The following is a 72,089-nucleotide window of genomic DNA, read 5'->3' as shown; positions in this document are numbered from 1 at the left end:
TGAAACATTTAGAGCATAGAAGGAGTATATCGAGTCAGTGCCAGCTATTTGCTGGAGCAATTCAAAACGAATACTTTCTACCGTGCTCTCTCCCCATAACCTTGTATCTTCCTCTGCTTCAAATCTTTATCTACTCTTTCCTTAAAATGCTCTCTACCTCAACCATTCCCTCTGTAAAGACATTTCTCCTAACCCCTTTCATCACTCTTAGTGATAATTTTAATTGATGACCTTTATTACTGACTCCCGAACAGAAAAAATAGTCGTTTCCTATTCATCATTTCTAAATTATTCATAACTTTAAATGCCTCTTGTAAATCTTCTCTTAGCCTTCTCTGCTCCAATGGGACTAGTCTCATTATGGTTGATTTTAACTTCCTCGGCCCGGCAGTAGTGAGGTTAAAATTTCAATGGCGTACTTACCATCGAGTTCCTGTTTGCTTCCTGTCCACCGTCATCTTGATTCCAAAGTTTTCTTAGAGAGTCGAGGCACCCACCTGAGACAGTCTAGAGATTAATTATTTTATTCAAGTCGGGGTCCTATGATGTCATTAGGATCCCAAATCAATTTTAACATACAAAAAACAGACGTTCCATGCAGCGATGTACCCGTTGAGTAAAGCTTAGTAGGATTGGCTTCAAAACGGTAATAGCAAGCATTATTTAAAGAGCACTCAACTGCAAGCACTCAGATCACTGGTATCCGTTTTGGATTTCCACAGCAGAGTTTGCTTTGGGAATTGCTTTTCACCATTTATTCTGCTTCTAGATCCGCAATAAGCACAGGGCTTATGATGGGTGTCATTCTTGGCACTTTAGTTTGGTTGCAAGCAGAGAAGGAACAGAAGCAGCAGCAGCAGCAGGATGGCCAACCACAAGGCACAGTAGTTTGGTTTCTCAGGAGACCACATGTGAGGGGGGCTGCCCGAAGAAGGTCTTACCCAGACCATAAGGTGTGTAGGCCTAGAGTCACTTTCCTGGAATTGTTTGAGAAGCAGTGCACGAGGAGGCTGTGCTTCTCCAGACAGGCTGTCACAAATCGGGCAGGCTTTTGCAGCAAGGCCTACAGCCCACCGGGCCAGGTCACTATGCCTTGCCTGTGGCAGTGAAAGTCACCCGTAACAACTTTGCTTTGGGCTCCATTTGACATTTCTTGCATCAGTCAGTCTGCAGATCATAAATACATAAAACAGTTCTCCGATGCCCTCTTTGACAGAGCCAAAGACTACATCAGTTTCCCAATGGACGGCAGCAGTCAGAATGAAAGGGACGTGGGATTTGCTGCAGTTGCTGGCTTCCCACCAGTGCAGAGTGTCATAGATTGCACACATGTAGCTATCAGGGCACTCGCCAATCAGCCAGCAACATTCGTCAATAGGAAACGCTATCATTCAATGATGTGCAACTGGTCAATGACCACCAACACAGATTATTGCACGTCTGTGCCCAGTTTACAGGCAGCCTTCATTCTGCACCAATCAACCATCCCCCCATTATTCCATCCGTCAAGGGTGTGTCAAAGGATGGCTGTTCAGGTACAAGGGTTACCCCCTCCATATATGTCTCATTACACCTCTCTGTAGCCCAAGCATGCCCACATTGGTGAGATACAACTAGAGCTAGGATGATCATCGGGCACACAGTTGAGCTCCTCAATCAATGCTTTTGGATGCTTTGATAGGTCTGGGTGCTTGTTGCAGTACAGCCCACAGAGTCTCCCGCGTGTGGTTGTGTGCTGCATGTTGTACAACCTCATTGTGCAAAGGGGACCGCACATGGAGGAAGAACGGCAATAGGACCTCTGAGAAGAAGACTCAGACAAAGGTGAGGAAGGAACAGAATCGGGGGAAGACACCAGCTTGCAGCTAGAGATGCTTGGACTCAGTTGATTGCCCAGCGCCTCGCTTGATCGAATCATCCCCCTTAAACCTTCCTATTAACTGCCCATGCCTCCCCATGCCTGCTGCAGATTTTGCTTGGGCACCTTCCTACCATCAGATGGGAAGATTACCTACCTCTGTGCCCTCACCTCCTGAACCAACACCTGAGTCGGAGAACCTACTTTTTCTTCCCTGACTCATTTTTCACTCCTACCATCTCTCAGTTCAGCCAAAAAATTGAATGCAACCTCCCTTTAAGATGTGCATTCATGCCTTATATACTGAGTGCGCGGTCCACAGGAAATCCCACCCTCCAAGGGGCGGGTTGTATGCTCCCTGCAGCTTTAATGTCCTTTCAATAATGGGGCACCAAACCATTGCCTTTTTATCATTCCCTCTATGGTCTTGTACTATATGTTGCTATTGATAAAATCCAAAATGTTACTGGCCTTTTTTATTATTTTATCGACCTGAACTTGCACTTTTAATTAATTTTTTATATGTACTCCTAAGTCTCTCTGTTTGTGCACACCCTTCAGCATCTTTCCATTCAGTGTTCAGTCCCAATCCTTGCTTTTCCACTCAAAATGCAACACCTCACACTTCTCCACATTCAATTGCAACTGTCACTTGTCTGCACATTTCACAAACTGGTCTTTCTTCCCTGACGTCTTTTACAGTCTTCCTCACTATTTGCCAAGCTCCTACATTTTCAGTATCACATTTCCCCAACACACTTTATTTTCAAACAAGAAAAGATTGAAATAATCCTTTATTTAAATATATTTAAATTATACGTGATTCAATTTCAAAATTAATTATTTGATAAGATGTTATATAAAAGAAAATATTATTCTATTGTCAGGAAAGTCATTCGGTACTCCAAAGTTAACAGGTACAAGTATCACCTTGGGAGACTGACCTGAATCAAAGGCTAAGTACAATAAATGCTTGCATCTGTCAGTGGTGGTCATTAGGTGACTGTCCATTAAACACTGGCCCATTGGCGATGATAATGGTAATTAATTACTTGTGTCCCTCACCAAGTGGCTCACTTTATTCCTTTACCCTACAGCTACACAGGTTAGATTAAACCATAAAGGTTGGTGGCAGGTTAAGTCAGGTTCATCTCATCTGGCAAAGAATGTATCATGGTGACAATTTTGACTGGATAAAAAAAAGCATAGGAAGTAGTATATTCTTCCATGCAGGTATTCTTAAACCCATTTGTGTGTGTACTGGATGTGAATGAAACCCGTTTTTACATAAATTCACGATAACTCCTGTTTGCAATCTATTTCAATAACATTCTAATGTCTACTAGGTATATGCAAATTCTGACTATATTAAGAAGATAAGATTCGTGATAATGTTCCTTCATATTCAAGTTTAATGATTTCAATCAATTGTAAAACGCATGCTGGAAATGTCGCCTTAAAAGGATAAAAACTGAAACATTGGTTTTGCGCTGGGAATCGGCGGGAAGTGGGCAATGCGTCTGAAACACGTGCCTGAAGGTGCAGCCCTGAGCCTTGTTCCAAATTGGGCCTCAGGCCTCATTTCCTTAAAACCCAACAAGCTGCAGACAACAATTGGGTGGCCTGATGCAACTAGCTGGTTAAGGCCTTCACAAAATCGTCTGGCTCGTGTACAAAGCCGACCTGCAAGTAAGTCCTGGGACGGGGGTGGAGGCGAATGGGAGGGGGGCCGCGCGCAGGCCAGCAACAACCCACAGTATTGCTGTGGAGCCAGGAGGAAAACTAAGAAACTTACCTGTTCTTCGGCGGCCTCCAGTGGTCCCTTTAAGGATTGCTGGTTAGACGCAGCAGATCCAAAAAACTGAGCGGAGCATTTGCGACGCATACTCTGTTCAGTTTCTGCCGAATTTAGCAACGGGGTCCAAAAACAGGTCTCTGATTAGCATATTCAAGGGGCCTGACGCCTGTTATAGGCGGGTGCCAGGGTCACTCAGAGGTTGCTGGCTGTAAAATTGGCAGCCGGTGCGTACAGTTCTGGTGCCCTTATTTAAGGAAGGACATACTTGCATTGGAAGCAGTTCAGAGAAGGTTCACTAGGTTGATTCCGAGTATGGAAGGGATGTCTTATGAGGAAAGATTGAACAGGTTGGGTCTGTACTCATTGGAGTTTAGAAGAATGAGAGGAGATCTTATTGAAACATATAAGATTCTGAGGGGCCTCGATAGGGTAGATGCTGAGAGGATGTTACCCCTCATGGAGGAATCTAAAACTAGGGGGCATAGTCTCAGAATAAGGGGTTGCCTGTTTAAGACGGAAATGAGGAGGAATTTCTTTTCCCAGAGGGTCGTGAATCTTTGGAATTCTTTACCCCAAAAAGCTGTGGAGGCTGAGTCATTGAATACATTCAAGGCTGAGTTAGGCAATTTTTTGATCAGCAAGGGAGTCAAAGGATATGGAGAGAGGGCAGGAAAGTGGAGTTGAGGTAAAAATCAGATCAGCCATGATCTCATTAAATGGCGGAGCAGGCTCGAGGGGCCGAATGGCCTACTCCTGCACCTATCTCTTATGGGCTTATGGTCTTATAACTCCGGGGGGGTGGAGGATTGTCGTACATGGGAGATCGTGCCTGGAAACTAGTTCCCTGAACTCAAAAAAACGGTTGTGACAGGGACCAATGTCTCTCCCAAAATCTTCATGAAAAGGTGTTTGGCAAACTTTATTCATTTGTTTAAAGACATAAGACAATGATATAAATTGTGCTGTACTCCATCAGTGCATCATTTGCACATGATATCATGATACCTTTACTTCAGGTCACTCTCTCAAAGCAATAATTGTTCCTTATAACTCTTGTGAGCACCAAGTTGTTTTATGGCAGCAAAATGATGTTTTTTTTATACTTTCATCTTTACAAATTGAGTAACAATTTCCATAATCTGAAGATTCCTATCTGTTTAAAAATAATGTATGATAATTATGATGTATTTTTCTTTTGACCGTTCTTCCTTCCCAAACGTGCTAATCACTTTTTCATGAGGAAAGAACCTGCTAAAAGCAAAAGCAAATTGTGATCTTTGCAACCTGGTTTCAAAAATTGCACGCATAAAAGCATAAATCATTTAGTGCTGTACATAAGGAACATTTAAGCATGGATAATGTTTCCTCTCACATCTTATTTCGAGATTACACTAGATGCTGTCTTTCTTCCTATTATGAAACTGGTTCTATTCTGTGCTGAGAGGGAGAGCAAAGAAAAGTGGCTACTTCTACACTCAAAGTAAGCTGAAAATAGTACAAAGAATGAAAGCAGTATAAATTGAAGAATTTCAGTAAAAATAAAATGTAATTTTTTTAGTGTAAAGTTCTGTTTTTCCTTCAGTTTCAAGGAAGGGTGGTCCAGAGAAAGATACAGCAGACAGGGGTTCATTAGAACTGTTCAATCATTATCAGAATTATCAGAGTCTGATAATCATTGAACAGTCATATGGCAAATGTTCCCTATGGTGCAATGGAGCGTACAGTAGTGCTAATTCAATCTGACCCTTGTTGCAAATGCAAAGAGAGAATTTGACACAGTAACAATGCTTGAGAAATCCTACAGACACATACATACTAACCCAGAAAATTACCAAAGCTAAACAACTGTTTCAAAAAAGCAGACCCTGCCCCAAAACAACTGATAGTTCAAAACAGAACTAAGTATCGGTATGATGACATGTGAAAACAAGGAGTTAGAGTGAAAGAGCAATAGCAGATGGACTGCAGGTATATCGAACAAGTGATCACTTTTATTTCAGGAGAAAAATCTAAAATACACAATGATGATTTTAGAAATGACTGAAGGGGGTGTAAGGAGTGAAAGCATAAGATTTATTTTCTAGTGGGGTTTAGGGGGATGACCTTCCACCACCTGAACACTTTTATTTGTCACACTTTATTTGGTATATTTTTGACCCTCTTGTAATTCTGTGTTTCAAGCGAAAAAAAATCTCCTGAAAAGGTTACAGATATTTTAAATATAAAAATATAAGTTCTTGTCTTCAATACAACCTTATAGAGTCTTTTCACTGGAAATGTAATCCAGATAAATCATACTAATTTATGAATTAAAAAGTGTCAGCTTGGCTCAGTTGGTAACAATCCCCTCCGAGTCAGAAGATTGTAAGTTCAAGCCCCATTCCAGGATTTGATCACATGACTAAGGCTGACACTTTAAAGCCGTACAGAGGGAGCACTGTCTTTTGGATAAGACATTAAACTGAGGCCCTGTCTGCCTGTTCAGGTGGATGTATTGACATTAATACACTAATGAAGAAGAGCAAATGTCCTCATTAACATTCTCCCCTTACCTAACACCACCCAAAGATAGATTTGCTGTTTGTGGGACCTTGTTACTTGCAAATTGGCTGTCAAGTTAAACTACATTACATCAGTGACTGCACTTTCAAAGTAACTCATTGATTGTGAAGCATTTTGCGATGTCTTGAAGATGCTCTAAGGCACTATAAAAATCAAAAAAACATTTCTTTCTTTTAACAACATGCACTTACAATAGTCCCAACATGATTTGGAGGTAAAAGCACGGGGAGCTGAATTTTATGGACTCAGGTGAATCTGATTGACTGCCTCCAGTCTGGTGTTTCTAATCGATTATACTCTTATTGATTATTAATGTCACTCCTCACATTGCTCATGCTCTAATATGGATGGTGTTGGCTATCCTGGGTTTCTGCACAATTACAAAAGGGACTTCCAACACAAGTGCATGAGCAAACTGGAAACAGCTTTCAATGATACAGAATGTAATTTGGTATCTGAACCCACCCACAAGCATGCCAGTGGTCTGCATTACATGTCGCATACTGTAGTAAAATCCTAACTGTGGGAATATGGAATTTTTAAAATTAAGCAAAACTCATCATTACCTCACTCCACTCCTTATTTTATTTCTAAACCCTGGCAATCCTGGGAGTGTAATGACAGGAATGCTCAAATAAAGCTAGTTACTGTATTCACACTAAGTACATCCACCTTATCTTTAAAAAGCATCTTAAAATAAACTTTACATAAGAAAACCGCTAGGCGTGTCCAGAAAATTCCTTTGAGTAAAATGAAAATGTTTTAATGCTTTTCAGCAGCTCATCTGTTATATATAACTTCTTTGGGGCAAACACTAAATAAAACACATCTGTAATTCTGACTTTCAGGGACTATCAGCTCATCTTAAAACTTTTCTGCCTCAAGTCCATGCGCAAACCACAGTGGGAGAAAGTAATATCTGATTGATGGATTCTGGCAGACTTCAGTCCTACATTCCAATGGATCTGATTGACTGATACTGACAACCTCCAATCCCACTGAAAAAGGCTGATTTTCTGGGTTGAAAATGCATGTGTGCCAATAGAGGCTCCTTTACAGATAAACAAGGAGCAGGCTAGTAAAGAATTACATTTGCATCCTCACACCTTATTTTTCACCTGTCATTATGCAGTACAAATGACAAAAATAACGCTAAGTACCAACTAGACCTACAATAACAATTGCGCTTTTATAGTGCAATAAACATGTAATAAACCATCTCAGAACACTTAACAGGGAGAGGAAAGGACCCAAGCATGAGAACAGAAGAGATTTATTTAGGGAGGGTGTGGGGAAGCCTATGGACACAGTCAGAGAGCTAAATTATTGGGAGGCTTTAGAAGGAAGGTAGAGAAATGGTTTTGTGAGACTTCCGGAGGACAGGTTTATAGGAACACAGGAATGGGATTAGACTTTTTGCTCCAAAGAGCCTGTATAGTTGCTCAAAGGTTGGCCCCTGTTGGTGGAATAGAGCGAAGGGAAAGCAAGGAGTAAGCCTGCATCGGAGGCATGTAGGATGTGGACTGGGATGTACAACTGGAGAAGATTGCTGAGATAATGTGGAGTGAGACCGTTAAATTATTCAAAGTTCCAGCTGGAGGGTGGGTTGGGGGAGAAAGAAGCTATCATTTTTCTGCCCAAAGCTTTGCTGTGATACAACTGAGGTTAAATAGCTGGTGACTCTCACTGTAAGGGTTCAGACATGAACAATTAGAAGGCAATGGGTACCTAACTGTATTCCAGCAAGGAGGCAATACCTTCAGGAGAGGAAGAGAGAAAATTGGAGAGAAAAGAGAAACATTTGTAAAATTAGATTTGTTAACTTTCAGAAAATCTGTATTAACTACTCACTTCATATATACCACATTTATGGAGAATAGGACATAGTCCAGTTCCATTTCTTTAGAATGTAGTTTTCTTTTTTTTGACTTCTTAAGAAAGTACATTCACATGTATATTTTATGAAGCCATTGTACATTTTAATTGCATGATGCTTGTGGAAGGATCATACCAATACATCCAGGTGTCTTGGTGTGACTGTGCTTGTGTAGATTAAGGGATTGAGGTAGCTTGTTTATTCTTGGTTTCTGGAAATTAGTCAGTTTTGGGGATGAGAGGGGACGAAGACCCTGCTGACTTGTGGCCATGTTGGCTGGGTCTTTGCTCTTCATGGTCAATGGATGGGTCACTGTATTAAGTGGACAAATTGTTCTGAGTAAATCTCTAAAAATGGGCCCCAGATTGCTTGCTATTTCTCCAGTTCCCGGCAGATGTTGAATATCTCATGCTCTGTTTAAGAAATGTCCCACATGTGCTTTAGCTAAATAGTTCTTACGGGGAAGGCTACACTTTGCCACAGAGGGAGATGCATCTTATAGTTAGTAGCAAGAGTCATGCTAGCATGCTCATTGCGAGGAGCCCTGCTGTTCAGTGGGTAGCCCAGCAAGCACTGAACTGGGTCCTCTGGAATTGCAATACTAATCATGGCCCTCGTGGTCTCTTGGACTGCTATTCAGAATGACTGAATCCAGAAGCATGACCATAACATGTGGAGGAGGGTGCCACAGCCCCTCCATCAGTCAGTCAGACAATATAAACTAAATGGTATAATTTTAAAGGGGGTGCAGGAACAGAGAGACCTGGGGGTGTATGTATATAAGTCTTTGAAGGTGGCAGGGCAAGTTGAGAAGACTGTTAAAAAGGCATGGGATCCTTGGCTTTATAAATAGAGGCATAGAGTACAAAAGCAAGGAAGTTATGCTAAACCTTTATAAAACACCGGGTAGGTCCCAGCTGGTGTATTGTGGCCACTTTTGGGCACCACACTTTAGGGAAGATATCAAGGCCTTAGAGAGGGTGTAGAGGAGATTTACTAGAATGGTACAAGGGATGAAAGACTTCAGTTAAGTGCAGCGACTAGAGAAACTGGGGTTGTTCTTCTTAAAGCAGAGAAGGTTAAGGGGAGATTTGATAGAGGTGTTCAAAATCATGACGGGTTTTGATAGAGTAAATAAGGAGAAACTGTTTCCTTTGGCAGAAGGTTCGGTAACCAAAGGACACAGATTTAAGATGATTGGCAAAAGAACCAGAGGCGACAGGAGGAAAAATGTTTTTACGCAGTGAGTTGTTATGATCTGAAATCCACTGCCTGAAAGGACGGTTAATGCAGAGTCAATAGTAACTTTCAAAAGGGAATTGGATAAATACTTGAAGGGGAAAAATTTGCAGGCTGTGGGGAACGAGCAGGGGAGTGGGACTAATTGGATAGCTCCTTCAAAGAGCCAGGCCAGGCACGATGGGCTGAATGGCCTCCTTCTGTGCTGTATGATTCTATGGTTCTATGATTCTATTTGGTATGGTTGAAAGTGGTGGAGTGCAGAACATTTGATATATGATTTTGAGGCCTATGGAAAAGGTATTCTCAGTTAGAAGCATTCTTATTGCTATACTGAAGCAATCATTTAACTCTGCTTGAATTGATAAATCTCTGGGTTGTACCGGAATAATCACTATTCTGGCTTTAATGTTCCTTTTGCTTGTTCCTCTTGGTTATTCTTCAAATCCTTTTACATGACTTATTTTTGACCAAACCATTAATAATTCAAATTATGCGGTTTTGGTGCATCAGAGTGTTGTGATGAAGAGCAACTATACAATGAAAAGAATGTTTTAGCTTTGCCAAATGAGCCACACAAACCAGAAGGTTCAAGGTTCGATTCCTGGCCTTTTCTGAGTTAGCTTAGGGCGGCATTTGGGTGCTGTAGTTAGTCTCATTGCTCCTGGGTTAGGGAGGAGAAAACAAATTCGCCAGGGTTTCTGCTCCTGATTGCTTTGCAATGACACCTGCTGGAATGTTGGGTGAGGACAGGATTGGATTTGGTTGTAAAGTATTTCCACACTCATTGTTCAGGTTCAAAAATGAAGAATGGTCACTTGAGTGAGTGCTCCTGGCACCCAGTGCTGTAAACCAGAAAGAGTCACTGTTTTCAAAAGAGGAGGGGAGAAAATTGGGAGAAAAAAATGGAAAAAATTCAGTATTTTGCTTTCCAGCTATAGCACTGAAAAACTGCATATAAATACAAATTTCTTTCAGACTTTGTGGTTTTGTTAAAATTTAAACCAACAGAGTTGCATTTCTTTTATGTTTAAATCTTTTGTTGCTGTGGAAACATAAATGGGCTGCCACTGGAATCACAACACGTAAAATGGACTACACTTTTCAAGGATTCCAACTGGAAAATTGTAGACTTTGTGATAGCAAATGAGAAAAACCCCACAACTCTGTAAATCATTATCATGCATTTAATTAGTGAATTTCAATTAGAGATGCCTTTAAATAGAGTACATTTCTTAATTGAAAAAAAATAGAATTTATATTTTCGGCTTGATTTGATCACTTGACAAAAGCTGGTAGGTAATGGTCTATATCGGCTACGGACTCAAGTTTTGACTGTTCCCTCTTTGAAACATGAAAAAGGAAAACTGTATTCACTTTTTTAAACTATTCAACCAGAAAAAATTCAAGCTATTGTTTCTAAGTAGAACTCCATTGGAACTTGTGGAAACCTCTTTAAATATGAATAAATTCAGAGAGAAGCCCAAGACATAGGGATACAGTACAAGAAGTATAAAAGTTTAGCAAACATATTACATTTAATGCACGAGATTAGAATGTGAGCACGTGTGGTGTTAAACTTGTGAACATGTTAGCAAAGACACTGCTAAATCAGGAGAAATAGTGTTGTGGAGGGATTGAGAGCTATCAGTACTGTATTATGAAAGAGGTGGAAGAGATAACAAAAGGAAACAGGAAAAGGGATGGGACAACTGTTATGGAAGAACATGAACATAACAATAATGAGCAGCAATACTGGCAGAGATAAGTTATTAGAAAATAAGGTAATATGAAACAGAACTGGTATAGACAATGTCAGGTGTGTATGTAGGCTACAAAAGAACTGTATTAAATTAGAAATATGATCAAATTGAACATCTTTATTTAAGTTAGCATAGGGTTACTGGAAGGACCTGAGCAGATATGAAGTAACATCCATCAGTGGGTAAAGCCTGTAATTATGATAAATAAAGTTTAGTGGAAATGATAATGTTCCTGATTAGATCCTGAAGAATGGGAAAACCTCAAGTATGACGACAGAAGACAGAGGGTGGTTGTAGAGGGTTGTTTTTCAAACTGGATGCCTGTGTCCAGCGGTGTGCCTCAGGGATCGGTGCTGGGTCCGCTGTTATTTGTTATTTATATTAATGATTTGGATGAGAATTTAGGAGGCATGGTTAGTAAGTTTGCAGATGACACCAAGATTGGTGGCATTGTGGACAGTGAAGAAGGTTATCTGGGATTGCAACGGGATCGTGATCAATTGGGCCAGTGGGCCGATGAATGGCAGATGGAGTTTAATTTAGATAAATGTGAGGTGATGCATTTTGGTAGATCGAATCGGGCCAGGACCTACTCCGTTAATGGTAGGGCGTTGGAGAGAGTTATAGAACAAAGAGATCTAAGAGTACAGATTCATAGCTCCTTGAAAGTGGAGTCACAGGTGGATAGGGTGGTGAAGAAGGCATTCGGCATGCTTGGTTTCATTGGTCAGAACATTGAATGCAGGAGTTGGGATGTCTTGTTGAAGTTGTACAGGGCATTGGTGAGGCCACACTTGGAATACTGTGTACAGTTCTGGTCACCCTATTATAGAAAGGATATTATTAAACTAGAAAGAGTGCAGAAAAGATTTACTAGGATGCTACCGGGACTTGATGGTTTGACTTACAGGGAGAGGTTAGACAGACTGGGACTTTTTTCCCTGGAGAGTAGGAGGTTAAGGGGTGATCTTATAGAAGTCTATAAAATAATGAGGGGCATAGATAAGGTCGATAGTCAAAATCTTTTCCCAAAGGTAGGGGAGTCTATAACGAGGGGGCATAGATTTAAGGTGAGAGGGGAGAGATACAAAAGGGTCCAGAGGGGCAATTTTTTCACTCAAAGGGTGGTGAGTGTCTGGAACGAGCTGCCAGAGGCAGTAGTAGAGGCGGGTACAATTTTGTCTTTTAAAAAGCATTTGGACAGTTACATGGGTAAGATGGGTATAGAGGGATATGGGCCAAGTGCAGGCAATTGGGACTAGCTTAGTGGTATAAACTGGGTGACATGGACATGTTGGGCCGAAGGGCCTGTTTCCATGTTGTAACTTCTATGATTCTATGATTCTATGACAATGGAGAATGAAAATATAACTGGAGAAGTAAAGAAGAATATTTAAATCTTAAACCTGGAACTCTCTCTCCCAAAAAGTTGTTGAGGCGAGGTCAATTGAAAATTTCAAAACTGAGATTTATAGATTTTTGTTAGGTATTAAAGGATATGGAACCAAGGTGGATAAATGCAGTTAAGATACAGATCAGCCATGATCTAATTAAATGACGGAACAGGCTTGTGGGACTGAATGGCCTACTCCTGTTCCTATGTTCCTAAACATTTATTAACAAAAATATAAACATCTAGGAACTGATATATACATTTAGAGGCACTAAATACACCAATAGATAGAGTATGTTAAATATGCTGTGCCTTTCAAGAAACGGTCTTAGTAACATGTTTGTATGAGTGAGTAACAAAAGGGGGCTTCTGCACCTTTATCTTGATGTTGCAGAACGACCTCCTATTATAGAAACCACTCGATTTCATTCCCATTCTTTTGAGGCTGCCTAAACTCATGTAGTAGCCCTTACACACAAAAAGGGCTTTCATCCCATCAAATTGAATGCAAATCCCACTCCCAAAGATGAAGGGAGAGTGTGTTAACCCACAAAGTCACCAGTCCCAAACTTATATCTAGAGTGTTAGAGTGAATTAAATACTTGTTTATGTTAAAATATCATATAGTTCATTTACCTTTTTTGTTGAATAGTTATTTTTTGCCATTTTTGTACTTAAGCCCTTTTCCTGCAAAACTGGTCATCATTTCAAGATAATTTTTAAAAATTAGTGTGTGTGTGCGGTGACGTAGCCCTGTGTCCTGCAGTTTCAGTTTCTGGATATTTTGGCACCTGTAGTAATCTGTTAACCCTTATTCCTTTACTACATGTACATGAAAGGTTGCTTGCTTTGTGCCAGGCCATTCACAAAAAAAATAACAATTGGGGTGCAGTTTTGATTTATGCCCCATTTGATGCTATCTCTACAATGAACTCTATAATGTAATAATTGTAGGTAGTTTTTCCAAATGATATATTGTTTTCAAATCCTGAAAGGCTTCTGTGGGTTGCATCATAGTCCATGTTTATGAATCTTTACAGTTCTGTAAATCATAACACTCTCACATGTTGCGGAAAAATGTGGGAGATTTGTGACTAAGCTTTGTTCTAACAGTATAGGAATTGTTAAATGGTATTTCAAATGTGGCTTATAGAACAGAATGGAAAAATCATCAGGAGCAATGGCTCTAGCTTTCCACTTGTCTCACCACTTCTGGGATTTTCCCCTAGAAGTGACATTGGGTGTACACTATATCCACCCAAATATGGGCGGGCATATTGTAATGGAGTGCAAATTATGAGACTATCCAACATATTGCTAGCATTTTCATGCCATTACAGTATGTTAGGTGCTAGAATGTGCATTCTTTTCTGGTGTGTATTCATTCGAAAGAATTAATTATAAATTAATATTTAGCAACACGTTCAACAATTTTGAGGCTATTTTTTTCCACTCATCACTCCCTCAGTTATAATTCTTTATTTGAAGTATATTTAGTCATTGAAAAATCTTTTTAAAATGTTGATTTTCCAGCATTTTTCCCCTTTCCATTTTTCTTTAAGTAGTCTTCCTACTTTTTCCTCGTTCCCTCTGGTGTTTTGGACGTGACCACACATGTAGCAGGAAACTTGCTTAACTATGTTGAGCAAAATCACACATGCCTAATCCTCTTACTATCCAACATAAGGAGAATCCACAATTCATTTCATTCACAACAAACTATCTCCTTAAACCTCATCCTCTGCCTTTCCACCTTCATGTCTAACACCAAATGTGAGGAATTCATGAATCAAGACTATTCAATCAAAGACAATGGCCTCTCCTACCTCCTCAAATGCTTCAGCTGATGTCTCCCCTCTTCTATTCCCCTGTCCCTGATCACCCCTCAGGCCCTCAGTTACCCTAGCCACAAACTTCTCATCGCTCTGCAGTTTCTTCCTCATTTATCTTCCCACCCTCATTAGGTTGATGTCTTCCATGGCACCTATTTCCTGCTCCCTTGATTCCCTTCCCACCCAATTGCTGGTCACTCAGCTACATTTCCTGGGCCCTGCGTTTGGAGAATTAATAGAAGGCTTCATTTGTTTCAGGGACTGTCCCTTTCCCTTTCAAAACTGCCATCATCACATCCCTCCTCAAAAAGTTCATCCTTGACCTATCCATCCTCTTCAACCACCGCCTCACCTCTAATCATCCTTTCCTCTATAAGGTTCCTAAATGCATCATTGTCTCCCAGCTCCATGCCCACAACTCCCTGATTCAATACTTTCAGCCTGGCTTCCACCTGCTCACAGCACCAAGACCACCCTGGTCAAATCCACCAACAGTACCCTCTTGTCTCTTTGCTCAGTCATTGGTTACCTCTCTTCAGTCTCCAAAAAAGGCTTAACATCTGTTCTTTTCTTCCTCTATGAAGTGATTTTTCCATGTTAAAGGTGCTTTATGGGTACAATGGTCAAATGGTTATAGTGCTGGACTAGCAAAGGGTGTGAGTTTAAATCCCACCGTGGCAAATTTCCAGATTGTTGTTAAAACCCAACTGATTCAATATTCTCTCTTTCAGGGAAGGGCGCCTACACGTGATTCAGTCCCACAATATGCGGTTGACTCTTAATTCCATCTGAAGTGACCCAGCAAGCCATTTGTACAACAACCACTACAAAATAGAACAATAGATAAATATTGGATGGGTCTATCAGCAACAACCCAGATATCAGATCAAGACAAGATTCAGGCAATCTATGCCTAGTCAACCCTGCAAAGTTCTCCTCACCAACATCTGGGAACTGGTGCCCAAGTTGGGAGAACTGTCCTACAGCCTACAATCACAGAATCATATGTATCAGTCAACATCACAGATCTCTCCATCAGCGGTGGGGGAACAGTGGTATACAGTTGGATGGACATGACCCTGGGAGTCCTCAGCAATGCATCAGGACCCCATGAAGTCTCATGGCTTCAAATTGAACAAGGAAATCTCCTGCTGATTACCACTCACCATCCCCCTCTCAAATGATAAATGAGTACTCTTCCATGTTGAACACAGCACTGAGGGTAGCAAGGGCATAGAATGTACCCTGGGGGAAACTTCAATGTCCATCAAGAGTGGCTTGACAGTACCACCACTGACCAAGTTGGTTGAGTCCTGAAGGGAAGCTGCCAGACTGGGCATGTGTTGGTGGTGAGGGAATCAACGAGAGAATAACGTGACCTTACCTTCACCAACCTATCTGCTGCAGACATGTCTGTTCATGATAGCATTGGTAAGACCATTACACAGTCTCATCTTCACAGTGAGGATACCCTTCATTATGTAGTGCAGCTGTGCTAAATGGGACAGATTAAGGACAGATCAGGCATCCATGAAATGCTGTTTGCTATCAGCAGTAGCAGAATTGTACACCATTGCAATCTGTAACATCATGGGCTAGCACACTCCTCCACCACCATCAAGCCAGGAGACCAATTCTAGTTTAATAGGGAGTGTAGAAGGGCAGCAAAGGAGCATCACCAGGCATACCTTAGAATGAGGCACCAACCTAGTGAAGCTACAACACAGGGCTACCTATGTACTAAACACCAAAAACAGCAGGCTACAGATAGAGCTAAATTGTCCTGCAGCCAACAGATCAGAGCAAAGCTCTGTAGCCCTAACACATCCAAGAATGTAATGGACAATCAGGCAATTAACAGGAGGATAGAGTTTCATGAACATCAGCATTCTCAGCTATGGCGTAGCCCAGTGCGTGAGTGCAAGAGACAAAGCTGGAAGTATCTTCAACAACAACAACTTGCATTTATATAGCACCTTTAATGTAGTAAAACGTCCCAAGGTGCTTCACAGGAGCATTATGAAACAAAATTTGTCATCGAGCCACATAAGGAGATTTTAGGACAAATGACCAAATGCTTGGTCAAAGAGGTAGGCTTTAAGGAGCATCTTAAAGGAGGAGAGAGAGGTAGAGAGGAGGAGAGGTTTAGGGAAGGAATTCAAGAGCTTAGGGCCTAGGTAGTTGAAGGCATGGCGGCCAATAGTGGAGCGATTAAAATTGGAGAAGCACAAGAGGCCAGAATTGGAGGACCGCAGAGATCTCAGAGGGTTGTAGGGCTGCAGGTGGTTACTGAGATAAGGAAGGGCGAGGCCATGGAAGAATTTGAAAAAAAAGATGAGAATTTTAAAATTGAGGCATTGCCGGACTGGCAGCCAATGTAGGTCAGCGAGCACAGGGTTGATGGGTGAATGGGACTTGATGCGAGTTAGGAATAGGGCACCAGAGTTTTGGATGAGCTCAAGTTTATGGAAGGTGGAAGATGGGAGGCCGGCCAGGAGAGCATTGGAATAGTCAAGACTAGAGGTGACAAAGGCATGGATGAGGGTTTCAGCAGCAGATGAGCTGAGGCAGGGTGGAGTCAGGTGATGTTATGGAGGTGGAAGTAGGCGGTCTTGGTGATGGAGCGGATATGTGGTGAAGAGTGCCTAGTGGATGACCCCACTAGGTCTCCTTCCAAGGTCACCACCATGTACACCAGGAATTATCGCTTCCCAGCTCATTTGGGATCTGATGTGGCACAGTGCCAATGTGCCCAGTGAGACCAGGCATAATGGCCTCCTTATGAGTGTACTGGGCCCCAGTGTGGGTCAAAGGGGACATGGCTAGAGTCGGGGGTGGGGGGGGCGTAAGCAACCCCCCTGTCCCTCAATGGCAGGCAGGCACCAAATTTTTTGGCTGCATGGGGTAGGCAAGCACTGGAGATGCACCTATAGTGGTCCGGGCACCCACTGCCCTTGCAAATTAGGTGTCCCCCCTCTGACACCCCCGCCCCAACTCAGGTGGGGTCAGTGCTGGAAGGGTGCGATCCTGGCATAACCTCTAGGATTGAAGCCTGTGGATTTTTGTGCCCAAATTCTACAAGCCACATTTGAAATAGTTTAATAATTCCTACACTTAGAATAATGCTTAGTCACAAAACCTCCATATATATTCTGCAACATGTGAAAATGTTAATATTTAGAGGACTGTAAAGATTCATAAACATAGATTTTGGTACAACCACAGAGCTAGTACAGACACAGCCTTTCAACAATCTTGATCTGAATTACATTAGTAAAATTTCCACAAACTGAAAATATACGAACAATGAAAGATGCATTAAAACAGGGCAGAATTAAACATACACGTTTCACTAAATTCTCTTTCACCAGCTATGTATTGATTTTCTATCCATGTTGATGCAGCTTGAGTCCATCATGTTCCCAGCACATTAAACTGCTTCAAAACTTTTCTTTCCAACTGGGAAACAGCAACAACGTTACAAAAAAAGCATTACCTTCCATTTACTTTTACCTCCTGTGTAGTTGACAACCACTTCTGTTCAACATCCACTGATCATCCTCCAGGATTGCTGTCGCCTTCACCTAGTGTATACTTCAAGTTCCAGCCTGCTGCGTCTTCCAAGGCTGTGATTCTGATCCGTTGCCCAGGAATCAGCTTTCATGGTTTATCATATCATCCAAACCCTTTGATGTGTTATCCTCTAGTAACACACTCCTAAGTATTAGTTACCTCTCGATTGTGAGGATCATTATTCAGTAAAGTACAAAAGTGGCCATTTTGACTGTTTGGAACTTGGAGATAAAGCAACTCAAAACATGAAATGAACATTTGACCTGGACTAAAGTAGCACTATGTAATGTCATGTCTGTCAAATATTGGTTGAACAGAAGCCTAGTCTCAGCTTTTGTCATTGAGTTTCCTGCTATTGCTCAAAACCTTGTCTAGCTCATAAAGACACATTCATAGTTTTGATAGATGTTAGATGCTGTGGCTAGATCATGCCTTTTGGGAAAATTATAGGGATTTTGATTTTTAAACAAAAAAGTGATTCCATAATAAAACTGGTATGACACATTGTGATCTGTCATTACATTTACCTTTGACTCATTGCTAATTTTCTCCATTCATTTCCAAACCCTGTGGTGTTCAGGAACTGGTTCTAGATACCCACTAATAGCGAAGCATTATATTGATTTCATGATTTATGAACATGATGTGAAGTCCACCCCAGCTGTCAAAAAAAGTAAGGATTTTGTGCAGTGACTGATATATTAGTTTTACCAGTCAATGTACATTATGGAGCAATATTCAGAGAATAATTACTGAGTTTATGGAGAGAAAAGTTCCTTTGCCAAATTAATTACTGCATCATTGTGTATTCTGATCTGAAATTAAGGTGTTTGTGTTAGAGAGAGAGAGTAAAAGGGAGAAGATGCTTTAGAAAAGTGTATGAATATGCTTGAGGAATGAATAGTGCTGTAAAGAGAAAAATGTCAGAGCTGACTAAAATGCACATTCTATTTATTTACCTTTTAGAACCAGGAAATAGGATTTCCTGCACTTCTGGTTTGTGCATTTAACATACAGGGTAAATTTTCCTCCTCACTATGCCCAGGCTATACAGGTGTAGCACTCCCAAAGTGCACTATGCCTGCCCTGACTTGACTACACCTGTATTTGATGGGTCAGGTCATTTGAATGGCCTGGTCAGAACCTGGCGCAAGCCCACACTCTGGCAGGGCCTTGCATCTAAAAATGGGGATAGAATGCAGGCACAGTTGTGAAAAATGAGCAGCCAGTGGCCACCATGCCTGAAGCTCCATGGGGAGGCAGGAAGAGAAAGCTAGTACTTACCTTTGCAGGCTTCTTTGCTGCCTGCCCCTTTCAGATCCTCTGATCTTGGGAGTGGTGAGACGCCAGGCCCAAAACCCAGTGTCAAACACTTTTGGTGCCCCTACAGTGAAGCTGGAGGAAAAAGAGAGTTGAGGGCCAACAGTGGCCCTCCCACCTCTTTTCCATACTCTTAGCCTGTGCCCATTATAGACTCAGGCATTCTGCTCCCCTCTATGCTGAAGAGGCCCTGAAAATACTAGGGCAACTTTAAGGGTGAGGACTGACTTCATGGATATCTTATACCTGTGTATTGCATTTGGCCTCGCGTGTTGTTTATGACAAAGATCTTGAGAAAGAATAAAATGCATTTATATCATAACTTAGAGTGTCTCTCAGATGTTCCAAAGTACTTCATGTACAATTAATTATTGTTATGATGTTGGCAAATGTAGCAGCTATTTTGCACACAGCAAGGTCCCATGAACAGCAATGACCAGTTAATCTGTTTTTGGTGGCTTTGGTTGAAGGAAGAGTGCTGGCTAGGACTCCCGAGAACATTTTGCTCTTTGAAAAATGCCGTAGAATCGTTAACATCCACTTAAACAGACAACAGGGTAACATTTCAACGTCTCATCCAAAGGACAGCACCTCCAACGATACTGCCTCAATACTGTATTGCATTGCCAACCTAGATTATGCATTCAAGTCCAGGAGTGGGACTTGATCCCACAACCTTGTGAGTCAGAAGCAAGAATTCTACTAACTGAGTCAAGTTGAGAATTCTTTATACTGTGCATAACCAGGTGGCTTATTTGAGTATTAAGTGTAAATACCATAGTTTATTATATATATGTATATATATATATATATATATATATATGTATATATTTAAATTGCTACAAATGGGGAAGATAGGACCCAAATGGCAGAAGAACAAAATTAAATGGTAATATCAGATTTTGCCTTGCCATGCCATTTAAGGGTGGGGTACTGCTGGTAGTGAATTACAGCAAAGGAATTTTGTGAGGCAGTCTGAAGGAACATGCAGGTATTCAAAACTAAAGCTAACTCTGTAGCAGAGGGGGAGAGGGACCTGAAAAACACAGGAATAGTTCAATGAGAGCTAAGAGTTCAATAAATACTTGAAAGGAAAATGGTGTCAAAGGTTAAATAAAAAATACATGGTGTCACGTTTGAATGGAGAGGGGAATTTTAACAAGTCACTGGTTTCTTTGTCCTAATAGTGACCCTGAAATGGACATAATGCACAATGTCAACTGGAATTGTATTGCATTCAACCAGTAAGAGTTATGTGTAAAACTATTAATAACTAAAACAATTTACAAAACTTTTAAATTGCCTTATGTACTATTAATGTAAAGAATGACAAATAATGACAAACTTTGTTTTCAAAGCTCAGGAAAGCATCCTATGCACAGAACAGCATTGAAATGAACAAAATCATTAGCAGTACATTAACAAGTAATATAGTGTATTTTCCTCAGATTGGCGGGTTGACAGCAGGGTGGGATTATCACCCCCCCAACATGAATCTGCTGTTAACCTGCTGGTTTCCCTCCCCAGGCCCTCATTAGCTATGTGTGGTAGTTTGGAGCAATAATACCTCACCTTATAGGTTTATCGCCACTGGGAGGGAAGGTAATTCAGCTCTGCAAATTTTAAAATGTGATAGCCATTTAAAAGGACACGTGTTTTTGGAGAGCAGGAGACGGGAGTAGCTAATATGTCACTGTGAATGTATCTAAACAAGTCCTTCTGTTTTTTGCATTATAGGGGGTGCCTTGCAGGAGGAGGCCAGCCACTCAAACAATAATTAGGGAGTAACAAACTCATGTGGAAGCAGTGGAGATATTTTCCTTCAATGTGGTTGAGATGATGGCCATTTAGGAGGAGTCCACTATCCGTATCTGCAATACATTGCAGGAAGTTTTTCACCTCCGTAGAACACCCTGGATAGAGTGACAGTCTGGGAAATTTCTGACTTCTGGAGTAGAAGTTAACAGTGCTGGTTTGAACAAGACACTTTCACAGGGCTTCCAAGACCTAACTGGTACTATTCGGTGTGTGATGACACTGACCAGTAGCACCTCAGAGTCTGGGCCCAGCATCAGTGGGCTGTAAGGAGTGATCACTAGTATCACTGAGTGAAAATGAAACTGCTTCCTTAAGGCCCTCTCCACATGGAATGCCTCCACATGAGGGAGCTTCATACATAGACCTGGCACCCTTTACAACTGAAAGTGAAAGGCTGCACAGACATCTGAGGTAGTGGCCTGCAGAGAAGTCAAAAAAAGACTACCTGGTGAGTGCAGATATATGTGTAGGAAACAAACTTTTTCTGTGTCATTTCACTTTAAGTGCCTCCAATCTAGCCTCTTCCGTATCCTACTCCTCTTCATAACCTAGGAATGGAAGGATTCCGCTTAGGAAATCGATGTCCCAATTCAAAATTGTACTTCTTTGGAACTAACAAAAGTCCGGACAGATCTCCAAAGTACCAAACATAATCCTGAGTCTATAATCTCTTCTTAGCAGTTGGCCAACCACTAGGAACAATGTTTCATTATTTACCTTTCAAAACCATTAATAAGCTTTAGAACCTCTATAAAATCTCCCTTCTCTGTTCAAGTGAAAAATCCCTATTTTTTAAGCCTTCCTCCATAACTATAACTTTTCATTCTATTGAATCTTCAGTACTTCCTTTCCATGCAAGTGCTCAGGCATCCCTAGGAAATCTTAGGTAAGGGTATTTTGGCATATGGATCAAAGGCAGGTACATGGAGTTGAGGTACAGATCAGCAAAGATCTAACTGTATGGCAGAATGGGCTCGAGGGGCTGAATGGCCTACTTTTATTCCCAGGTTCCTTTATCTCCAGTGGTGGCTTTTCCACATTCTCCTCAGGTATCCCTTCAGTCCCACTTTCACCTTCCTCTGTAATAACTAAGGCAAAATACTTAATCATCCTCGCCATTCCTTCAGTCTCAAATAAAAATTACCCCTTTCTTTGATTATTCTCTTACTGCTTATGTGCTTTTAAAAGCCCTTGCAATTTCTCTTTATACTGATTTCCAGTCTTCTTTCATTTTCCCTCTCAGCTATCCTCATCTTCCTTTTTGTTTCCCTCCTATGCTTTTTGGGGTTAATTTTGAAGTGACTGCTTCCATCAGGCAGGCAGCGGGTCTGATGAAAGTGGTTGGAGGCCTGATCCATTTTAGTGGTCGAGCCTTAATGGAATTTCGTCGGTGAGCTGCTTGTGCTTTTGGAGGAGCTTGCTGATCAGAGGGATTGGGAAACCTGGGGGCTCCACTGCAGAGCCCAGTTGATCCAGGTAAGTAAAAGGGGAGGTGGGAGGGGGGAGTTGATTCCAATGGAGGGCCGCAGAGGATCGGGCATTGACGGGCATTAATCCTTCTCCAAGCCCGCAAAAATTATTTTAAATGCTTCTTTTTTTTCCTTTTTTGGAGTGGCATGCAGCAGTCCCTTTAAGTATCACTCGTTAGGCTGTTCTATGCCAAGTACCAATGGGCGGAGTGTGTGCCATGCTCCCCGCCCATTGGTCCTTTAAAATCGCATCTGGGTTTTATTGAGGTCATAGGACCCTGATTTGCATAGGCTAATGAGACTCCCATTTATTTCCAGCTGGTGCCTCGGCCGCCCATTTCAAGGCCTCCACTCAAATAGTCCTGACAATTTGGTGGAAACAGGGTGGAAAGTGCTACACCACCATTTTCATCACGCTACCTTCCCCCTTCCCCCACCACCCCCCCGCCCATCACCAACTAATGAGGAGATAAAAATCAGCCCCTTTATATTTCACAGAATTTTCTTCTGTGTTATTCTCCCATATGTATCACATATCTCTTTTGAGGTTCAAAATTCAGTTTGTTACTATATCAACCACGAGATAAGTCGAGAATTTAAATTCTAAACCTGAATGTTTAAAGTTATATCTTCACCTTCACTTAGTTATGGATTGTGTTATTATATGATATCATAGTAGGAACAACACAGGCAGAGGCCATTCGGCCATCATGCCTGTGCTGGCTCTTTGAAAGAGCGATCCAATTGGCCCCATTCCCCTGCTCTTTCCCCATAGCTCTGTAATTTTTTCCCTTCAAGTATTTATCCCATTTCCTTTTGAAAGTTACTATTGAATCTGCTTCCACCACCCTTTCAGGCAGTACATTCCAGATCATTACAACTCGCTATGTAAAAAAATGTTTCCTCATGTCGCCTCTGGCTCTTTTGCCAATCACCTTAAATCTGTGTCCTCTGGTTACCGACCCTTCTGCCACTGAAAACAGTTTCTTCTGTCAAAACCATTCATAATTTTGAATACCTCTATCAAATCTCCCCTTAACCTTCTCTGTCCTAAGGAGGTCAACCCCAGCTTCTCCAGTCTCTCCACATAACTGAAGTTCCTCATCCCTGGTACAATTCTAGTAAATCTCTTCTGCACCCTGCCCAGAACTGAACACAGTACTCAAGCTGAGGCCTAACCAATGTTTTATAAATGTTTAGCATAACTTCCTTGCTTTTGTAATCTATGCCTCTATTAATAAAGCCCAGGATCCCATATGCTTTTTTTAAACAGCCTTCTCAACTTGTCCTGCCACTTCAAAGATTTTTTTTATTCGTTCATGGAATGCGGGCGTCGCTGGTGAGACCAGCATTTATTGCCCATCCCTAATTGCCCTTGAGAAGGTGGTGGTGAGCCGCCTTCTTGAATCGCTGCAGTCCGTGTGGTGACGGTTCTCCCACGGTGCTGTTAGGAAGGGAGTTACAGGATTTTGACCCAGCGACAATGAAGCAACGGCGATAAATTTCCAAGTCGGGGTGGTGTGTGACTTGGAGGGGAACGTGCAGGTGGTGTTGTTCCCATGCGCCTGCTGTCCTTGTCCTTCTAGGTGGTAGAGGTCGCGGGTTTGGAAGGTGTTGTCGACGAAGCCTTGGCGAGTTGCTGCAGTGCATCCTATGGATTGTACACACTGCAGCCACAGTGTGCTGGTGGTGAAAGGAGTGAATGTTTAGGGTGCTGGATGGGGTGCCAATCAAGCGGGCTGCTTTGTCCTGGATGGTGTTGAGCTTCTTGAGTGCTGTTGGAGCTGCTCTCATCCAGGCAAGTGGAGAGTATTCCATCACGCTCCTGACTTGTGCCTTGTAGATGGTGGAAAGGCTTTGGGGGGTCAGGAGGTGAGTCACTCACCGCAGAATACCCAGCTTCTGACCTGCTCTTGTAGCCACTGTATTTATATGGCTGGTCCAGTTAAGTTTCTGGTCAATGGTGACCCCCAGGATATTGATGGTGGGGGATTCGGTGATGGTAATGCCGTTGAAATGTCATGGGGAGGTGGTTAGACTCTCTCTTGTTGGAGATGGTCATTGCCTTGCACTTGTCTGGCGCGAATGTTACTTGCCACTTATCTGCTCAAGCCTGGATGTTGTCCAGGTCTTGCTGCATGCGGGCACGGACTGCTTCATTATCTGAGGGATGGCGAATGGAACTGAACATTGTGCAATCATCAGTGAACATCCCCATTTCTGACCTTATGATGGAGGGAAGGTCATTGATGAAGCAGCTGAAGATGGTTGGGCCTAGGACACTGCCCTGAGGAACTCCTGCGGCATTGCCCTGGGAATGAGATGATTGGCCTCCAACAACCACTACCATCTTCCTTTCTAAGGAATCTTACAACACCAGGTTATAGTCCAACAGTTTTATTTGAAAATCACAAGCTTTCGGAGATTATCTCCTTCGTCAGATGAGTGAGTGAATGAGAGGTTCTCAAATCGCATATCTTATATTAGGCTGGGAATCAAAGGTGTCGTTGGTGTTCAGACAGGTTAGCCACGGAAAACAGTATGTCCCAGTATACTGAATACACAAGGGTCAAATTACACAGACAAGGAGAGAAAGAGACCCGAAAGGCAGAGAGAGAGAGAGAGATAGAGAATGTCCAGTTATATTAAAAACAGATAACTTTTTTTTCCCCTGCTGGTGGGGTTACATGTAACGTGACATGAACCCAAGATCCCGGTTGAGGCTGTCCTCATGGGTGCGGAACTTGGCTATCAATTTCTGCTCGACGATTTTGCGTTGTCGTGTGTCTCGAAGGCCGCCTTGGAGAACGCTTACCCGAAGATCGGTGGCTGAATGTCCTTGACTGCTAAAGTGTTCCCCGACTGGGAGGGAACCCTCCTGTCTGGCGATTGTGAACCAGATGGGTTTTTACGACAATCCAGTAGTTTCATGGCCACCATTATTGATACTAGTTTTTTTTTAATTCCAGATTTTATTTAATTAATTGAATTTAAATTCCCCAGCTGCCGTGGCAGGATTTGACTCTGGATTATTAGTCCAGGCCTTTGGATTATTGGTCCAGTAACATAACCACTATGCTACCGTACCTTCAAAGATTTGTGTATGTGCATCCCCAGGTCTCTCTGTTCCTGCACCCCTTTAAAATTGTACCATTTAGTTCACATTGCCTCTCCTCATTCTTCCTACCAAAATGCATCACTTCACACTTCTCTGCGTTAAATTTCATCTGCCATGTGTCTGCCCATTTCACCAGTCTGTGTCCTCCTGAAGTCTGTTACTATCCTCCACGTTGTTTACTACATTTCTGAGTTTCATGTTGTCTGCAAACTTTGAAATTATACGCTCTATACACAAGTTCAGGTCATTAATATACATCAAAAAGAGCAGTGGTCCTAATACTAACCCCTGGGGAACACCACTGTATACCTCCCTCCAGTCAGAAAAACGACCATTCACCACTACTTTCTGCTTACTGTCCCCTAGCCAATTTTATATCCATGCTGTCACTGTCCCTTTAATCCCATGGGCATTAATTTTGCTGATAAGTCCATTATGTGGTACTTTATCAAATGCCTTTTGAAAGTCCATATACACAACATCAACCCCCTCCATTACTTCATCAAAGAACTCAATTACGTTCGTCAAACATGATTTTCCTTTAACAAATCCATGCTGACTTTCATTTATTCGCCCATACTTTTCCTAGTGCCAGTTAACTTTGTCCAGGATTATTGTCTTTAAAAGTTTCCCCACCACCTACATTGGGCTGACTCGCCTGTAATTGCCGGGTTTATCCATTTCCCTTTTTTGAAGAGGGGTGTCACATTTGTAATCCTCCAGCATCATCCCCATATCTAAAGAGGATTGCGAGATTGTGGCCAGAGCATCAGCAATTTCCACCCTTACTTCCCTCCGTGGGATGCATCCCATTTATACTGGGTGACTTTTCTACTTTGAGTACTGCTAATCTTTTAGGTACCTCTTTTTTATCTATTTTTATCCTATCCAATATCACTACTACCTCCTCCTTTACTGCTACAATGACAGCATCCTCTTCTCTAGTGAAGACAGATGCGAAGTATTCAATTAGTACCTCAGCCATGCCCTCTGCCGTCACAAGATGATCTCCTTTTTTGTCCTTAATCAGTCTCACCCTTCCTTTGACTACCCTTTTACTATTTATATGTTTATAAAAGATATTTAGGTTCCCTTTTATGTTAGCCGCTAATCTATTCTCATATTCTCTCTTTGCCCCTCTTATTCCCTTTTTTAGATCTACTCTGTACTTTCTGTATTCAGCCAGGTTGTCTACTGTATTATGAACTGTACTTTTGTCATAAGCCTCCTTTTTCTTTTTAATCTCTACATCTTTAGTCATCCTGGGAGCTCTAGCTTTGGATGCCCTTCCTTACCCCCTTGTAGGGATGTGTCTATTCTGTACCTGAACCAACTCCTCCTTGAAGGCCTCCCATTTTTGATTCCAATCCACCTGGGCAAGATCCCTTTTTAACTCACTGAAATTTGCCCTCCTCCAGTTAAGCAATTTCACATTTGATTGTTCCTTGTCCTTTCCCATAACTATTCTAAACCTAATGATATTATGACCACTGTTCTACAAATGCTTCCCCACAGAAACATGCTCCACCTGCCCCACTTCGTTTCCCAGAACTAGATCCAGCATTGTTTCCTTCCTCGTTAGGCTGGAAATATACTGTTCCAGGAAGTTCTCTTGAACACATTTCAGGAATTCCTTTCCCTCTTTGGCCTTTACACTGTTACAATCCCAGTCTATATTGGGATAATTGAAGTCCCCCCTTATCACTACTCTATAGTTCTTGCAGCTTCCTGTAATGTGCCTGCAAATTTGCTCCTGTATCTCCTTCCTACTATTTGGTGGCCTATAGTATACACCCAGTAGCGTAATAGTGCCTCTATTAGTCCTTAATTCTAACCAAATAGATTCTGTTTTTGACTCCTCAACTACATCATCCCTTTCCAGTGCTAGAATAGTTTCTTTGATTAATACTGCCACCCCCCTCCTTTCTTTCCTTCCTTATCTTTCCTGACTAACTTGTAGTCAGGAATATTAAGTACCCAATCCTCCCCTTCTTTGAGCCAGCTCTCTGTTATTGCCACTATGTCATAGTCCCACGTGGCAACTTTAGTCTGCAGCTCACCAATCTTATTTACCATGCTACAAGCATTTACATGCACTCCAATCTCATCTCAGACTGCCTTGCATTTGCCCCCTGTCTGATCCCTCCTATTTCTGAACTCATCTTTATTCTAGTGCTACTTGTCCCTCACAGTCCTCTGTGCATCTTGTTTCTTCTCTCTAATTTTCATCCTGGTGCCAAATAATCCCCCTGCCAAATTAGTTTAAACCCTCCCCCACAGCACTAGTTAACCTTCCCGCCAGGGCATTGGTCCCAGCTCTGTTGAAGTGCAACCCGTCCATCTTGAACAGATCCCTCCTGACCCAGAATTGGTCCCAATGTCCCAGGAATCTGAAGCCCTCCCTCCTGCACCATTGCTCTAGCTATGCATTAATCTGTTTTATCCTTCTATTCCTATACTCACTAGCACGTGGCACAGGGAGTAATCCAGAGATTACCACCTTGGAGGTCCTGCTTTTTCACTTCCCCCTTGCTCCTGAAACTCTGACTGCAGGACTCAACCCTTTTCCTTCGTATGTCATTAGTTCCCACTTGGACCATGACTTCTGGCTGCTCCCCTTCCCCCCTCAAAATGCTTTGCACCCTCCCAGTGATGTCCTTTACCCTGCAACCAGGGAGGCAACACACCAAGTGGGACTCATGTCAGAGGTTGCAGAAACGCCTGTCTATCCTCCTGACTATCGAATCCCCTATAACAACTGCATTTCTTTAGTCCCCCCCGTGCAGTCTCCCATGGTGCCTTGGATTTGCTCCTGACTGCACTCCCCCAAGGTGTCAACATCCTCACCAGTGTTCAACACAGAATACCGGTTGCTGAGTGCCACCCTCCCAGGGCACTCCTGCACTGTCTGCCTGTTCCTCCTCGTCTGTCTGTTGGTCACCCACTCCCTTTCCTTCTGAACTCTCTGTAGCTATGGGGTGACCACCTCCTGAAATGTGCTATCCATGAAACTCTCAGCTTCCCGTAAGCACTGTAATGACGCTAGCTGCCCCTCAAGTTCAGAAACTCTCAGCTCGACCTTGAACAGTTGGCGGCACTTCCTGCACATGTGGTTTTCCAAGACACATGAAGTGTTCTGGAGTTCCCACATGGCACAGGATGCGATGGGCTCCAGCTGCCCTGCCATGTTAGCTAACAGTTATTTAAACTGTTTGTTTAGCTTTAAGGTACTTTACTGTTTATCTGACACTAAAACACTAACCACTAAAAAAAACTAACCAACCACTGAAGACACTAACCACTAAGAATAATAACCATTAAAAACACTAACCAATGAACTGAATACTTACTGACTTACCCTTGGCGCTGCTCCTTGTCTTGCGACGTCACTTTTTAACTTTTTCTTGATTTTTGGTACCTCGCGCTGCCTTTATGCTCCGCTCAGTCTAGTCTATCATTCTTTGGCTTAAATCATTTCATACCTCCTTCCCCCTCTGCACCTAATTCCCACACTCACCAAATTCCTAGTTGAAAGTCCTCACTCTACTAGCGTTTCACCCTATTAGTCGTTCACTCTCTGTCTTTGCCAACCTCTGTGCTCAAGCTCTCAAGATTTCACCATACAAGTGTATCATTTACAAACATACGAAAAAGGACATGAAAAGGCCCAGCAATGTTCACCCTATCCACAAGATGATGTGAACTTGTGCTGGCCCCCTCTAAATTGGTAATGTGACCTCCTGGGGGAAAAGTCTTGCCAATTTCAGGGAAAAATTTGGAAAATTCCTGCCAAATTCAAAAAGGCAATTAAGGAAGCTTCAGCATACTATGGTTAACCATAACATAATACTAAAATAAAGTTAACTAACCCACATTCTCCCTCCCCAAAATATCCCAATGTCTTCATCCTTTAGGAACTAGCCAAGTTCCTTCTTAAAGAACTATAGTATATCCATACCTAACACATCCACTGATAACCTGTTCTGGGGACAAAACCTCACCAAGAAATACTTCCTGGCACCTAACTTGACTTTTTGCCCAGGTATTTTATAGGCATTATCCATTACTGTCATTATCCATTTTGCATATCTTATCTAAATGTACCATATTCATTTCTATCATAATGTAAAAAACTTTAATTATATCACCTTTTAAGTCTATACCTCACCAAAGTGAATAACTGCATTTTTCTAAGCTTATCCTGAAAAGATTTAAGTCTAGGTATGATCTTTGTTGCCTTTCCTGCACCCTCTCTGGATTCTCAACAACCATCATCAAGGGCTGAACTCTCTGATAGATTTTTCAACTAGGATACAATGCTATTGGTACCAAAGTAATGGATTGGAAGAGAGCTAATTTTGAGGGGTTGAGAATGGAACTAGGAAAAAAAAACTGATAGACAAAGAGATGGAACAGCATTGGGAAATATTTAAAACGGTGATCAATAGAGTTCAGGAGAAACATATTCCTCTAAAAAGCAAGAACAAATTAGCCAATAATGAAACACCATAGATGAATAAAGAGACAAGGGTAAAATTGAAACTAAAGAAAAAGGCATACTCTAAGTACATAGGCAGTAAAGGAAAGGATGACAAAATAGAATACGAAGAGGTTAGGAAAGAAGTAAAAAAAACAATTAGGAAAACATAGAGGAATATAAATAGAAATAGTAAAGTATTCTACAGACACATAAATAACAAAAGAAAAATCAGAATAGGGATAGGGCCACTAAGGGATGCATAAGATAAACTCACAGGTAATGACAGTGAAATGGCAGAAATATTGAATAGTTACTTTGCCTCAGTATTTAGCAGACAGCTAATGTTATTCCTATATTTAAAAAGGGAAATAGAACAAGTCCAGGGAACTATAGACCAGTTAGCTTAATGTCGGTGGTAGGAAAGATAATGGAATCTTTACTCTAAGATGTAATAGAAAAACATCTAGAGAACAAAAATATAATAAAGAATAGTCAGCAAAGTTTCAGAAGGGAAAGTCATGCTTGACCAATCTTATTGAATTCTTTAAAGAAGTAACAGAAAGAGTAGACAAGGGTAATGGAGTAGATGTAATATATTTGGATTTTCAAAAGGTCATCAATAATGTAGCGCATTGTAGACTCTTGACTAAGGTCAGAACACATAGAGACAGGGAACCCATAGCAGAATGGATAGCAAGTTGGCTACAAAACAGAGAACAGAGAATAGGGATTAAGGGTACGTACTCAGACTGGCAAAAGGTGGGAAGTGGTGTTCCACGTGGATCGGTGCTGGGACCACTGTTGTTCACAATTTACACTAATGATTTGGATCTGGGAGTCAGAAGTACAATATCAAAATTTGTGGATAACAGTTAATACAAAGGAAGGATGTGTCAAAATGCAAGAGGACATTAATAAGCTTGCAGAATGGGTGTGTAATTGGCAAATGCATTTCAATATAGATAATTGTGAGGTAGTGCATTTTGTTAGTAAGAATAAGAAGGCCACATACTGCTTGGATAATAAGAGTTTAAATGAGATAGAGGAGTAAAGGGACCTTGGGGTACAGATACACAAATCATTAAAAGTAGTGAAGCAGGTTAATAAGGCCATAAAAAGTAAAATCAAGCACTGGGGCTTCATTTCTAGAGGGATAGAATTGAAAAGCAGAGAAGTTATGTTAAACTTGTATAGAACCTTGGTTAGGCCACACTTGGAATACTGTGCACAGTTCTGGTCTCCATATTATAAAAAGGATATAGATGCATTGAAGAGGGTGCAAAAAAGATTCACAAGGATGAAACCAGAACTGAAAGGATATACTTATCAGGAAAGGCTGAACAGGCTGGGGCTCTTCTCTCTAGACTGAGGGGTGAACTGGTAGAGGTCTTTAAGATAATGATAGGATTTGATAGGGGAGATGTAGAGAAAATGTTTCCACTTGTGGGGGAGTCCAAAACTAGAGGTCATAAATATAAGATAATGACTATCAAATCCAATATGGAATACAGGAGAAACTTCTTTATCCAAAGAGTGGTAAGAATGTGGAACCCGCTACCACAAGGAATAGTTGAGGCAAATAGCATAAATGCACTTAAGGGGAAAGTATATGAGGGAAAAAGGAATAGAAGGGTATGCTGATAGGGTTAGATGAAGTAGGGAGGATGGAGGCTTGTGTGGAGCATAAACGCCGGCATAGACCAGTTGGGCCGAATGTACTGTTTTTGTGCTGTAATTTCGATGTAACTCGATGTAAAAGATATTACTCAATGTGCAGATAGTTTGCATTGTAAACATGAGCATTTTTCTACATTAATGCCATATAGCTGGAAAGCTGCTGCAGCTCTTACATCTTGTGTAAGATAACTTCCATAGACAAGATAAGCTGGGTGGATGGGTGCTGGTAATTCTGTCTATTCTTTTCTATTTGGCTGATGAAACTAGTTTATTGTAACAGCCAACAAGACCAAGATGCTAATGAGTCCAATGCCAAAACTAGGGTGCAGCACCAGGAGATAATTTCCATATTATTCAGCTGAGCCGCAAAACTGACATTGTTGAAATGTCCAGGTACTGATGACATTCCACGTTTGTCCTTTGCAGTACTGATCCTGCCTGCAGCTTTGAGCAAAGACATATTGCTTTGTTGCAGCTGGCTGCTTCTAAATGTTTGATAACATTCAAAGCGACATTCACTGTGGGATGGCACTGTTGCATCTCCTACTTGCTTGTAAGAAGCCAGTCATTTTTCTGTATGTAAGGGTCAAAATATGTCAAACTGTCTCTCACAAAATCAACAGGCAGTGCATCATAAATGGGGAACATTTAAGAGAATGGGTGTTAGTATGGGCGTGCTAAGGGAGAGAACAAGTCATAGCAATAGTATTGATGTAGAAGAAGAGCTGGATGTATTTAAAGGCTGTGTATATCTACCACCTACATTGCTATGCAAACAGATACCTTTTTGTGGTGGGCAAACGCGCACCTTTAAGGGTAACCAACTCCAGAAAGTTGTATTGGCCTAATAAATTCAAAAATTAACAATGCTTGTGGTCTGTGGGCCTTAGTGGATGTTGTGTGACCCACCAACCCAAAGATGAACTGCTGGTGAACTAGCATTTCATGCACAAGCACTTCTGTAGCAGTATTGTTGAAGTAGGCTTTTTTCCTGCAAGTTTCAGTCACAATGTTACTAATGCTGAAATCTCTGCTTCCCACAGCTGTTTCAGAGATACACTTTAGTTCCAATTCTGAGGACCACAGCATCAAAAGCTTTCCTTCTCATTTTTTGTTACTAATACAAGCAACAAGGAAAATCATATGATCGCAAAGCACATTCAGGAGCTGGATCCTGAACTACCGAAATAAATGTGTGCTTAGCTTTATATTTTATTGACTTAGCAATACTTTCAAGAACTTTATTTGCTTTCCCTATAGTTACCTATTTTTACCTTCTTCCTTTGCAAAAAAACATGAACAGCAAAGTATTTTGACATAAAAGTTGCACACAATACAAATATCCTTTGGGAAATATAGTGCGATTGTTTTCATTCAAAACAGAGTGCTGACAGTTTTATTTCAAATTCGTTTTACTTTTTGCCTAAAATAGACTTCAATCATTTTTCTATTGTCTTATCTGGGCCACAGCATCTATCCAATTGCCTGCTGACAGTTATATTTTATGACTACAAGACTCAGCAACTTGAGAAGAATTTAGAGAACAATCTATAGGTGACTACAAAGAGAAAGTAGAAGAAAGCATTGTCAATCTGGCTCAGGAGTCTATAATGTGTAGCTTTCTATGTGATTCTATTAAGGAATATAGGAATGGAGCAGGTCTATGGGATTAGGACTATTGTCAGTTTGCAGGATAAACACCAACACAGGCAGGTTGGGTGATACAGCTTGTTTATATGTCCCAGTTTCTATGAGATAGATTTTTGCCTTAACTGCCTGGATGTTAAGCGTTGCCTGGGCGGAACACAGGGAGGAAAATTGGAGAGGGAGGATCACACGTCCCTTACAGAACCTGCTTGGTTTTGCTTCCATTAGTTTAAATGGAGGGAACATTAGGCAGCTCCGTTACCTGTGTGAGGTCTTCCTGACACATTTTCCTCTTTGCACTCTGCCCAGGCTATGCTCAATGATCAGGCAGTAAAAACAAAAATCGACCCATTTAATTCTATAACTGGATATGGGAACAGGGTGGGCACAGGGAATTAGAATTATTGTTCAGGTGGATAACAAACACCAAGGACTGTTTGGGCTGAACGGCCGGTTTCTGTGTTGTAATTCTATGTAATCTGAATTCTAAGTGAGTAAGCCATGTGTAATGAAGAAACTTGAGCATTAAACGTACTCGGGGTGGGATCCGATATAGTCCAGATTCCTCATGAAGATGAGTGAGGAAATAGGCCATGTATTAAATGTAGAGGCTGTTCCTGAGGACTGAACCATAACTATTTTTGATATTCAGAAAAAATGAGTGACGTAGTCAGGGAATTAAAGAACCTTCAAACACTGGTAGCCAGGAAAATGCTCAAAAGCATTTAATAGAATGCTAGCATTGTTAATTTAAAGGATACAGAAGGCATAACAGATTGACAGTGTAGATCTATAAGCAAGAGGTTACAAATCCACCAGAATTCTTCAATAATAACAACAACTTGCATTTATATAGCGCCTTTAACGTAATAAAACGTATCAAGGCGCTTCACAGAAGCGCTATCAAACAAAATCGTCAAGGAAATAGCTGAGCTAGAGGGTCAGGGCTATCCACTGGATACAATTTACTTAGCTTTTCAAAAGGGATTGATAAAGTTCTGCTTCTGAGGCTCTTAAGGAAGGTGTAGGTGCGTGAAATTAGTGGCTGGATTGAAATTGGCTTGGGTAGAGAAAGTGGTCAGGGGTATGTGCTTCTGTTTTGTCGGACAGACACGCGCTACTGTGCCACGATTGGAGCTGATGGGAAACAATAAGAACTGCGATTGCCGTCTGTACTCCATTAAATGTCAAAAGTCAGTATTTTTAAAGCCACTTTATTCGATCATTTTACATTTAGTTTTCATCCTGTAGTTTAAATGATCAAACCACTAACCCATTCTTGTGTCATTCACTACGATATACAAACCCAAAGAGTATCGTCAAATTATTCAAAAAACTGTCAGAAATCGGAGACCTTTATAAATGATTAATTTCAATACGTTTACTCTACCGTTTGGTGCCTATATCCCATCTATCGATATACATCTTAGTCTATCCCGAATTAACATCTTCGATGATTAATCTGACTTTATTGGTATAAATGGAATTATGGTTATATTTGGAGACAAATATAATGCGATTTTTCTGTAAACATTCAAAACAATTCCCCTAACGTGGTCTCCTGCTACTTATGTGGCTTTTCAAATAAATCCTTAGGAGGGCACTGCACACTAATCCTACACTGAACTGTCGTAGTTTCTGCTGTTAACTTTGCATTGCCTCCACTGAACTGTACACTTCAGACTATGCTAACCCTGCACTGCTTCCACTGTGCTAATCCTACATACTATTAAAATAACTTTACATTTCTGTCTAGATATCCAGAAAATGCAGTAAGCCAAATCTATCCTTTACTAACCCTAAACTGTAACCCTAAACTGCCTCTTCCGTGCCATACTTACCCTTTACTGAAGTACCAGATTGCAGTTGTACTGACACGTTTGGTTGATGTAAGGTGGTTTGGGATGCGAGTTGGCAGCATAATCCAAGTGTCAGGTCCCAATCTGACCTCAGAATGCACCAAAGTCTGTCACACACCACTTGGACTTGGCACGGGGTGGAGTATAACTTCAGAGTGGTGTAACGCCAAGTTTAAAAATGCTGAAGTGGTCGTGATACTAAGTTTAGTATTGAATCTTCTTAACGCTGTGTGAAACCAAAAGCTCCAACCCTCAGTTTTCTTACATTAAAAAAATGCTGCTCAGGAAGCTAAGATCCATACATGAATGTATAGCAGTCCCGCCTGGTGGACAGAATATGATTCACAGCCTGCAGTATAATTATGGTTTTTACAGCGTGCTTCACATTCCACACCAGGGGTGTCCAAGCCGCAGCCCTGGCGTCAGATGCAGCCAAATTGGACTCTTGAATCTGTGATAACTTATTCCTACTAGCGCTTATATTTCTTATTTGCTGGGTTGTTCTGTTTGAATTTTGTAGTCCTGTAGATTTGGAAATGGCTATTTTTAGTGCTGCTGCTTCATTGGTGGATAAATTCTAAATCTCTTGCCCCCCCCCCCCCCTAATCTCCACTGTGGGCATCTATGCGGTCCACGAAGACAAGAGTTTAGATATTTCTACAGATACAAGTCTCAAACTAGTTGTGCAGTAAGACTGCAACCATATAGTAACACTACAGTTTCTACTATATCTTTTTTAAAAAGAGGCTCCTTACAAATCCTACTTTACCCCCCTCTATATTTTACTCATTCTGCATTAACCTTATACTGTATTATGCAACACTGCTCCAGGCTATCAAAGCTTAGTCCATTAACTCCATCCACTCACTCCACACTTTAACTGTATTAAGTTGTTTGCAAGTACCAAATTCTGCAGAAAACTAGTTGTACTAGTGTGTTAGTAAGCTGTACTTGCTGCTCTAATCAGCACTTCTTTAAATTATAGCATAAAATATTGGAAAGTTAATTACAACATATTATTAGTACTTAATCAGAAGTTAATTCGTGATACACCGGGTTTACATTAAAGAGGTCTTAAATTCTTAAGCACTTGTCATAAAAGTATAACTTCAAACTCAAGTGAAATAACGTTCCTTCTGGAGGCTCGGAGAGGGAAAAGGTATCAGTGACATCAGGACGTCTTCCGAGCACCGTCAACGACGTTGTTTGGTAAAAGGCAGCCAGCAATGAGCAGTCAGTGGCAATGACAAAACTGGGCACCTTCCAGCTATTTTCCTCAAACTTAATTAGCAGAGGCAAATTTAGATATGTCATGGGCACCATGGCAACGCTAAATACCTCCAAAAGAAAAGTAAGACTAGATAACTTGCAGGTAGCAATGTCACTTAGTCATTCGTGATTTATGGTTGCTTAGCTAGTGGAGATAGTTAACATATGCTGGTCATGATCTATTCTATTTGTAACATCATGGTAAGTTTAACTGAAAACGAGTTTAAATGAGTATTCTTATAGCAAAAGAAAATCAGTTCAAGCAACTTCGTAATCCTACTTTATCAAAAGCAAAATACTGCGGATGCTGGAAATCTAAAATAAAAACAGAAAATGCTGGAGAAGCTCAGCAAGTCAGGCAGCATCTGTGGAGAAAGAAACAGAGTTAACGTTTCAGGTCGATGACCTTTCGTCATTGTGTTATCACTGTGTTATCATTTCCGTAGGGATATGGTTTTATTTCTACTTGAAATTTCGTCTCAGATTTTGAAAAAAAAACATATTCTTTGAATTTTTAATTGGCAACATAAACAGATAGACAAAAATGTCTACCTAAAACAAACGTCACTCATCCTGAACCATGTGCTAATGACTCACAGAAATAACCCGCGTCGATCGTATTATAGAGTTTTTTCAAACTGACTAATAATGAAGTGTGCCATCATGTACCTTGTCTAAAGGAAAATCTCACATCCTGAAGTTGCAGTTGGAAATGTAGGTTTGTACGGTACACTCCTAAACAGTGTTAATATTTTATTTGGTCAGTTTCTATCCTTGATTTGTTGATTTTATATAAACAAAATAAGCGTTTATATTTTCTGTAAATATTTCACCTAACCACTTATTTTCCTTTAAAATTTTTCAGTTTGATTGCCGAATTTCTCAATTATAAAACAGACTTTTGTTTTTGTTTTATGAACTTGATTAGGATTATTGCTTCAAAACACCGAATTGTTTCGGCCTCAGTTGAGTCGCTGCCCAGCAATCCGAGCCCTTTCCTATTCAGGGTAGTTAGTGAATCTTTAAACGTATACGTCCGACACCATCTAGATTGTCCTCTAATGACAGCTTCGCATACAGTTTGCCGGAGAGCTGAATGAGTGATCACCCCATTCAGTCTAACGACATTTGAAAGAGTAGGATCGGTTGGTGACAGAAATATAGAGGGACAATTTATTAATCCAGACTCAAAATGTGAGCTGAGGGGGGAGGGGAGTCAGAAGACTATAAAAATCTAACAAATGAAAAAGACCGAACTAGTAGTCAGTCAGAGGGCGGCGCGTTAGGGCGGTTCAGTCACAAAAGTGCCTCAGTTCCCTTTATATTACACAGCATGAGAAACCCTTTGCTCATAAACCACTCATTGGCAGAACCTTCATTTCCTCGCGGCAAACAGCTCACAATCTAATGTGCCAAGTGGCCAGTGGATGCTTAGCTGAAAAAAAACTCAATATTATTAAATATCGATTAAACTGACGCAGAAAACGACACAGGCAGCCCTTTATAAGAGCTTTCAATTGTGTGCCTGATACAGCGATACAGCAAGAGAGCGAGAGACAATCCATGGTAAAAATATATCAGGGCACAGATCTGATCACAGTACTGAAATATTTTAAACAAAAAGTTGATATTAAAGTCGCTAATCTTATCTAACTCAGCGGTGCGAGGTGATCTCGATAACATTCAGTGGGTTCTTGTCTGCACTAAGTTACGTTTTAAAAAATGGAAACTTGTTAGATCATCCACACAGAATTCTGCACGTTCCTCGTTAGCAACCCCCTCCCTCCCCGAAAAAAAAGGTGAGTGTGTGCACTCAAAAGGTATTTTGTGGGTCTGATGCGTTTTCCTAACGAACACGCCCAAATAGATTAGATAGATATATAGAACCTGGGGGAAGATCCAGCGTCTCATTGTGGTGAATGCCTGAGATCCTGTGCGATCTCTAACCCAGCCTCCCATTTCAATCCCGATACGTGTGACACGCATACAGATGATGGATAATCTGTAAAAAAAAGAGTGCAGGATATCGATTCTCCACTGGGATTTACAATATACGCTGGTTTTACTTTGGGTGCACAGTAGCTGAGATCACAAGGGTCGGTTTGTCTCTAAATACCTTGGACTGTCTCTGCCTGGGACTCTGATCAACAAGCAAACAACACGAAAAGAATTGCACCACCACACAAAACTTAACATGAACCGAAAAACCAGGCGCTGGCTCTTTCACATTTTCCTCTGCGTGGGAATCGTGTATCTTAAAATAGGGTAAGTGGCTTTCGGAGAAAGGTTGCCGTGTCTAGACGTGCCAATGTTTTTCATTGCAAGCTTCGACGATATGATTATGTTTTTGTGTCTATAATAACAAAGTCCGTTGTGTGATTGTGGTAGGGAGATCCTGAAAACACACAAGCAGTGTTGCGTTTGTCTAATACACGCTAGCTGCTATTAGAAAAAGTTTATTCTAACTTAAATGAATAAAAACACGAATGTGCGAAGCAAATCATAAATTATGCGCTTAAATTTAGGAGTGAAACCAACAAGCTGTGCTATAGTATTACAGGATGGGATTGAAGAACAAAACGATTTTATATTACGGAATAGTCTCAAAATATACGGTGTCCCATGCCACGGAACATGTAACTCCATTCGCGACTCAAACTTTACCATTAGGTTTTATAGTTTATAAAACATTTTAGAATGAATGAATCTCATGCGCAATAAAGTTCGAATGTCTGGTGAGATCCCGTCGGTCTATTTAGCTGCTCTGAATGTGTTTAATGTAGAAAGTGGAGCAGGAAACGCTGTTACTTTTGAGCATTGAGCTCTCAGTGCTGTTTCAATTATACATAACTTGATATGGAGACTCGCAGCTAACGATAACATTGCGGAATGGCTGCGATTTGTACAATCGCGCACTATAGCCCGTTCTATAGATCGATCTGTATGTACAGATGGGTAGCACTGCCGTATAGAATTAACCCCTGCCTGTCATTTATAGAGGTAAATCATTGCTTTCCCTTCCCCTTTGCACATGGCATGGGTTTCGCCAGTTCACTGCATCACGTTCAGTACATAGCTTTCTGAAAATGTGAACGTCTATACACTTAAAGAATGGCAAGAGGTTAAACGGTGATGAAACAATGTCAGAACTGCTCCAATATAAGTAAAAATCATTATTGGTCCAATATCAGTCCGAGATTATCACGCCATTTAATAAATGAACTAGTTCTGCTGTATATTAAGCACCACATTGTTAGGTAAATACATTCATTTTAACGTTGTATTCATATCACGATGCAGCTTAATAGTCATAGAATGAGCACAAATTACTTTCAACCACGTTGCATGTTTAATTGATGTGAGATTGCTTAGTAATAAGTGAGATACATCATTTGACCGTTGTTGCAAAAGTAATGTTGTACTAATTAATAATAGTGTAACGATTTACATTTGTGATTTTTTTCCGTGACTACATTCCATAATCCCTGTAAATTTGTGGGGCTGCTTCTGAGTTCACAGTACGGACCGTGTCACCCTCCCCAAGATGAATGGTGACTGTAAGCTACTCTAGTTCGTATAGTGACCCACAATTATAAATTTTCAGGTTTTGTTTATTTTTATCTGACCTGGTCAAATCCAGGCGCATCAAAGAAACTAACGTTGAAAATAAAGGTCTATAGATAGAAGGGAGGATTTGAAAAGCAATAGTCCTTCCGCTCAAATTTATAATAGTTGAAGTCGATCAAAGCCGAATTTAGAAAAAGAATTAGACGAAGCTAGATAAATACTACTTTGGATATGTCTGTATGTATGAAAATGACGAGATCGTTAAAAAATATACTGTGCAACCTTATCGGGGGAACATTTAATATATGACTTTAAAAGGACTCCATTGTACTTATGCTGCGAATTACGTGTTTGGGGTTAATAATTAGTTATCGTGTTTGCTTTCTCACCCAATGTGTGTCTGTATTTGCCACAGCGGATTCTCTTCGGTGGTGGCCCTGGGAGCGAACATTATCTGCAGTAAGATACCGGGACTGGCGCCTCGTCAGCGGGCGATCTGTCAGAGTCGCCCCGATGCCATCATCGTCATTGGAGAAGGGGCTCAGATGGGAATCAACGAGTGTCAATTCCAGTTCCGATACGGTCGGTGGAACTGCTCTGCACTCGGGGAAAGAACCGTCTTTGGCAAGGAGCTCAGAGTGGGTACGTTAGAAAATGCAAACCCTGCTCTCCATTCCAATCTGTCACAACGCTAATTATATGATCACCACATAGCAGGGGACTGTGTGCCAAAACTACAGGCAAGAATTCTCACAAAAAGCTATAGTATTCACGTTTCAATGTTCATTTCACATAGTATATTCAGAATCAACCACAAACAAAGAGATCCAATCTGGGACCAGTCCTGCCAGTGGGGAAAGCAACTAAATATGGAATACATTTAGAATTTTGAACAAAACATCAGTCCTGTTTATTACAATTTTCAACAAGTGAACAATCACGGATCTACTGTTTGTGGGTCATCGCTGTAACATTCAACATCTGTATACAAGGCCCAACAGAGGAATTAACAACACTTTTTAATCACTCGCCTTGTTTAAAAATAAATCGAAATTTGTCTTCAAATTGTGTTTTTAAAAGTGAATCATATCTAATATTAATGTTGTAAGTTGTACAAATCTTTCATTTGCAAAAATCCATGATGTGTATATTTTGGAGTCTCTAAAACAAAACAATCAACACTACTTTCATGTTACTTCCCACAGGTGTACAGTTTTGCCATTGCGGTTAGTTGCTTTGATGGTCCATAAATAGTGTCTCCCATCTCCATTCACTTTAACCAAGTTCATTCAAACAGCAGTACTACTCTCCTACCTTTGGCTGTGAATCAGTAACACCAACTCGTTTCTTGGTTACAGCACACACATGTTATCAGTCTTTTCAGCATGGGCAGTTCATTAAAATCATTGTCAAACATGAGAGTGCTCCACAGCAACAGAATATTTAACTGTCCTTTGAAACACCTGGTGATTATTGACTTTTTGACGCGTAATGCGGTAAACATTTTATCAAGTTTGACTTCAAAGAACTTAAGGTGCAACTTTCGCCATAAATAAAGCAATGCCCTTAACCTACTAAACAGAGCGAGTTATCTGTGTTATAAATCATGTGGCCAGTTTGACCCAATATATATGGTTTATCTTGCTTTTTAACTATGTCAAATAAAGTGTGGGTGTTCTTTCGGTCGCCTGTCCTGCGTCTGTAAGGGTTAACAACCTTCTGTATTCATTTCGACCCTCCAGTTTATGTATCTGTTGTAAATGTATCTAATCTCATTGGCACACATTCAGAGGGCATGGCAGCAAATTATAGACTTTGTTACAACTGTGGGTTCTTAAAGCTGATAGTCTAGAAGCGAATTTCATTCAGAATGTACAATAGTAAGGAAGAGGCACAGCCAATACCAAAATAGAGAAACATTACTTCAGTAAACCAAGACACGCGCCATCTCGGAATATTTAATCCGGTGATAATAGCTCTGAAGGACAAACCTTTCAGTTTATAGCTATCCAGCTCCCTCCTAATGTGGCCCACATGACCCATTCTCGTCCCTGACTTTCTTACTTTCGTAAGGTCCCACTTTTCAATTGTATTTAAATATAAAGGCTATAAACATAACGGACAGTTAAATATATACAATGCGCAACTAGTTTCACAAACGTGGAAACATAGTTATGGTAAGTCACATGACAACAGTCGGATGCTTAAAACTGAGGCCGAACCAAGACATTAGTATCTTGTTGACGAATGTACAATGACGAATGTTGAAGTGTGCCGAACACATTAGTGTAAACGAAAAGCGACTTTGCAAGACTATCAAAAAAGGAACCGGTACAAATCACATTTAATGAAATTAACCATCCAATATTGGTCCGAGAGTCTTCCATCGAGTCGGACTGTGAACTCTGTGCCTTAGGGTTTGCCATATAGTGTAGTAACCACGATGATTATTATGCAGAAAGTAATCATGAATGTGTTTTTTAAATTTTGAAATTGATCTCAGTTTCTTGTAACAATTTACCTCTGGTAATATTACTATCAAGTTTAATTCTTCTATTTGATAAATGCAAAATTTGTTATGAATTACGCACAGAATTACACATTATTCTTTACAACACTTTGGATTTGACTGACAGCAAATTAATTTTATGGGATTTTAAATTGATATACTTATTGAGATTTAAAATGAGGTACTCTTCCGCGAAATAGTAGAACTTTAGCACAAAACATGATTGTGTGATCTGAATGTAACAAAAATGAAGTGCTATGATTATCATTGGTCTATCAAGTAAGCTAATAAGTTCCAATATCTTGATTGCAGGAAGCAGAGAAGCAGCCTTCACTTATGCAATTATTGCTGCTGGAGTAGCTCATGCTATCACTGCCGCATGCACCCAGGGAAACCTGAGTGACTGTGGCTGTGACAAAGAAAAACAGGGTCACTACAATCAGGAGGAAGGCTGGAAATGGGGAGGCTGTTCTGCAGACATCAGATATGGAATTGGATTCTCCAAAGTGTTTGTAGATGCAAGAGAAATCAAACAAAATGCCAGGACACTTATGAACCTGCACAACAACGAGGCAGGGCGGAAGGTAAGAATTGTAGCCACTTAGCTTAAATGGAAAAGAAATAACAAAATGTATATATTATTTTCTGATTTTTCAATTATATTTGAAGAAATGGTAAATACATGAAATAATTAGATATTAATATCTGAGATCTCTCCCATACACCACCGAATGATATAACTTATGCAAAACTCCATTAACTAGAGTATGCACTTTTCACTAAAATGATACACGTAGAACCATTTTAAAAGGCTTTTTTACTTTAGCCTGGAATTCTAGATCACATGGTTTTAAAGGGAAAACATTATATCCTCATGTATTGAGGTATTTTTAATAGTTTAAATTTCCATTACCAAAAAAAGTAGCTAAATAAGGGTGCTGTGTTAACGTACAAATCATACGCATTTTTCACAATCACTTTGTACTTTAAGATACTGAACTCTAAGATAGCTTCTGATCTTCGAAACTGCATGAATTCATGTACATATTAGATTTATGCAATTTGATTGGACATGCAATGGCTGTTGGTGCTTCAGTCGATGCTTACAAGTTAACATCATTTTTCAAGATGGTATTAGGCTGGCTAACAAGCTCAGAATGTACAGCGGTGCAATGTACTGTGGTTGCATTGCCTGCTTTTCACTGACCCCAGTTGCTTTTAAAGTTTTTTTTTCCTGTGCTCCATCAATCTGGGGCACGTATAAATCACCAACGGACACACACAAACTAATGTTGCATATTTTATTTTAGATTGGGTCTGTAGACTTTTGTATTCAAGCTTTGGAAATGCCCTTCCACTTTAACTGATATGGTGACTCACAGATTATAAAGGATTTGTTCCTGTTTTGAACCAAAGAATATTTCGGATAGGCTACAAGAAAGGTAGTTATTAGTTTATAAAACCAGCAAAAGAAACATGGTAGCTTCTACGTGGATAGAAAGGACACCATCTTCATAGAAAAGAATTTAGCAATCCTTTTATATTTCAGGAATGAGAGGAGTCACAATGTCCCTCATTTTCATCACAATAACATCTAATGCAAGTGGCACAATGATGAATTGGAACATGAACATGATGAATGTATAATAGACATACGAAAAAAAGATTTTTCAAACATTCTAATTATCATTTGAAAACAAACTTCTCACCGACATTCAAGATACTTACATTCTGCCCACTGAACGCTAACAAATCTTGCCTGATATGTAAGATCATGCAGGACAAATTGTGTATCTCTCATTCCATTTTCTCAACCATAATATCACATTTGTTTGCTGATTAAATATATCATAAACCATTACTTAGACATATCTTAAGATTATTAAGACTTAATGAATAATATTATCAAGAGGAATCTGATAATCTGCCCATTATCTGTAGTTAGAAAAACAAGACAACATTTTCCTTTCAGGATTTTTTTTAAACATCACTCCCCCCTTAAAAGTATCATAATGAAATTGCGAATGCCTTAGGGTTCTATATCATCACCTGTCTCTGACCACATCATTTTCTTCCACGCTACTTTGCCAATATCATGTTCTAAAATGACATAACACAACAACATGATATTTTTATTTCCCATGTCTTCTTGACTTTTTTGAGGAAGTGACATCTCAAGTGTACATTGGAAAGCCTGTGATGTAGCTCTAGACTTACAAGAAAGCCATCAATATATCTCAGCATGAAAAACTGTTACACAAGCTTAAGGCAGTGGTTAGGGAATTGATTGAAAGAGAGGAAACAACAGGTATAGATAGTGGAGATGTACTGAGTGGAGTGTCTCAGGGATCATTGCTTGGCCCCTATTATTTCTATTCTACATAACAGCCTGGATACAGAAATGCAATGCTAGTTGGTTAATTTAACGGATGATACTAAACTGGAGGGGGCAGGGTTAGTTGAGGCTGATGAAGCAGAAGGACCGAGATAAAATTTGCAATTCAGCAGAACAATGACAGATGAAATTAAATGCAAGGTGTTTCATGGTTAAGGAAAAAATGGAGGGTGTTCATACTGGAAGTAATGGTGTTGAACTAGCTAAAAGAGAGGATGAAAGATCAGGGAGTGATAGTAGGCTCAACATTCATAGTCATTGCAGCAGTCAACAAAGCAATAAGAATGCTGAGCTATAGTTCCAAGTCAGCAGAGTGTATTTTTGAGGACCTCACACTGAACTGTATAGTGCTGTGGTCAGGCTGCACCTTGAGTACTGTGTTCAGTTCGGATCATTGAGACATACGGAAAACATTCAAGCCCTGAAGGCAGTGCAGAGAAGGGCCATGAGGCTGATCCCTCTTGTCAGAGAACTGAGTTATGAGGAAAGATTAGAAAAAAGTAGACTCTTGAGAAAAGGTAAATGAGAGGGGACTTTATAGAGATATAAAAACATGCTAAGTTAACTAGAAATGGTTAACTTAGGGCATTATTTCAAAACCACGACCGCAGGCTTTAGGACACAGATAAAAGACAGGTTCAGGGCTGATGTCAGGAAGCACCTCTTCAAGCAAAGAGTGATCAATACCTGGACTGGTCTTCTGGAAAGCAAAATGGAAGCCAAAACACTGGAATCATTCTAGAGGCAGTTAGATGCTATGATGGTGAGAGCATAGGTTTCTATGGAAAGATGAATGAAATGAATTCAATGGGCTCCCTCATCTATTCCTATCTTTGTGACTAGCTGGACATTTTATAGTGTTGCGAGAATAATCAAATAAAAATTTAAAAAAACAATCACAATATTTAGCATCCACCTTAATGTTGCATATTATAGTAGAACCAACTTCAATGAACTTAAGTCTAAGCCAACTCTACTTACAGAAAAATATTCCCTGTCCTCATTTGCAAAACATATACCCAAATTTTCCTCATGGAGACCACAAGGATGGCTGATATGGGAAATCAAAATATTGTGCTGCTGTGATCGGGAGGTGCTCTTCCCAGTGCTGTCTATGTCTCTGATACCAGCTCCCAATGTCCTTATCTATTATCAGATACTGCCTTGGGTCATAAAACCTAATAGTACTAATCCTCCTAAAGCCCCTGCTCACCTGCATATCCGCATGTATTGTAGAGTTTAAGGATGAATGCTCAGACTTTCTGGTGCTTTCTCAGTTCCAGCCATATGTTAGTTGCCTAGATTGCAATATAGCGCAGGCTTTTATCTGTGAATGCTGGGGACAGGGGAATACAGGCCTCATGCATCGTTGCTTATAATAACTTGGCCGCTGCTGATGTGTCAAGTTTTCTGGACATCATACAATACAGGCATGAGATTTGGACTGGCTTTGGTCCTTGTGCTCTGTATGCATTCAAAGGACCAGAGAACGTGGAAGTGTGCATCGAAAGCAATTAGCCCTCCAGGACTCATTTAGCAGAGATAGATGGGATTTGTGATGCTTCTTGTGACTGTGTTATGTTACATGCATGATTTTGTTTTACTACTCTTGGATTCTGCTGCATTTGATTATCGAGGAGCAGCTTTTATATCTTATCCATTCCTCTGTCATTATGTGGCAGCCTCTGGCCATTCAAGTTCCTGTCAAGTTTTCTGTGTTCTTGGTTGATGTGAAGATAGATATTTAACAGAAGGAGGAGATTTGTCTGTCAGAGATCTTTAGGCTTTGGAAGCATAGTTGTAAGGAGCTTGGGGCATACTTTTGTGTCTTAGAGGTAGCAGTAGATTTGAAAGCAATGGAACATATTATATTGAGTGATGTGGAATTTGCCAAACAGCTGCAGGATCATGATGACCTGAAGCTTTTTGGGATACCAGGTTTATTTCAGTGATGCCCTTCTTGTGCTACATGTTGTAGCTAGTTGAGAGCTCACCAATAACCAAACTGGAGAGAGATCTAATATAGACACGAGATGGTTTTGGTAAGGTATAAGCCTTTGTCCAGTTGATGAGTCCAAGGAGGACTATGAGATCTTTTTGGACCCTGATGATCTTTCCTGAATGTCTATGAAGAGTAGATTGTTTACGGAAATTGTGTGCTCCCATTTCAAGTCTGAGACAATAATTGCCCAGAACTGGTTCCTAATGACAATGTCTGAAGCTTGGGAGGTTCAGGCCTCCCTCTTGTTTGAGAATTAAACAAGAGGGAGACCTGAACCAGTGATTCCCATGAAACTGCTGACTATCCAACTTCCCTTCCTAGCTCCAACACTAGCTGACAATATAATTGGTTTCCTCTCCTCAGGGTCTATCCACCTCCCTATTAAAAATGCCATCATCACCCCTTTCTCCCCAAAAACTCTGTCCTTACAAAATATCGTCCCATCACCAATCTCCCTTTCCTGTTTAAAATCCTTAAACATGTTACTGCCTCCCAGGTCCATTTCTACCTCTCTCGCAATTCCCTTTGAATCCCTTCAATCAGGTTTGCACTGAAATATCCATGCTTTTGTCACTTCCAGATTCAACTATTCCAATGCTCTCTTGGCTGGTCTCCCATCCTCCACCCTTTGTAAACTTCAGCTCCTCCAAAACTCTGCTGCCAGTATCCTATATTGCACTAAGTTCTGCTCATCCATCACCCTGTCCTTGCTGACCTACATTGGTTCCCGGCCCCCCAACGTCTCAATGTTGTGTTTAAATCCTTCCGCGCCTCACCCTCTCTGCAACCTCGTCCAATACTACAACACTCCTGAAATCTCCATTCCTCTGACTCCAGCCTGTTATACATCCCCCTTCCTTTGCTCCACCATTGGTAGCCATGCCTTCAAATACCCAGGTCCCATACTCTGGAATTCCCTTTCCAAACCCCGCACCTCTCCTCCTTTAAGATCCTGCTTTGACTGAGCTTTGCTCATCATTCCTAATATCAGCTTCTTTGACTCTGTGTCCATTTTATTCCTTCTGTGAAGGATGTTTTTCTACTCTAAAGGTGCTATATATATGCAAGTTGTTGAGAAATTGCAGTTGCTTTAATTGTATCCATGGATTTTTGCCAATCCATAGGAATTAAAAATATTGAATTATTGGGCCTGGATGTGGATGTATAGCATTTAGCAGAGGCAGAAGAGATGGGGAATACATTCATCTTTATCATACTTACTTTTCTCAGTATTGATAGGTTAAGTTGTGCCTGTACCTGTATATACATAGAAGGGCAGGTATTTTTTTATCTATAGGGCTGAGAGTTTGGAGGTAGTCTCCTGTCTCAGATGACATGCAGGGAAAGGATTTTGTTTTCAGTGCAATATTAGTCTTAATGGAGGGGGTAGTGGGGGGGGGGGATTTGAATTTCTGCTCCTCCTGGCCCTACCCCTGAAGGAGGTTTGCAGATTGGGAGGTACTTACAAAGTCCTAGTTTTTGGTTAGAAGAAACTAGCGTGAAACTACTGTTTTTCCTTGTCTTTTTTTCATATGCTTTGATATAGGACATCTTAAGTGTGACAGACACAAAGCTGTTTTACACATATTGGCAGATCTCCTGTAGTGTTGCTCATGGTGAGGCAGAGAATTTGCTGCATTGTGTTATGTAATATACAGTATATTAACTGGGCAACTGCTTTATAGGGATTGAATAATTTAAATTGAATTTTATCACAATGTATTACGGGAGTGTTATCAGTACTTTTGGGTTTCAATTATATAATTATGTCCTATCTTCAATCAGATTGTAAATCAGTGGCTTTGATTATTATTATATGTTTGTTTAACTATGTAATGAATTTGATGGCCTACTTTAAAAAAAAGTAGTACCCAGAGGAAGATAGTAGGGAAGATGCTCCAAGTTGTAGGTAGGTAGGAGGCATGTAGAAGTACTCAGGGTGTGTGCGGGTGGGGGGCTGTGATATAGATTTAGTAGTGTGGGGGTGGTGGTCTAAGGTGGTTGAGAGGAGGTGAGGTGTTGGAGGAATGGAGGCATGTGGGAGCATCGGGGATGGGGGTCTTTAGGTATTGGAGTGGTGGTGGTGGAGGATTCCGGGGTCTGGGAGTAGTGTGTTAGAAGTGTGGAAGTGGTGGTGGGAGTGCTGGGGTGTGGCCCCAATATGGGAGAAGAGGTTTAGAGTGTGGAAGCACTGGGAAAGAGGGTTGTTGGCTGTCCGAGTACTGGGAAGAGAATATAGTGGGAGTAACCGTCTGAGGTGCTACTGACAAAAGTGCTGGAGCTGCATTCATGGCTGTGACCCTGCAACAGGCTTTAAGTTATTCAAGTGCTTACTGCACTTTTACTATGTTACCATGGACATTATGGCAAGAGGTGATAGGAGGGATCAGTAAAGGGGGAAAGGCACACTAGCTTGGGGCAGAGCTGCAGTAGTGGAGACAAGCAGTAGGATGGAAAGGGAAGTGGTGAACATGGAGCAGGAAAAAGTACAGATTTTTGTGGTGGGGAGTGTGCGAGATGGTAGGGTAGAGCAGGGAGTGGCAAACAGAGGGCGATAAAGGCATGGGTATATGAGGCAGTTGATGGTGGGAATAGCAAGAGGTGACAGGAGGGAGCTGGGAAGGGGAGAAAGATACTGGTGCTAGGGGTGGGGCAGGGTGAGAGGGAACTGAAGGAAAATTAAGGCTGTAAGCCTTCATTAATCCTTTTCTCTCCCCAGAAGATTTAGAATAGGGCTTTCCATCATTGAGCTGAAGAAACCACAGTTATTTAAAATGGATACTGAACTCATGCATCACTAAAGGCAGTGTGCTCTTCAAATAAAAGAGGCTTCCTTAACTGATTTTGAGAATCCATTCCAGCAATGCAAAACCCATCTTCTTAAGTGCACTAAATGGTGTAATAGTGCAGTAAATTATGTAAAAGTGCAGCATATAATATAGTAAATCATAGTAAAAAAACACATTAACTTATGATAAAAGCACAGCAAATGATGCTAAAACCACAGTAAATGATGGCAAAAGAGCATGAGAAAATGGTAAAAGCATAGCAAATAATGGTAAAACCACAGCAAATGATGGTAAAAGAACATGAAATAATGATAAAAGTGCAGTAAGTGATGGTAAAAACACATTAAGTGATGGTAAAAGAGAATGAAGTAACAGTAAAAGCATAGCAAATGATGGTAAAAGTGCAGTAAATAATTGTAAAAGTGCTGCAAATGATGGTAAAAGTGCAGTAAATGCTGGTGAAATCACAGTAAATGCTGGTAAAACCGCAGTAAATAATGGTAAAAGTGCAGTAAATGCTGGTAAAACCGCAGTAAATAATTGTAAAAGTGCAGTAAATAATTGTAAAAGTGCAGTAAATAATTGTAAAAGTGCAGTAAATAATGGTAAAAGTACAGTAAATGCTGGTAAAACCGCAGTAAATGCTGGTAAAAGTGCAGTAAATAATTGTAAAAGTGCAGTAAATAATGGTAAAAGTGCAGTAAATAATGGTAAAAGTACAGTAAATGCTGGTAAAACCGCAGTAAATGCTGGTAAAAGTGCAGTAAATAATTGTAGAAGTGCAGTAAATGATAGTAAAAGCACTGTAAGTAATAGAGCAATAAATGATAGTTAAAGCACAGTAAATGACAATAAAAGTGCAGCAAATCATAGAAAGTTTGCAGTAAATGATTTTAAAAGTGCACTAAATGATTTTAAAAGTGCAGTAAATTATTTTAAAAGTGTGGTAAATGATGGTAAAAGTGCAATAAATAATCATAAAACGCAGTAACTGACAATATTGGGCCAGATTTTGCTGCCCACCATTATTTATGTACAAATCAAACAGTAACTTTCGGCAACCGAAGAAATCGGGAAGTTGCTGCCCGAGATACCCTGCTCCTCCAAAAGCTATGTGAAAACGGCATCTCGCCGGCTGACTCACCATTCAAATGAATTAACAACGTGATGTTCCTGCATTGACATCGTAGATATGGACTAAACTCACCAGAAAAAGTTAGGGCTTGTCCATTCCAGTGTTTTTTTTTATTCGTTCACGGGATGTGGGCGTCGCTGGCGAGGCCAGCATTTATTGCCCATCCCTAATTGCCCTCGAGAAGGTGGTGGTGAGCCGCCTTCTTGAACCGCTGCAGTCCGTGTGGTGACGGTTCTCCCACGGTGCTGTTAGGAAGGGAGTTCCAGGATTTTGACCCAGCGACAATGAAGGAACGGCGATATATTTCCAAGTCGGGATGGTGTGTGACTTGGAGGGGAACGTGCAGGTGGTGTTGTTCCCATGTGCCTGCTGCTCTTGTCCTTCTAGGTGGTAGAGGTCGCGGGTTTGGGAGGTGCTGTCGAAGAAGCCTTGGCGAGTTGCTGCAGTGCATCCTGTGGATGGTACACACTGCAGCCACAGTGCGCCGGTGGTGAAGGGAGTGAATGTTTAGGGTGATGGATGGGGTGCCAATCAAGCGGGCTGCTTTATCTTGGATGGTGTCGAGCTTCTTGAGTGTTGTTGGAGCTGCACTCATCCAGGCAAGTGGAGAGTATTCCATCACACTCCTGACTTGTGCCTTGTAGATGGTGGAAAGGCTTTGGGGAGTCAGGAGGTGAGTCACTCGCCGCAGAACACCCAGCCTCTGACCTGCTCTCGTAGCCACAGTATTTATATGGCTGGTCCAGTTCAGTTTCTGGTCAATGGTGACCCCCAGGATGTTGATGGTGGGGGATTCGGCGATGGTAATGCCGTTGAATGTCAAGGGGAGGTGGTTAGACTTTCTCTTGTAAGCACCCTTTTAACAGCGTGGTAAGTTTTAATTACTGCCAAACAACCTATCTGGCACTGAAAATTAACCTTTACAAGTGTGGAGTCTCATTCCTTCAGCTTTTAATTATTGTTCGACATTTAAAAAAAAAGTAAATAAAACATTTTTTCTTACTTTTTCTTTCTGTCTCTTAATCCAACCTTTCTTTCCCTCTCTTTATTTCACTTATTGTACCTGATTTGACATTGAATTCACTATTCTAATTTACATTTCCTGGTTCAGACTCTGCGCTGCTCATTAATGATTCTTCAATCTGATTGGTTTAGGAGACACACAGTTGCTTGTCCTGTTGACACAGATCCCAGATGTCCTGGAGAGGGCGCCACGCTGAATGGGCCTCTAACAAAAAGTAACTTGCAGTGCAAAAGCTCATAGAAAGTCTATGGGCAAGAGCAAGTCCAACAATCGGAGGTGCTCACAGCAAAATCCAGCCCAATATGTAGTAAATAATGGAACATGCACAGTAAATAATAGTAAAAATGGAGTAAATTATAGTAAAATGCAGGAAATGATAGTAAAAGCTCAGTAAATAATAGTAAATGTGCAGATAATGATAATAACGCACAGTAAATACTAAAAGCACAGTAAATCATAAATGTGCTGTAAATGATGGTAAAAGTACAGTGAGTAATAACGGAAGCCCAGTAAATGATAGTAAAAGTGCAGATATTAATAATAAAAGCACAGTAAATGCTTCAACAAACTTAAAGCCCTTTGCTGAGCCTGATGGTCGGGGTGGGGCAGGATAGGGTGGATGAGGGGTTGGCGAATGGGGAGATAGTGGTAAGTGCACAAATACAGCTTTGGGGGTTGCAGAAGCATGGCCCTGGGCTCATAATAGTAGGAGAAGGGGGTTGAGGAGGTGAGGAGAGGTAGTTGGGGGACCAGTGGACTACAGGTCCAATTTTAACAGGTTTTAGGCAGGTGGTTATCAACACCACAGTTCAGCCTGCCTTGGAGACATAGCTGGGATGACTCAATAAGAGCAGAGTATAATACAACAATATAGCTAAGTTTAAGCATGACAGACAGATGTGATAGAAATAGTCTGACAGAAAAATGTTACAAAAAGTAGACACTCACAGAAAGTGTGCTATATGAAAATATTTTATGCACGCACTGAAAAGTTCCTGAAGGTGGTTTAATTGTATTTTGTGTGTTTTTTGAAAGTGGAAAGTGTCATTGTAGACATGATGATCATTGCATTTTGTGTACTTGATGCTCAAGGATTAGTAGTTGTGAAACCATCAACATAAATGTATTGAGTGATAATTCACAGTTGATAATATAAAGAGTATGGATCATACTTCTGAAGAGCAATATGTAGCCAATGGAATGGTATATTTATCCCTATTGTCATCTGCCCTTCAAATTGATGCTATCCCTGATCATGAGGGATAGTCTATGATGAGAAACAGTGCATGGATGCATTTAAACTACTTCTTATCATTCTTCAGAGGGGCAGAAAAGGATTGTTCCAGCAGTTTCCCTTTTCTCCAACAAATAAACCATTTGAGATCAATGACACTTTTGGATTAATTTTCTTGTTGTTGAGTTTAGGTGTATTGGATCACCTGGGCACAGCATAGAGAGGAAAATTGGGCAGGAAGGATCACACACCCTTAATGCAGTTGAATTGATCTTCTGTTCATTAATTTAAGTGGATGGAAACATAGGGAGTGTGGTCCTCCCTGCCCTATTTTCCTCTGTGCCTTGCTCAGGCAATTCAATATGTTTAATAACTGGAAAATACACTCTTTGATCTTTATGGGGAACTTGAACTTAAGTGGAATTGAAACTTGAGTCTCCTACATATGAGTCCAAACTTTTATAGATGTTGGGCCACCTGGCAAATATGTATTTTACTAAAATTATGCTGAGGATTGGAATATCTTTGATATTTAAGGGATAATTTTTAAGTAATTATCACTGGCGGTGCACCTGTGGTTTTCCAATATGTGCTGGCAGGGGCAAGGTTTCTGCTGCTGGAACATACTCGGAAAATTATAGGGTCAACAATTCCTAGGTCAGGTATACCATGGGCTAGTTGCAGAGAGAATTTCTTTCTACTTTATCCCAACAATGTGTTTTAACTGCAATCTGAGCAGCAAACGCAGGTCTCAGAGAAGAAAGCACATTGCCCTAATTTATTGCAGTAGTTCTTAATGCCCCTTTATGTAAGGAATTAAGAGGTTCTGTTGCAAAGCATGATACTTGGGAATACTACTTTGTAGTGAAGGATAGCAGTGAAAGATGCATTCAATTTTCACCCTATTCCATTGAGATCCTGAGCTCAGCTACACTATTGAGCAAAGTTGTCAAATGAAGGCCATATGGCTCACCACAAGGGGAGAGGAAATGAGAGATAGTTGTTACTAGGCTGCTCTTACATGTCTCTTAATAGCCAGGTCAGAACAACATTGGCAGAGGCTTCAAAGTAGATTGCCTGCCTCTTGCAGAAGATACATAACTGAACACTGGGGTAAAAATAGAGGCATTCACCACTGTTTCAAAATGTGGATAAAATTGTTATCATTAATAATTATTCACTGACATTTGCAAGATTTTCCAATATTGATTTTAAGTTGGGAAACTATTTTAGTCTGTATAAAGTGCAAAACAAAATGAAAAATGTACTCCGATAGAGCCTAATAATATGGGTGCTTTAAGTGCCAACTTGACTGAAATCCAAACACTCTTGCTTCCGAGTCAGAAGGCTAAGTTGTCTACCGTTGCCAGAGTAAAGGATATCTCGAATCAACTGGAAAGGGACTTGGAAATGGAGGAGGTAGAACCAGTTGATGTGATCCATGTTGGATGCAACGGCTTAGGAAAGAACAGGGAGGAGGTCCTGCTGAGGGAGTATCAGGATCGGGGACAATAGTGTAGTGGTTATGTTAGCGGCCTAGACTAATAATGCAGGGAATGTGAGTTCAAATCCCACCAGTTTGAGATATTTGAATTCAATCTTGAAAAAAATCTGGAAATAAAAAGCTGGGACCAGTAAAAGTGACCATGAAGTCATAAAATCCCAATCTAATGTCCTTTAGGGAAGGAAACCTGCCGTACTTACCCAGTCTGGCCAATATGTGACTACAGCCCCACATTAAGATGGTTGACTCTTAATCTGAAGTGGCTTAGCAAAGTCACTCAGTTGTGGCAACTAGTGATGGGCCATAAATGCCGGCCTTGTCAGTGATGACCACATCCTGAGAATGAATAAAAAGAAGGAGCTAAGTTTAAAAAGCAGGACCTCAAGGGTGGTATTCTCTGGATTACTACGTGTTAACAGAGATAAACAGATCAGGAAAGTGAATGTGTGGCTGAAAGACTGGTATGGGATGGTGGGGTTCCTTTTCATGGGAAACTGGCACCAGTACTGGGAAAAGAATGAGCTGTACCACTGGGTCAGGCTGCACCTGAACTGGGCTGGGAACAAGGTCTTAGCGGAAAGGTTAAATAGGATTGTCGAAGGGACTTTAAACCAGTAAAGAGGGGGGAGGGTCTGAGTAGAAAAATAATAACCTAAAGATTAAAAAAAACAAGGGATAAGAGCAAAGGTCAGAGTACAAAAGGAGATAAAGATAATGTAAATACTTAGGGAACAGAAAAGATTATAGGAAGTAATAATAAAATAACTGTTAAAAATAAAGCAGGAGTGATGAAAAATAAAAACATATTAAATTGCCTGTATGGCAATGTGCAGAGCAAAAGTGCTACAGGTCAAAATGTGTGAGAAATACACTATCAGGGCATATGGGCAAGGTGGGTACAGTTCCCCAAATAAGAGTTCTGTACACGAATGCATGTAGGATTAGAAATGAAACAAATGGGTTAGAAGCACAAATTCAGCTTAAAGTTTATGATGTAGTAGCCATTACAGAGACCTGATTACAAGCTGGGTGTGAATGAGAGCTAAATATTTCAGGCTGTGGGATCTTCAGAAAGGATGGGGAAATTGGAAAAGGAGGAGGACTAGCAATATTGATAGAAGACGACAATCACAGTAAAGGACGTCAGTAAGGTGTAGAGTAGAGTAAAACTCCCTCTATTTTGCTCCAGCAATATATCTTAATCCCACCTCAGACCAGCACTAGGACCTGCACTAAGGTGACTTTTCCATTTCCCACACCTGACTTATTTTAAGTTAGACTGCCCATGATTGCAGAATAAGGTTTAGCTTTGTGCTGTGAAGAAGGAAGAGATTTTCATCTCATCAGTCTGGGTTGGATTCAAACCCAGGATCCAAAGGTGAAAGTTCCTACTACACCACTCAGTTTTCTAAAATTTGTTAAGTTTCACCTTGGGATGTGTGGCCAGTGACAGTTTGATTTGGTCATTCAGTTTACCCAGAACAGGGCAAAGCCATCAAATCGAATGCCAGCACTGCCAGAAAACCATCTGAAGTGATGTTATTGATACAAACAGCGCTAAAAAAGCTAATCGTAAAACAACCATTTCTCAGAAGCCTTTCATCACAATCTATTTGTAGATTGTATGAAGTTATTAGATTACTGTCACTCTGATAGTAATTCTGTGTTGATACACTTTCTGACATTTCAGCTGAATTGTGGAGATGGACTCATTCTTATGTCTGGTTTGTTGCACCCCACTAATCTATACAGCTTTTCAATCCCATCAGTGCCAGTCAGACTCTGTTATAAAACAGTTACATTTCAATGCTCTTATAATTTGGTGTAAGTGCAGAAAAGGCTGATGTTTTTTATTGTGGGTTTGGTTACATGTATTGCATTTACTTCATTCTAGATCCTTGGAGAAAATATGAAATTAGAATGCAAATGTCATGGAGTCTCGGGATCTTGTACCACTAAAACATGCTGGACAATGCTTCCCAAATTCAGAGAACTGGGCTACATCCTGAAAGAGAAATACAATGAAGCAGTTCAAGTTGAACCAGTAAGGACGCATCGAAACAAGCGACCAGTTTTCTTGAAGATTAAAAAGCCACTTTCATATCGTAAACCTATGGTTACAGACTTGGTATACATTGAGAAATCTCCTAACTACTGCGAGGAGGATCCAATCACTGGAAGCGTTGGGACACAGGGCAGAATGTGTAATAAGACATCCTCGCAAAATAACAGTTGCGATTTGATGTGTTGTGGACGAGGATACAACACTCACCAGTATTCCAGAGTCTGGCAGTGCAACTGCAAATTCCACTGGTGCTGCTACGTCAAATGCAACACCTGCAGCGAAAGAACAGAAGTTTATACATGTAAATGAAATTGAATCTTTTATAGGGAGGAGAGTCATACCCTCCAAAGGAAATATTCCTACATTTGCACATGATCTCAACCTAGTGGCTGTGAGTTTGCAAATAATGTCTCGCTCTCTTATAGAATGCAAAAGCTTGAGGATCCCTGTCCGATAATGTTGCCAGATTCATGAGCCCATCTGGATTACAAAGAAAAGAAAGCACCTGTTGCCATCTCCATAAATATACCACACAGAATTCAAATACATAAAGCCTATTTCAATTAGTGCATTGAAATCAATCCAGATCTGAACAGAAAGTGGCACAAGGTTGAAAGAGCCATAGTGAAATCAGCAGTAACTTGGCTTGGAAAAAAAAAACCTTTAAATATGGACTATAAACAGGACAGGGTTGACAATGCCCCTGTGAGAACTTCTGCTTTGAATGTGGATTATGCAGATTTAGGTTTCTGCATTTGTGAAAAGCTTCTGCTTGTCTTGCCTGTCTGGATCTCACAGGATTGGCTACAGCAAGTATTACTGTTTTCAGTTTCCCATAGACACTGACTTATCAGCTTTTTCTTTTCTGCCACATATTTTCCCAGCCATTAAGAACACCATGGTGGACTGGGGCACTTGGACATAATGACTGACTATACCAGCAACATTAAATAAATAGTAACAACAATATTTAACAATATATTTAGAGAAAAATAAACTAATATTAATTTATTTAAAAAGAACTTTACTGATACTTGGACAGTTCTACAAAGAAACAGTTTTACTTTCTTTGTGGAATAATTTCTTTAGATACAGCAAGAATTGGATTTGTTTAGCTGTATATATTAGGTTTTGCTCAGATATTTCTAATAGCTGTATTTGCAGGAATATTCCTTGTCCTGCAGCATCAGGCTTTTTACTGACAAAAGCAGGCATCTTTTGTAAATCTTCTGCTGTTTTGCTGCTAGTTGTCTGGAAAATCAAACTGGTTGTGATCATTTTAAACTACTGTAAAAACTTGATTTTTTTTCACTTTGAAATGTCAACTAATTATAAACCATTTGAACTAAAGATTATCAAATTTGATACTCCAGACAAATCCCATCATGTGGAAAAAGGAACCATAGGTTGAGAGAATATATTTTGTAAGAGACTATTTTTATATGAATATTTTATTTATACTGTTTCTGCTTGTATAACTCTATAACCAGTACTTTTCTTAAAACAGGCATAAAAGCTGTGATTATTTGTAATAGACCTGAGGGAATTTAACAGCATTAAGACTGATTAGTGTATGGACAGAACAGCAGCAAGCTGGATAAATTCAGATTCAAATGGTAGATGCATCAAAATGCACAATGAATTTTCTTAGATTAGCTCTATCCGGATGTGTGTGTACAAACTGGCTCATTATTGCGTTTCAAACTGCAGAATATGCAAAACAAGAACAGGGTATGTAGCATCAATTTTGTTAGTTGGCTTGAATTCATGATTGGTATTAACTGGATACTCATTTATCCCTTTCAGAAAAAAAATTGAAATTGCTTCCCGCATGCGTCAGTCATTAAAATGTGGGGTTATGACTAGCAAATGTGCTGTGTGTGCTTTGAGATAAAGCTCCATATTGTGGAAGTGTCAGATTGATTTCGTCATTGCCATGCTTTAGACTGTGACTGTACAAACTAGCACTATACACACTGTCTGATTCACACAGATAACAGACAGCGCTGTTATCTGTAACAACAATGAAAAGTGGTCCATTTCTTTCATAAAGAATGTTGAGAATTCAAGAAGGTTTCACTACCAAGAACACATTCACTGTTTAGCACTTTACAGCACAGGTAAATCTTGTATATTTTTTACTTTCAAGTGTACCAATGGCTATTTGGGTATCAAACTTTAAAATTCTACAGTTTTATATTAAACCAAGAGTATATAAAACTCTGTACTTTGTGCTAGCTCCAAAACATACAGATTGAAATCCTTTCAGATTTTGAATTGCTTATTTAGTTACAATTCTCACTTAGTTAAAATAACTCACTTTCATGGACCAATATGTACTACAACTATGTGTCCACTCCGAATTCTGCCCTCTTCGAAAGTATTTGCAAGGTATTCGATGTTTAATTTTTTATGTCATTTCCCAAAGAGCTTGTTTTAGAGATATATATATATATAATTTTCTCACTTACAGCAGAACATCCACTTTTGAGAGATGTCTTTCTGCCAAAAAGGAAAATCCAATACCATATGTAATTGAAAAATATAATAATTAAAAAAACAAAGTTCTCACATTTATAATCTAGTTGTTTAGACATGTATAGCGAATACACACTGGGGTTCTATAGCATATACAATTTATTCCACAGTCTCGACCTTGATAACCCAGGCTGCTTGGTAAAAGTTCTTGTGTGGACTTCTATGTGCATTCCAAGCACAGGTGATGCATATTATGCCATTTCACAATCTTACTCAGAAACAATATAAAAATATTAAAAAATGACAGTAGCATATTACTATGAATAACTGTCAGAAACTAAAGTACTGTTCTATTAGCCATTTCATATAATTCCAATACTGCAGCATTTAACCTTTTGGTAACGTCATTTGTACAGTATAGAAAAGTTACCCAGTTTGATAAACTGCAATATTTTGAGACTACAAATTAAATAATTAGCATAAATCGAATGTGAGAAGGCAGTAAAGGTTGCAAGTTTTCTTATTTCCATTTCTTCTCTAATCCAGTCACGTATGAATTGTTATCTTTGGTATCACAGAACCACAGCTGTCTGCACATTTTTAAATCCCATATCAATCTAAGCCTATCAACATATTTTCTAAATTATCTTTATGTCCAAAGAAAACCCACAAAGAGATCATTGGATGAAATCCATATCTCGCTAAGATGAAACATGTAATTGTAGAACTGAGAATATTTTAAGAACCCCTAAGATACTCAGTATGTTTGTTTAAGGAAGGGAAGTTTCAGTCTAACAAGGCAAAACGTGAAAGATAGCTGGCAAATGATCAGTGCTTCATTGGTTTAGCAGCACCTCAACCAGGCAGCCACAAAGACTAACCGAGAAATACTCCACACTTATATCATAACATCTCACCGTTTAATAACAAGATGAAGGAAGACATTGCTAACAGCTTATAGTGATGATTATGCAGCTGAAACTGTCATTCTGATGACTTGCTTGGACAGGAGGAGTGGTAACAACTTAGTGATAGATTGTTCTTGCATCAGTCGGCCACAGTGACATCTGTTTTATTCAGAGCTCTACCACAAGTTGCTACAACAACGCCAAATTGCTTTAGAAAATGTTGTATAGTTGCTGAGAGAATCTTGACTACCCATTACCGAAATGTTAACTATGCAAAACTAAGTAACATTTGGTAACCCTTTGTCTGAAAGTCAAAAGTAATATAATGATTGGTGGGGGGGGGGGGGGGGGAAGAAAAAAAGTTTATGTAGCAGATGATTGTCACGTTCCTGCTCCTGCTTTCTTCTAACAAATGCACAAAGGGCAAAGGAGTTCTGAAACCACTTGGTTCACAATTATCTTATTCATACTGAAAACCAAACTGTATAGATCACTGACAGACAAAAAGCAGAGCTTCTGTTTCTGAGGTCTAGCCTCCCTTAACCAGATCATCTCGGGTTTGTACATTTCTGTTGTAAATTTGATATAATATATTGCAGGATGCTTTTAGTGCTGTGTGATAGTAACATTATTTCCTCAAATTTGTCACTCCATCTATTTTCCGAGGAAGACATTAGCACTTCAACTGAAATTTCACAGACCACATTCCCAAAATTTTCAGAGTTCCACATATTATACAAACTATTGAAAATGGTTGAATCCAGAACCCAAGTCATTTTTCATATTCCAGTACCCAAGTGAAGTCAGCAGTAGCTAACAGACACACATTCCCATGGAAGACGATACTAAAAAAAATGTAAGCACATTATCAGAATTCATGATTTCCATGTCTATAGACTAACTGGACTTTTATTTTCAAACTTATTTAGATTTTACTGCTCTTGTAGTCCACTTAGTACAGTCCCAAATCAAAATCAACCAGGCTACACAAAGATTACTGGTTGATCAATTGCAAATATTTAAAAGTCATTGATTTGACAGAAGGTGAACAATGCATTTTATTTATATATTCCTCCCCTTAATTGCACCAATGAAATTAGACCCCTTAATCAAAGGGTTTGGATGGTACACTCCACAGAAAACTTATTCATTGTTATCCCTTTGTTGATCCATCAGAAGGAGCACTTAAGTGATGCAGAAAGAATCTAATCCCAGTCCATTTCCCTGTCTCTGCAGATGACCATCCTGTATTGACAAAGTCTGACCATGAATTCCAGTCCAGAAATCTGGCCTCCTGATCAAGTGTCTAGTGCTTTAGAATCATAGTTATTCCACTACCCTGAATAATGTACTTTGAATAGGAAAAGCAATTCATTCAAGCCAAGGAGTAAATGCTTGCATCTAAAAATGTTATAAAAATATGTATTAGATATTATTTGGACAGAAGTAAAGAAAACTACAAGGGATTTTGTTTATTATGTGGTGCTAGAAATTGTCAAAGAAAATAGCATGGAAGTGCTGTAAAATCATTTTTACCAGATCACCTCAGATCAACATGTCCCATTCAATTATATTGAAGATTTCAGCTCTAATTAAAATCACGTTCCTTTTATAATGAACTTTGCGAGTGAGCTAAGCCATTCTAGATTTGGAATTATGAAAAATCACTACAAATTTTTAAAAATAATTTTAGTTGTAGTTGATGTGTTCACTATAGGGCACATATTTTGATAAAAATTGGGGTATAATTTTTTGAAAAATTACTGAAATTTGACAGATAATCTGTTTGCCTCTTGTCCTACAGCTTTAGGACTTTATTTTTTTTAAGCGCTAAAAGTCTGCTTGTCTCCCCATCAGTTTGTGAGTGAGGTTTCAAACCCTCAATTCATTTTTTTTTACATGTCCTGAATGAATTTGCAAAAGGTGTTCAACAATGGGATTTTACCATCATACAATTTGCCAGTTAGCCATTGCTAGTCAACTTCAAATTTGAGTGCCTGATTGGTGGCCATGGTCAACTCTACAAGTTCCACAACATTTTCTTTACTCTCATATCATTTAAAAAGTTGTCATTAGGTTACTTACCTGGACTAAGAATCATGTTGAGCAGGAGATAAACAGTGATGGTGAAGAAGCTGCAGAGACCTCATCCTCAGCATATGTGGCACAGGCTCTGGTGTGATAATGCCTGGCATTATCTTTAATATTCCCAAACAGTTCCGGTGTCGTCTACCTGCTGCAGTTTCCAGAAGAAACAGAGATGTGTGATATGCGGATACTGCTCTTCCCATGGCCTTTTGACTGGATTAAGCAAGTACAAAGTACCAACTCCAAAAGATCATCATTACTTATGCTCATTTTAGCGCTGGTAGACTGGAATGACACATTTAACAATCCACTATTCTTTATTTTTATGTTGCTGCCTTTCCTGTGGCTTCTATCACTGCTGGTTCTCTTCATAGCTGCTTTTAGGATGCTATGTTATTCTACCAGCACATTTTCAAGAATACTTTTAATATCAGTTGTACCACAACCGACTCAGGCATAGTACTTCCTTAACCATTGAGATATGTTAATAAATGTTTTTTCCTCCAAAGTTTTTTGAGTAACATCAGAAATATGGTTCTGAAACAAAACAGTATCTAAATGCAGATTTATAAGAAAAATATTGATCTGTCAGTTGTGGGTTGGCGACCATCAATACTGTACTGAACAACATAGGTCAAGCAGTATGTAAACTATTTATTTTATAATGAAGGTCTACTTGGTTATTTGTTTTTAATGATCAGTTTTGTTTTAATAGTATTTTGGCGATAATCATTGTTACCGTACAAAAATATTTTAAAATGTCAGTTTGTGGGGTTGTTTTTTCATATCTGTCACCTTGTCTCCAACTATGCCTGTCCCCACTGCCAATTCCACCAGAACCATCACAGTTGCTATTTCAAACACTGTTGTTTTATCCTTTAGGAATTTAAGGGGGTGAACTTCTACAGGGGTTCTCCCGATTATCGGCTGTAACTTCAGCAAGAGATCTGTGGAAAGCCCAGAGAAATGGCCGATGATCGGGGGAATCCGCATAGAAATTTACTGCCTATAAATTACAAATAACTAGAATGGGAGCACTGAAGGAAATGTAAATCTCCCTCTTGCTGGAGCTTGTGCTATTAGATTTGTCCTCATTACGTAGAATTTACAGCACAGATGCAGGCCATTCGGCCCAATTGGTCTATGCTGGTGTTTATTCTCCACACAAGCCTCCTCCCACCCTACTTCATCTAACCCCATCAGCATAGCAACAAAGTGTCAAGTTGTAGGTATGTTGCTTGCCACAGCAGTTGCATTTCTGTGCAGTTTCAATTTAATTCTTTTTCAAGACCTGCCTCAATTCATTAGTATGTGAACGTGCAACTGAATGAGTGAGTGACTAAAGATGGGAGTGTGACAGAAAGAGAATGCAATATTCAATAGAGTGAATGGAAGAACAACTTAAGTTAAAGGCAATTGCTACTTATTAAATAATTTAGTTGTTTTCCATCTTTTTATTGTACCACCTTAGTTTATTTGCATCATCTATTTTCCTTGTGTTTCTTTCTTCTCTTGTTTTGAAAACTGTCTGTATTTCCATTTTGTTTTCGTGCTGTCATTTCCTGTTTCAAAAGCAGTTTTTTTGTGGCTGTAATTGTGTTTTGGTGAGATCACTAGAGTCGGTGTAAATTGAGTTGGAAACGCAAATATTGTTATTCTTAACTTGTCTTGTTCCAGTTTTCCAATAATTTCAACTGCTGAGCAGTCCTTCTGCAAAACCTCTATTTTATACATGTTTTTGACCACAGAACAATTGACTCATTACTCCCCCAGAATAAAACTCAGACCTTAGCCTATCCTGCCATATCTCTAATACTTGGGGTTAAGGATGTTGATGAGGCCACCAGGTGAGTTCCAGTTATTACAATAGTAACAGACAGAAGGAATCCACTTGCCATTCCAAGTTGTAGAGCTGTGAAGGCTGGTATCTGAGTGTAAGATGATTAAAATCATAATGGTCAGGAGTGGAAGTGCAGCTAATAATCCAGCCCGATTAAAACCAGGCAGCTGTACATTGTCACTGACCTTCTAGCATCTTTAAAAGTCTTCAATCTGATTATTGGAAGATCTGGCTGGACATATCTGGGTTCAAGCTTTATTCTGAGCAAGTGGGGGTTTGTATATTCCTAGTTCCCTGAAAATTCCCTTTTCTTGTAGAGAAAAACTGCTTTTAAAGCTTTACTTTCTTTGCCACTTGGATGGTGTGGCATCCCATCATTCTTATGCAGATTATATTGCCACTATTAGGACAACAAGTTATGGGAAGAATAGAAAAAAAAGTTGCTGTTTTCGGTCAGACCCCACATTTTTCCATGCAATTTATCGTATTGCCATTTGAAACCTACAAACTGGGGTTATGTTACCACAAACCTAAAATTCCCAGCATCCCTTCCATATTTTTGCACAGACAAAACTGTTTACAAAAAAACGTGCCCAGCCTACAACTTTCACCTTTTATGTGCATTCACAGAAAGTGGGAAAAGCAACCAGGCATACCCACAATGTAGTCTCAAAAACTGATAAACACAATGATTTCTCCAAATATATTAACATAGCTCAAAAATAACATTACTCTTCATTTTTCCACAATCATCCATTGGCTGCCTCTGCAGTCGAAAACAACAGGTAAGAAAGTTTAACAGGTGGACAAACTCAAATACACTGTGACAATCACAACAAATCTCAGAGAGGAAATTTCAAAAAGTAATGAGACCAAAAAAAATCTTGCCTAAGTCACAAGATACATCATTTGAGGCAGTGTAGTGTTGCAGTGTTACAGCAAATTGGAGCACCAAGATGTGATGTTATGGAGTGGTGACATATAGGCTTGATACCTCCTATCTCAAAAGTTCTGATCTCAACCACGTGGCTCTGCAGAAGGTAAAATTGGAAGGACTGTTGTCCCTAGACACAGTTACTTGCTTCTTATTTCTAGCTCAGGCGTGCTTTGGTGAATGCGTGGGAGCAGGGCATCTAACTTGCTCACAGCCTGTAGTTGGGCCGGAGAGACTGCCAGGGAGAGGGGGCATCTATGGAGAACACAACTACATTACATACCGCCTCAAAAAAGGTATTTCTTAAAGCTCCTCCATGCAAAACAAATCAGTGAGGTCTGAGATATTTCCGTGAGGAAGGATTTTGACATAAATGATAAAGTGGAGCATGATAGTCACATTCGTGTTTGTTGGACTTTGTCAGAATTGTAAAAACAAATATGTAAAAGTCTTGCTTCCCCCACTCTCTGTTTTCAATAATCACTACTGTCATCCTTTTCCATTTTCAGTCTTTGATACAACATAGTTAACAATCCAACATCAAGAAAATATAATTAGCAAAACAAGAAGAAAATTCTTCCAATCATTAAATTGTCAAGATTACAAAGCTGATTGGGGAATTATAGCACATGACTTTAAACCATTTTCTATCACACTTGTATAGCGAACAATTTCAAATCATATTCTGCTACACAGCATGTACAGCACATGATTTGAAATCATAATCTGTTATACAGCACATAAGAGTCTACATGTATCCTATTAGAAAAGAAGGAAAGAAAGAAAAGAAAGTCAATGGAAATAAAAATCGGGAGATGTAAAATGGGCTGCTGATTCGCTATCACCCATTTTACACTATCGCACAAAGTCAAAATTATCCTCCTCAGGCTCTCTGTAGTAATTTCTACCTGATCATGTGCTTATGCTTATAAATGTGGGAGGCAGTCCACTAGAAGGTGACTATAGTCTGCCTGTGGTAAAGCCTGACCTGCCTAGCATCCCTCCATTACTTCTCCTTGTCTTCTTCCAAAAAACATATGTAAAGGGGACTCGCATTGGAAAGCCCATTGTCCCAGTATTGGGGACATACTAAAAAAAGGGCAGTGACAGGGCACTAGGTAGAAAGCCTCTTGATTAACTATGTGAATACAGGAAAGAAACAAAAAAGTAAGAAAAAAGGTTGAGAAATAGCTACAAAATGCTGATATAAATTGTACGATAGGGTACTTTAAACACACTTCTATAAATAGTATATCCAGCAATTCTAGACCCTCATTGTCTATGGATTGATACATGACTGAATGTTATACCAGCTTAAATGCTGGGATAGTGCTTGGAAGTCTAAATTATATCACCAGGGCCTAATTTCAAAATAATTAACTGAAAATTGGGCAGGTACTTCTGACACCAGTACAAAATTCAATTGTAAAATTGAATGGGGTGCCAAGTGGGTAAAAATCTGGTGCAACAGATCTCCATTGATTTTTCTGGTCATTTGCATCTCCTTTACATCCATTAATCAGGTATAAGCAACTTTAGTGTGTCCAGCAGGAGCAAAGAACAGTATTTTTAAGTCAAAGATGCCATAGTAATTCCTGTTCTTGTCTTGGCACTTTTGAAAAGTAGAGTCCAAGTCCCAGAAAACTATTATGAATAAGGACAGGAAGCACCATTACAACAACAGAAAAAGGGAAATAGAATATTAGTTTGATAAAGTTGAAGACTGTAAAAGTAGCCCAATGAAAATGCTGTACAGTAAAATCAAAGCAGAAAAAAGAAAGACTTGCATTTACATAGCGCCTTTCATGACCTCAGGATGCCCCAAAGAGCTTTACAGCCAATTAAGTACTTTTGGAGAATAGTCACTGTTGTAGGAAACACAGCAGCCAATTTCCGCACAGCAAGGTCCCACAAACAGCAATGAAATAAATGACCAGATAATCTGGTTTTAGGTGTTGGTTGAGGGATAATTATTGACCAGGACACCGGGGAGAACTCCCATGAACTTCTTCGAAATAGTGCCTTGGGATCTTTTACCTCCACCTGAGAGAGCAGATGGGACCTCGATTTAACGTCTCATCCGAAAGACGGCACTCCCTCAGTACTGCAGTGAAGTGTCAGACTAGATTATGTGCTTGAGTCTGTAGAGTAGGACATGAACCCACGGCCTTCCGACTCAGAGGAAACAGTAAAAACCACAGTGTACATCGTGTTAGTGATAAATTTGTGCTTCATTGATTTCTAAATAGAATAGTTATTTTAAAGTTTTGATTTTGGCTTCAAGGTTAATAGACGGAAAATCGTGGGCAGGCAAATGCAGAAGTGGAATTTTTACCCCCAGGTTTTTTTTACATTTGATTGAAACGAACATCTGAACCAAACCTGGTTTTTGCACTCTTCTGTAAAATGGCCTGAAGCAGTTACTTTTTGATGGAGTTGTATTTACAAACATAAATTTTATCACGTATTTCTTATAACACCTGTGTACACCTGGAATGAGACAGTATGTGTGATTTATGATGAACGCTCGTGAGCTGTTTTGCTGGAGATTTGCCATACCTCAGTGTCTGTTACTGCACGGTTCTGTGTCAAACCAATCAATCCAACTTACTACAGAAGCAAGCTGCAGTTCTCTACTGATTCTTTCATTTACAGTATCAAACACATCATTTCCTTTAATAGAATCCTATATGCAATCTTTACCATTTTCAATTTTTTTTACACAAAAATACATTTGCATTACAAGTATAGAAATACAACTGAATATCCATCATAACTAGGATACCTATATCAAAGCTTTGGTTTAAACCATCAACTCAATTGTCTGTTCAACCTCTTTTACTACAATGCTACCCTAACGCAATGTGCTGAGGCATCCAAACCTCACTTCTTTTCCTGGAAGTAACTTCCTTTTCCCTATTTCTGCCTTCAAAGATTGGTCATTTTGCATTCATTCATAGTTCGGAGGTCAGTTCCTCCTCATCCTGAAGAACTCAGGACCTCAACAGATCTCACTTCAAACAGCTCCATCTCCTTTAGACCAAAACTGCAGCCTTCCTGTGATTGACCCTTCAGATCTTTGTATCTAACACACTTGGGGATAAAAATTGGTTATGGTCCGTTTTGGGGCGCATAACCAGCAGCACACTCCCGAACAGAGAGGCTCAAGGCCGGCCCAAAATTTACATTAGTTGGGTGAGCTTCCATTGCCTGTTGCATCTACACAGGCAGCTCACCCATTTTATATAGATGAATATCAGGTCAATAGCCTCGCTGGCAGTAACCTTAACCTAAGTCCTGGGAAACAATGTGGAGTGGCAATGGGAAAGAGGGGTGGTTGAGTGGGGGGGCTATTTTTCCTGCACCACTTGGCTCCACAGCAATGTTTTTTGAACATTTTTATAAAAGAAAAATAACCTTTCGTTGGTGGCCGCTGCTTAGGCCGCAGCAGCCGCTGAAGAATTCTGATTGGATGCCTGCTCTGCTCATTGCAACCCAATTTCTGCAAGGGGGCCTAAAATAGGTGTCAGACCCCTCATTTACATATGTAAGGGGGCTGATGGCAGTTTTAGGTGCTCACCAGCTGAAAAGTGGTCTGACCCAGTATCGGGTCGGACTTCTTTCAAATGTTCTTGGGGCACAGGACAGTTGTGCCCTAAATTGCCCATCGTTGCACCTGTTTTATGCCTGCAAATCGGGTGCAACGAGATCTAATTTCTACCTCCTGGTTGCAATCTCGTAACAGAAAAGAAAAGTCTTGTGATATTTTGCTGGCTTGATAAGAATTCCTTTTGTGCAAGTCTTCATGCACAACTATAGATTCTATTCAAGGATTTCATAATGAAGTTTGATTAAAATGTTCTATCTGATTAAAAGTTAGAATGCAAAGTGAGAAATGATTTTTAACTCTTCTTGAAACATTCTATATAACTTCTGTTTCAAGAAATCAGCAATTATGTGCAATAATTTTTATATAAAAGTTTACAAAGGTTAAATACCCTAAACTACTGTTCACTGAAATATATGTGTGAAGTTTTAAATTAAAAATGAATGCAGTTTTGATCCGAAGATAGTATTGTTGAGCTAAGTGTGGAAGTTATTCATCAATCTTTAATCTTATACAGACCAAATTTATAAATACCTTTTAAGATCTTGTACTAAACTATAATTCATTTAGCTGGTTATGTATGAAGAGTATTTTAAATTCAGTAAACCACAATCTTAAAACAACAGATTGTACTAATTTATACAAAAGAGAATGCCAATTTAAGATTTAGGGTCTATTCGGGGGTTAATTGAGCATGACCGTAGCTTTTTGAGAGTTACTAGGTCCTGCTGGCTTAACATCCATTTTACTGTTTCTTGGCGCTGCGATAAAATGCTTGCTTTAATGCCCGTCCAATGGTCCATCCAGTGAAGCAACATAAATATAATCCCAACAATCAGGCACAACCTGAAATTATGAGTCATTTCAACAGCTGAAAATACACTGTGGAAGTTAGAGCAGTTGTTTATTGAGCAATGTTGTTGAAGAATGGGCGTTGCAGAGTGAGGAAATAACAGTTTTACTGACCAGGCCTTAGAAACCCTATTGGAAGGATTCAGGGAGTGGAGTGACACATTTTCTGGGATTGATGGGCATGCTCTCTCCCCATTCCCCCCACCACCAATCACAACCCCAAAGCATCTGATGCAGTAGGCCTGGCAGAAGGTAGCAGAAGGGGTGAATACCAGCGTCCAAGTCCCACAGGAGATGGAAAGATAGTAGAAAAAAGTGTCAGGCCTTAAGAAATTTAAGACTGCATGCATGAAAACAGCTCTCTTCAAACATTTAAATTCTTTAATGTTGGAATATGCAAAGCAGTAAGGCCTAGATTTAGTGCTGCCATAATTAAACCAGGGCAAGGAATACTTTGTTTGAACAAAGACACTTAGGGTGTATGTTGTAGTTATAATTAGGAAGTGCAAATGGCAACCTGTATGTATAGCAACAATTCTTAAGGGGCTTCATGCTAGGAATACGCTTCCTGAATTTGTGGCACACAGTATGCCCCTGAAGCTGGACACTGTATGATGCTGTCATTGCTCTATGTGTTCCCAATACTTCTGTACTATTCTTCTGCTTGCAGTACTAAGTGGCCTTTAATTGCTGTTAACAGACATGTGCAGGAGGTGGTCTGAAGCAATTTAAGTCACTGACTCCTTTCAAAGAGGCCATTCTTCAAATATTTGGCCGTGAAAGCACTGTGGGAGTGAGGGATGGTGAAGCTAGAGGATTTCCCCAATCTCAGGACTAGTATTCATGTCATACAATGTTGTCTTACTGAGAGACTGTTACACAAATACACACTCAGTTGACGTAGTATCACAGAGTCTCATGAAATGTAAACGATGATTAAAGTTGATTATTTGAAGTGGCAATTTGACATTTTCTTCTTACTTGCTCTCTTATAAATGGAAGAAGAGACGACTGCCACAGTCAGTGTCTAATAGTACCCTGTGTCATTCTCTATCTCTGCCAAGCACCAGCATAGCTATGCACACCTTGAAGGTTGAGGAGGTAGCACAGGGTGAGGGACAGTGCATGGATAAGGAGGAGCACATGGCAGTGGCTGCTGAAAGCCGCTAACAAGTGTGCTTCCGACCTCTGCTATAGCACCTAAGTATTCAGGCCTCACAGGGCCTGCTTACAAACATGGATCACATCTGAGTAGGACTGTCTGTAAAAGTTATTTTTGTCAATGCCAAATGGTTTTCAAGGTCTAAAGAGGAGTATGAAGGAGATCACCACCTGAATCCATGCAACTGTGGATGAACGGTTGTGCTCACTATAGTCTGCTGTGGTAGGAGTGGTAACTTAGAAAGGAATCACTTAGAAAAAGTAATAGGTTATGTATCACACATTTGAAATAAACTACAAAGGGGACGCACTGTGGTAATGTTTCTAACCACAATTACACACTATACAATGGATGAAATAAATGCACCACACTTGATTTGGACATTGTGCTGAATTTTTGTGAGTCATTGGTTAGAATTTTAATAAAACTCGCATTTATATTTCGCCTTTCACATTCTCAGGATGTCCGAATGTGCCTCCCAGCCACTGAATTACTTTTGAAGTGTAGTCACTGTTGTGATGTAGGTAAATATAGGAGCCAATTTACACGCACATTACAGAGAGCAATGAGGTAAATGGCCAGATAATGTTTTTTTGAAGTGATGTTGGTTGAGGGATAAATATTGGCCAGGACACAGGGAGATCTCCCCAGCCCTCTCAGACCGTCGGATCTGAAGGATATCCTGGCATAAGACCCAATACCAGCATTCTGGGTCAGCACTAGAAGTGGGCTCCTATTGATTGTAGTCCCAGGAAAATGAGGCAGTAGAGCTAGGAATGCTCCCTACTGTCTTAGTGACATTCTAATCCTGCAACAGTGCCTATTGCTGTGGCAACTTCTATTCTGCCCATTTAAGGAAACTCCGGAAATCCCAGGGCAGAGTAAAAGTGGGGGAGACCCAACGTAACAGGTCTCCGCCCTCTATTCCTCTCTGGCACTTGGGAAACAAGCATTCCCCAATCGCCACAGAGTGGAATATCTTAGGACCTGACCGTATGCTTTACATGCCACTGATATCATGGGCAGTCCTTTCTTATCCTTGCTTGTCCTTCTCTGTCAATAGCAATGGTGATGGAGTATGTAAAACAGAATAGGTTTCAGCTGAATTATGCAGCAACTCACTTCTCAGTCAACAGTCGAGTAAACAGACTGCAGTCTCTGGAATAATGCTGGTTAAATACGAGGACTATCAAAGCACCATTTCCAACTTAAGGATATATTATCCCAATAACAAGATTAATGACCCCAATGTACCTCATCATCTTTGTAACACACAGAACCCACTTCCACTGAACAACAATTTGGTAGCATGTGAGAAATGTGCAGGAAGTGTGCGCTACATGACATGCTCGGCAGCCCTCTAATAGAGCAGGCGTCAGGCTCAATGTCAGCAATAATTTTCAGGTTACAATCTTTTTTGTTCATCCTTATAAAGATTTCATGAA

General features: G+C 40.2%; 1 protein-coding gene across 1 annotated transcript; it reads left to right on the top strand.

The window, feature by feature from the left end:
- Window positions 1–38,480: 38,480 nt before the first annotated feature.
- On the top strand, window positions 38,481–58,976 carry wnt7aa (wingless-type MMTV integration site family, member 7Aa). Its single transcript, XM_067998701.1, has 4 exons — window positions 38,481–38,816; window positions 40,534–40,760; window positions 42,940–43,211; window positions 56,605–58,976. Exons 1-4 carry the CDS (start codon window positions 38,746–38,748, stop codon window positions 57,082–57,084), a joined length of 1,050 nt encoding a protein of 349 aa, XP_067854802.1. The 5' UTR covers window positions 38,481–38,745; the 3' UTR covers window positions 57,085–58,976.
- The last annotated feature ends 13,113 nt before the right edge of the window (window positions 58,977–72,089 follow it).

The sequence above is a fragment of the Heptranchias perlo genome, chromosome 17, assembly GCF_035084215.1.
Source record: "Heptranchias perlo isolate sHepPer1 chromosome 17, sHepPer1.hap1, whole genome shotgun sequence".
NCBI lineage: Eukaryota > Metazoa > Chordata > Chondrichthyes > Hexanchiformes > Hexanchidae > Heptranchias > Heptranchias perlo.
The sequence above is the reverse complement of the archived record's forward strand: the minus strand, read 5'-3'. Positions and strand labels throughout refer to the sequence as shown.

Bases quoted from the DNA above. Each gene is read 5' to 3' on its own strand.
- wnt7aa (XM_067998701.1), top strand. From the start codon at position 38,746: ATGAACCGAAAAACCAGGCGCTGGCTCTTTCACATTTTCCTCTGCGTG. The intron at 38,817-40,533 runs GTAAGTGGCTTT...TATTTGCCACAG, and splicing joins ATCGTGTATCTTAAAATAGG to CGGATTCTCTTCGGTGGTGG. The intron at 43,212-56,604 runs GTAAGAATTGTA...ACTTCATTCTAG, and splicing joins ACAACGAGGCAGGGCGGAAG to ATCCTTGGAGAAAATATGAA.